At 45.1% G+C, this 72,089-nt stretch overlaps 1 protein-coding gene across 1 annotated transcript; it reads left to right on the forward strand.

The window, feature by feature from the left end:
* Positions 1-3,575: 3,575 nt before the first annotated feature.
* On the forward strand, positions 3,576-52,730 carry LOC138301467 (bile salt-activated lipase-like). Its single transcript, XM_069241978.1, is given in 12 exon segments — positions 3,576-3,641; positions 11,958-12,111; positions 18,520-18,642; positions 22,293-22,490; positions 26,748-26,878; positions 31,767-31,889; positions 33,326-33,443; positions 36,157-36,343; positions 37,531-37,734; positions 42,567-42,585; positions 47,233-47,411; positions 52,354-52,730. Coding segments are annotated over 12 exon segments (1,695 nt in total). The 3' UTR covers positions 52,547-52,730.
* The last annotated feature ends 19,359 nt before the right edge of the window (positions 52,731-72,089 follow it).

Raw genomic sequence — 72,089 nt, forward strand, 5'->3', positions numbered from 1 at the left:
AGAGTAATGCAACACAGCGCAAATTGCTGTGTTGCGTTACTCTGTCCCAGGGAGGCATTCCATGGGTGGTGCGTGTGTGTACCTAGATTTACCATCAGTGGTAGACCTGAGAATGCCTCAAAACTGCTGTCTCTCCAAGTGAGGCGTAACAAGGAGGAACATGTTATTTCTCCTCGTTTTCTCCTCTTTCTATGTGTCATGCATTCTGCAGCGCACAGAGAAAGAGGAAAATGCCTGAGCGGATTGCTTTGTGCAGGTAGGTTCCCTTTCCTGCACCAAAACCATCCTGTTTACAGCGCAAGTATCTTGTACCATGGTGCAAGGGTGCCTGCATTGGCGCTAGGCAGCACGTTGTGCACGTTGTGCAGCAGCGCTGGGAAAAGGCAGGAATGTCCCTATGCTGCCCTTTCTCTATCACTCAGTGCAGCGCAGCACCGCGACTTGCTGTGCTGCATGATTTCTACGTAAATATGCCCCTCGATGTTTTACGCACCAACCCTAAACTCACCCAGACAGCTTTGCAAAGATGTTTCCCACTCTGGAGTAAGTTGATGAGTAGTTGATCATATCATGGGTTCAACTCAAGCTTGTCTACTTCCTTCCAAAAGACACCTCCATGCAGATCCCACACTGACCTCAATCCGCCTGCGGATACTCTCAAAAGGGAGAGGTCCCTTGGACCAGTGAACCCCACAGAGCAGAACAGGTCTGTGTGGGAATCATTTTAAAGATGCACCTGGAGCCAGGGTGGTTCAATGGCTTTGGGGTGTACTTGCCTTCTCCTAGGGGGCTTTTAAGGATGACACCCTTTGGTTTAATCAAATTTATGATGTCGATCCTGCAGCCGTATGAGGATAGGAAGACCCACCAGGGATTTCCTTCATTGCTGTGAATAAACACAATTTTATTAGAAGTCATCCGGAGAAGCCAAGTCAAGGTCTCTGCATTTTGGGTCGATTTATTAAAGCATGCGCCTACAAATAGCATTGTAATCTGTGTGGCTAGTTAGACCTCCGACAACATAAACTGAAGCAAGTAAGAAATGCAGGGCCAAATTTAAGAAAAGTGGCCCTGCATCACATGCAGTGCAATTTTTCCTGACCCCTTAGTGCCCCCCCTAGCCCCACCATGTGTGCACTGTATTTAGTATACGGTGCACCATGGCAGTAGTTAGGGAACTAGCGTCAGAATTTTTGACGCTAGTTTGGCGCTTTGTAGGATCAGCATCAAAAATGTTGACGCTAATCCTGCAAAGCACCTAGGGGCCCATTGAAAATAATTGGAGCCTAATTTTAACGCCTGCTCAGAGCATGTGTTAAAAGTGTTGAAAAAAATGGTTCAAGGAAATCTCATAGATTTTTTTGTGCCATTTTTTCGGCCCCTCTAATAGGGGAACATCCCCTTTGCAAGCATAATGTGGCGCAAGGGGTTACAAAGTGGGGCGATGCATGCATCATGGCACTTTGTAAATATGGCGCATGGAAAAAGCCTCTTTAGCGCCACCTTAGCATAAAAAAATATATACTATGGCGACGCTGAGGTGGCACTAGGGGCTCTTAAATGTGCCCCACAGTAATGTACGACTGGGGAATCTTGCCTCCTGGACCATCATGAAATTGATCAATTTACAAAGTCACTGTTGATGATCAGAGTAGGAATAAACTTGAATTGGACCAATAGATGTTTATTCCTGATTGTTCTCTTAACCGGTGATGGAATTGGTGAATAAGGCATCACTATACGACTGCCTTAACCCACAATGCCAGGAGCACTGAGGCTTGACGGCACAGTCAGCTTCTACTCTCCGGGATGATGATCACATGTAGTCCATTCTGCTGTCACCATCCACAGTGACTGGGAGACCACTGGAGGAGGCGGAGGGGAAGAGCATCCAAGCAGCTCGAGACCTGACTGGGTCCGCGGCTCTATAGCAGGCAGGACATCGACAGAGTAAAGGCCCTGGTAGCGTCTTTTATCTCAACGTTACTTACTATAAGATCACGTTGGCCCATATTTATGAGGCTCTTGCGCCGTCGTTGCGTTACTTTTTATGACACAAAAGTGGCACAAACCACTGAATCAGATTTATGAGGCCACGCAAAGCAACTTTGTGTGGCTTTGAAAGGCCTCATAAATATGGAGTAAGGCAAGGCAGCGCAAATCGGAACGTTGCCTTAATCTGCATTAGGGACGCGTTCCTTGGACGTTGCGTTGGGTGTTCCCACGCAAAACCCATGAATTTTGACACAACCCCAGATTTGCAAGACGTTGTAAACCTGGGGCTGAGCCAAAACTTTACTCCTCCCCAGGCGAGGCACAATGAGGAGAAACATCAGTATTTCTCTTTGTTTGTCCGCTTTCTATGTGTGCTTCATTCACGCATAGAAAGAGGAAAAATCCTTCCAGGATTGTTTTTTGTGCAAGAAGGTGGCCCCTCCTGCACAAAAGCAATCCTGCATGCAATGTAGGCACCATTGCAGCATGGTACAAGGGTGCGTGCATTGATGCTAGGCGCGAGCACAGGGGGAAAGGGCAGGAATTTGCCATATGCCATTGATATGGCATGTTCCTGCACTTTCCTTCTGACGTAGGGCGCTGCAGCAGGGTGAAATTTGGGCCTTAGTGTTTTTTTCACATCCTCCTATCTTGACCATTAATATTTTCATTTATCAAGGTCATCGGATTAACAGGCAGTGGTATCCTTTAATTAATTAAATACATTCATTAAATGAACACAGTGTGTTATTTTACTGGATTGACTTGTAATCTCTCTGAGAAACTAAATGTAAACTTCGCACTTGTATAGAGCACTTCTCACCGGTTAGGGTCTCAAGGCGCTGTACGCATACCGCTGTGGAACCCCTCCTGGCTTTCCCCTGTGAGGCGCCCACTCCTGGGCAACCCGCAGGGTGAAGCCAGGCATCCAAGCGCTGTGAGGGCCATTGTGGAGATTAAGCAAGCTATTGCCCAGAGTTACAGAGTGGGGCCCATTAATTAGATTATGCACTGAGGCGAGAATTATCTGGTTCAATGGAATTGAGCCCAAGACCCCACGAGGTGGGAACTGAACCCTGGTCCCGAGACAGATCTCTGCATGAGGGTCTGCCACTCTAACCATTGTGCCTTTTGCTTTGGGGGCATAAAAGTTATTCACTTAAAGTTCTCACCCAAATCAAGTCCACAGACTACCTTTCTCTTCCCATCATCTCAAAGTGGAAGTGTGTACAGGTATTCCTCACTCCTCTCCCTCCCCGTGTGGATTTCCATTCCAAAAGAAGTTTTTTGTAAACAGTAATAGTCCTCACCCCAATGGGAAGCCACGTGTTGATGGAAGAAGTGGCTCAAAATAGACCTGGCTAACTCTGGATAAGAGCTTGGCCCTGGGCCTGAAACAACTGAAACAGCAGGTGATGTCCTCCTAGGTGAGACTGATGGACAGCTCCAGATAGGTAAACCGCGCGCCCTCCTTATCTGGAGCGGGCGTCCACTCACTTTAATGCTAAGCACTGCGGTGGAAGTATATAAAAGTGCTGTCGTTAGGTCATAGCTTTGGACTTGGTTATCAAGCAGTCGGCATGGTCACCTGGGGAATGCGAGCTGTGGCACTAGCCTGCTGCCTGGCAGCGGTGCAGGCCACCACGGTAAGTCTGTGGAAGGGGGCACCACAAGACCTTTGCTCAGGGCTGGTGTATTTTTTTGTTCATAGGGTTCTTTGGGTGTCGATGGCACAAGACTGTAGAATTTGCAATGCTTGCTGGTCAGTATGCTTTGGGTTTACTGCTTACTCCTGCATTCCTCTACCACTCCCTAGACTAGAAGTAGAAAAGTATTTGGGTAGGTGTGAGAAGAGGAAATGGGTTGTGAGGACTTACTGAGGTTCAGCATCGGCCACACTACATTTGAAGGCCTTGAATGCTACTAACTTACGATTGTGCTTGAATGAGTGCATCCCATCAGTGGACTGAGGTCCACTAGCCCACCTCACTCTATTCCATATCCCAGTAATTCCCTGTGACATGTGCTGCTGCCGATGGCCCAGAGGTTCTCGGGCAAACGCTTCTCTTGAGTGTTTACTTGACTGGTATGATCTTGTTGACTCCCTAAGGCTTCTCTTACATGTGGTGTACTTAGGGTTCAGTGGTTTTGTCAGTTCGCTCAAATGTATGTCCTGACTCCCTATTCGCGGTGTTGCATATATTCCAAGTCCACATTCAGACATATGCAGGTGATGCTCCTTCCACATTAAGAACAGTTCAGAGAGTAAGATCTTCGTTGAGCTAGATCAATGTGTAGCCTCCAAAGCAGTGCTGTAGAAACTTAGGGCCTGATTGAGATCTTGACGGACGAGTTGTTCCGTCACAATATTCCCATTGGATATCATGGGATTTATATATCGGCAGATGGGATATCCATCACCGTTGTGACGGAGTAACTCGTCTGCCAAGATCTCAATCAGCCTCTCAGTCTAGCTGCCACTGCATGGTGAAAAGACTGAGCTCATGTTCTATGGCCACGAGGGCCACGCCAAATTTAGTCCTTCTTCATTGTTTGTCCAACCCTTCCTCAATCTCTGATGCAGGTGGACAACTTTGGTCTCGTCTGAGGGACAGATGTGTCTCTGTAACTCCAGATTGGAGCTGTCACACCTAGTTTGTGTCCTTTCCAGCTGCAGTCAAGGTGGATCCTTCTTTTCTTATCTAATGCCTACAAGGTGTTGGTCTTGGATACAGATATTTGCTAGCATCAATCAATCAATCAACCAATTATTCTTAGAGCGCGCTACTCACCCATAGGGTCTCAAGGCGCTGTGGGGTATGTCCTCGGCGTTGAGTCGAAGAGCCAGGTCTTGAGGTCCTTCCTGAACTGAGGTAGCAAGACTACTGCAGCTCTCTCTAGCATGATTTGTGCATGCAACTTATGCAGGAACTGCAGCAAACCCAAAATGTTGCAGTTTAGAAGCCGTCCTAATTAAAGTTGTGCACTAAATACAAATTTAGGAGAGTCTTAAGGGCTCAGAACCTACTAAAGACCACTCACTGCTTTTCACTCTCGCTAGAGACCATTCACTGCCACAGAACTGAACCAAACTTCTGTCTGTGAGCAAGCCCAAAACCACACATTCCAGAACAGACCACATAAATGGTATAAGAAGTAAAATATTTAGGGGCATATTTAAGAGCCCCTAGCGCTTCCTGGCCCCATACTAGCGTAATTTTTTTTACGCTATTGTGGCCCAACGAGGCCAAAATCACTGCACCAGATTTACAAAGTGGCGCAATGCCTGCATTGCCCCACTTTGTAACCCCTTGCACAACATTATGCTTGCCTCGTGCATAATGTATGCAAGGGGTGGGGTCTAAAAACGGCGCAAATAAATCTTTGCGCAGCTGTCTGGTTTGCTAAAGATGACTGGGGGACTTTCAGAAAGTTAACCTAGGAATGCATTCCGCCTGGGGACTACCATTGGCTTTATGGTTTGTAACTCACATTTTCTGGCTTTTTATTTTCTGGCTTTATTTCCTTTAAGCTCTCTAGGGTCAGTGCGTCCTTTCCGTTGCCTAAGCCATGTTTACTGTATCCTTCCACAATCTCCCTTTCTGTTAACAGGCCTTTAAATCTTCTTCTCATCTTGTCACATTTGCTGTGCATTCACATGCTGAGGTCAAATGTCAGGCGCTATCTTCTGAGGGCCCTTGTTTACTTTTCTTTCTCTGATTTCAAAGTGAGAGGATTTATGTGACAATTTGCTGGCTACTGGGGGTAGGAAAGACATTTAAATGAACTGTGTAAGTATTTCAGAATATATCAGAATTAGTAACACAAATGAAGCACATTTTTTGTTATTTCTGAGGTGTGTTGGACACAAATACTTTAATGTGAACAAAAGAAATCATTACATTAGGTGATGCAATGTCCACACATTTTTGTTTGTACACTGTATAGTTTTCTTAGTAAAACTGTATGTCTGTACTAATGTAATGGTCATTTCAATTGAAAATGTGTTGTCTGTAATGGCAGTGCACTACCATACCATGTATACTCAGCTCTGCACCACTCCACTCAGCTCTGCACCACTCCACACCACTGCACTCTACTCTGCAACTCTCCACTCCACTCCACACCACTGCACTCTTCACCACTCTATACCACTGCACACTATGCCACATCACGTTACTCCTCTCGACTCTATCCTGTTCCACTGTAGTCTATAGCAATGCAATCTTCACCACACTACACCACTGCACTCATCACCACTGCACTCTACACCACTCCCGTCTAGGCCACAACAATCTACTCTGCACAACTCCACTCTACGCCACTCTGCAACATTCCACTCCATGCCACTGCACTCTAAGCAAGTCTACGCCAATGCACTTTACTCTGCAACACTCACCTCTATGCCCCTGCACTCTACAGCAATCCACTGTACACCACTCTAATCTACTCTGCGCCATTACACTCTATGCCACTGCACTCTGCACCACTTTACTCTATGCCATTACACTCTATGCCACGCTACCCAACTGCACTCTACCATGCACCACTCCACTCTACGCCACTTCACTCTACTCTGACACAATCTACTCTACACCACTGCACTCTACACCACTCTACTCTTAACTACTGCACTCCATGCAAGTGCACTCTACATAACTGCACCATGTCGCTGCACTCTATGCCACTACACCCTACTTTGCATCACTGCACTCTGACACTGCTCTCTATGCCACTCCACTGCACCTTGACCCTCTACTTTGCATTACTGCATTTTCCACTACTCAACTCTATGCCACTCTACTCTGCACTACTCCACTCTGAGCTACTCCACACTATGCCACTGCACTCTACAGCACTATACTCTACTCTGTGCCACTCTATGCTTCTCTACTCTGCACCACTCTATGCCACTGCACTCTACGGGACTATACGCTACTCTGTTCCACTCTATGCTTCTCTACTCTGCACAACTCTACGCCATTCTATGCCACTGCACTCTTTGTCGCTCTGTGCTGTGCCACTCTGCTGCGCACCATACCACTGCATTCTACTATGCACCACTCTAATCTACGCCACTGCATTGTATGCCTCTGAATTCAATGCCACTGCACTCAATGCCATGCACTTAATGCCACTATAAACTGCAACACTCTACGCCAATGTACTCTACATTAGCCCACTCTACTCTATGCCCCTCCAGTGTATGCCTCTCTATGTGACTCCCCACTATACCACTCCAACACACAACATTCTAATCCACTCTTTGCCATTCCACCCTACGGCACTCCACGTGACTCCTCCGCAGCACGAACTTTTAGCCATGCAGAACAGCAGCTACACTGGTGTGCAACATGGCCAAAACACATTGGCAAAGCCAATAGCTCTTGCATAGGCAAGACCTATTGGCTTTGCTAACGCTTGTTATTTTCTCTTCTCAGAACATCTCCTCTGTCTCGCCCTCTTCAGAACCACCCATCTGCCACTCACAGCTGCTACTCCCATGCCCAAGCCATGAATTCTCTCCAACAATGGAGTTAATGTAGACCCACACCCACCAGTCGGGCCAGGAATTACAATCGTCCAATCACCCAGCCACACCATCTGGCACCTGGACAGGAAAGGGCTTATGTCAGCATCTTCCAGGTGCTCATGCAGGTACTGAGACCAGGATTTACACAACCTCTGTCTACTACCTCAACACAGACTACCCCCTCCTACCCTGGCTCCAGAAGACGATCACTCACGGAATGTCAGAAACGTTAATATCACATGGACATAGTATTGTGTTAAAAATATCGAAGACCAAAATATCGAGAAAGTCAGTGCAAATAGGTAAGTATAGATTTACTATTGTTAAATGAACATCTACGTACCTTGAAGACATATATGTCACCAAGGTACATATGTGCGGACTTATATATAGTAACACGTTGCTTGCTTATAGAAACTTACCTTCAAGAAATGTTTGTCCTCGATATTCTTGTCACAATATTTTGACTCAGGATGTCCGATATTTTGTCTAAACACCCCAGAAGACAAGCAATATCACCAGAGGTAAACTGTAACAGTAAAACTATAAGCATGCTTACCTTGGGTGAGCACACCAATAAAGGTTTATTTAAAAAAAATTCTGAATGAATAAGAGGAACAAAATAGAATAACATCATAGTAGCTGTAACACAGAAAACTCTTTCTAAGACCATGCAGTGTGGAAGGAGCATGCAGCAATCTCACACCTTGGTACCCGCCAGCAGGATATTTGGGGTATCCATGGGGCTTTCCCCATTAGCACTACTTTAAACACTTCAAGTCAGCCAACACCAGCAGGTCCCTTTAGCTCAGTCTTTAATACTCCCCTAGCAAAGGGAGATGTTCCGTTCACACTCCCTGTGTGGACCCAGAAATCTCTGCAACCTACAGATCGATAACAAGTATTCCATGAACAGTGTGGTTGCTCAAACGAGTGATTGAATCCTTCTTCTCTGAAAGACCCCAAAGAGGATATGCTTAACCCCTTCTCTGTTGCCTGTGGGTTCCACCTTCTGACCCTGTCCTACATTTCACCCTCCTGCTTTTAATCGTGGTCTTTGGATCTCACTTGTTGTAACTACCCTGATGACATGGATTTAATCCCCCAAACAATCCCAAGCTGAAACATAAGTATGGTAGACCTCCTTTTAAACCTCCTTGTGGTCAAGAGGTCCATCATGTACAACCACATGAGGAAGAACCTAGACAAAATGGAGCTTCTGCTTTGTGACAACCCCATAATCATAGCCTATCCCTTACCATCTACGACAACCCTCAGCCCAGGCCTTAAACATGAGAAACTAAATAAAAACATGGATGTCATAAATGACCAGGAATTGATGATGAATCCTCAAGTCAGTGTGATCAGAAGAGCATGGTGCTTCCACTGGTAAACCTGGAGACTGAGGTTGTCCTTCCTGTCTATCCACGAGGCACGCTTGTCCTTAGCTATATCATGCCTACAGCACTCAGGCTCTGTTGCTGACTTCTAGGTACCCCAACAAACACAGTCCAGTTTTCTTCAGGGTCTGAGTACACCTCATCATAAGATGGTACCTTGCTCTGTCTCCAAAGCTCACAGCTTCCTATACTCCAAAGAATAAAATGCAACATCCTTTGTATGAACCATTTCAGAACAGAACAGGACTCACAATGACGCTTGTCCGTAAAAGCTGAGTCCTTCACAGTTCTCCACCCCCGGAAAAAAACAAGGTACTAAGCTATTGGCTTCCTTCATTAACACCATGACCAACCACCTTCCGATAAGATGCAAATTGAACATTGTAGGCTCTCCTACACAACAGTCTCTGGAGCATCCTTCCCCACATCTCACAAAAGGAATTCTGGCCCATACTTTGACCTAATAGACTGCAGACCAAGACATCAGCAGAGAGCTGCTTCTCCACAGCATTCCCTGCACCCACCTCCCACAGACCCACCAAGCCAAAACCTCTCCAAACTCCGCCGTTTCTGCAAAACAACCTGTCGCTGCCAGGTGTTGGCACCTTGGCAATAAAGCCAACCTGGTTACTCGAATGTAGCACCTCCTCGCTCTACTACACAGAAATAAACCACTGAAACTTTACGTAAGCTAGCAGCACACCAAAGCCACAACCAGCAACAACATGTCTACCTCAACAGTACTAAAATAAAACAGCGCACTTATCAACACCGATTGATTTTGCAACTTCACAGTGTCCTGGACCACGCCAATATATTTTCAAACAGCTGTGTTCTTGAAAAACATCCTCCCCCATTTGCTAGTTCTTTCAGATCCTAAGTAAATGGCAATATCCCTTCTGGACTCCTCCAATAATGTCGAGAAGGGATATTGCCATGTATTTACTGTTTGTACTCAGATTCATCTCTGATGTGCAAGGTTACCCTTGAATTTTACCCTCTTTTTAAAATCACCTCTATACCTATATAGTTGGCAATGGATCAGTCCACAATGCTGCAAACACAGCCCATCAGATGATCTGATACCCTCAAGCAAGCAACAATGAACTGAAGGCACCACATTTCTCTCTCACACCATAAAAAATGAGCCCAAAACCTTAGAGAACATCCTCGCAACCCTGTGACCAGGAAGCACTTGACCCGTACATATAGCACTGTCCTGCTCCTCAACACCTGTAACACATCAGAGACCCAGCGACATATCACAAGACCTCAGTACCACAAACACAACAGAATGCAGTAACCACACCCACACTGCATACTCATGCAACCATGAGAGCACAAACACACTCCTATCATGATGGAACTACACTGGCTGCCCTTGCCGGCCCGCACCATCTTCAAGGCCAGCTGCGTCACTTACAAAGCCCTCACGGTCAGCACCTTAGCTTATCTTACAGACAAGCTCATCGCCTTTGGTGGTTCTCGGAACACCCACAGCCTGGACACCATCAGACAGACTGCAACTAAGAAAGAAGACAGCGGGCCTTTTTCATCTATGCACTCAAGATCTGGAACACCATCCCTGTATCCATAAGGACCGCCCCAACTCGGCTCCAATTTAGGAAAACAGTACATCACAATGTACTAACCATACACAACCAGTGCCTCTCCTATCACTCGCTGACTTCAGGCTTGTCTTTGACCCTGTGCAGTTCTCCGTTGCCTTTCGGCTACGTTTCCACTAGAAATACCATATAGATTCATACATACAAAATTGTTGAGTGGAGGGTGGGCAGTGTGTCTACTGTCATTACTATGTTCTTTGGGGCTATTTCCTACAAAGGTAATGACTGGAGTTAGGAATTTTACAAATACTTTTGGTTGGTTTTATTCCGTATCGAAAGAGAGAGTTGACAATCTTTTTTTTCGATGGGTAAGAGAGGGAAAGCACTGTAGGCTCTGCTGTACTTTATCAAATATATACAACTCAGCTACTACTGCTCCTTTTAAATGTACACTGACCCCTATAGCTGAATAGCCACAGCTAATTATTTTAAGGTTGCACACACTGCACAGATAGTTACAGCTTCTCAGGTCTGCACAAATGCATGTAGCTCTTTATGCTAATTTGTGTGTCGGAAGTCTTGGGCTTAGTATTTTGAAGATGGTGGCCTAGAGCATAGAATTGAAAGTAAGTTCCAGAAGGTTCTCAGGTCTGAGCTAGGACCAATCAAACACTTCTGCATGGTAAAAAGCCAAGAAGTGGGCAGTGGTGTAGCAAGGATGCCACTGGCCCTAGGGCAAGCAAGGAAAATGGGCGACTGACTTTTGTTTAGTGAAACACAGCGATAATCAAATTTCAGCAGGCCTCTCTGTGCCCTGATCCCACTGCACTTGCGGCAGCATTGATGGCTGAACCCCTAAGCACCAAGAATGCTCCCTTGTGTGTCTAGGATGAAGTTACTGGCCGTTTTAAAAATAAGCGACTGTGACATCTAACCCTTTGAGTGTTGTTTTTGGCTTTCCCCTGTAAAGGTAGCCTTCAAAAATATATGAAGAGTCCAGAATGTGTGTGGAATGTTAGACTCTATATAGGACAGGGATCCAACATATGTCAAAAACGCTGGATCCATGGCAGGTTTTAAAGGTATCCACATAAGCTACCTATCCCATATTCCCCAGGCTGGCATGTCCTTCTTGGGAGGTTGTTGGTTGACAATGGGTGGATAAAGGTGGTATTGTGAGGAACAACCTCACCTGCAATAAGCTATTATAATAGAGCATGGATGTCCTTTGCTCCTTACAGGGAAGTAGCAATGTCACAACTAAACATTAACAAGGAATTTTGTGCAGGTGTTAGTACACTTATTGCTCACCATTTATGTTTACTTATAATGTTTTTAATAATTGTAATAATAATAAGCATTTGAGAGGAAGGTGTTGTCCACTTCCATCCTATCTTATGATGTCCCATCACTGCCGCTTGATACAGCTCTAAATGTCACTTTTCCATCCACTGTGCCCAGCTTGGAATCGTATACACTGAAGGAGGCATGGTCCAGGGTACCAATAAGAAGCTTGGATTGCTGTTTGCTGACTACATTGATATTTTTAAAGGAATCCCCTTCGCTGCTCCCACTAAGACTTTTGAGAAGCCAGAGCCTCATCCTGGGTGGCAAGGTAAGAAATTCACACCTACCTGGCCCCTTCTCCAGGGCTTAGTCCCTTTTCATTGTAGCCTCAAACCTGCACCCCAGCAGGAAAGGTAAAAGATGCCCATCTATCGGGCACCTTCTCCAGGACTTGGTCCCTTTTCGTCATCTCCTCATGGCCGCATCCCGGCTGGATAGGTAAGAGGCAACCACCTAACCAACACCTTCTCCAGGGTGTAGGCTCCTGTTCACTGTCTCCTCAGACCTGCAGCCCAGCTAGAAACGTAAGAAATGTCCACCTAACCAGCATCTTCCCCAGGGCATGGGTCCTTGTTCACTGTCTCCTCAGACAAGCAACACAGCTAGAAAGGCAAAAAATAATGGGATTGAGAGATTTTATCAGTATGTCCTTCTTTTAATATGTTTTAAAGACTGCACACCAGTGGTAGTTTTAGTTACCTGGCGACCACTGCTTGTGCCTGTGTCAAGAGACAAGAAGGCGCATAATGAATATAGGGCCATATTTATACTCTGTTTGCGCCGGATTTGCGTCGTTTTTTTTAACGCAAATTCGACTCAAAACGAACTCCATATTTATACTGTGGCGTTAGACGCGTCTAGCGCCAAAGTTCATGGAGTTTGCGTCATTTTTTAGCGTGGACACCTACTTTGCGTTAATGATATGCAAGGTAGGCGTTCCCTTCTAAAAAATGACTCCGAGGCATGTGCGCCGTATTTACACTCCCTGGCAAAAATGACGCCCGGGAGTGGACGGGTCAAAAAAAATGACGTCCAGCCGCTTTTGCGTCATTTTTTAACGCCTGGTCAGGGCAGGCGTTAAGGGACCTGTGGGCTCGGAAGGAGCCCAGAGGGGCCCTACCATGCCCCCAGGGACACCCCCTGCCACCCTTGCCCACCCCAGGAGGACGCCCAAGGATGGAGGGACCCATCCCAGGGAACTTAAGGTAAGTTCCGGTAAGTATTATTATTATTTTTTTGTGGCATAGGGTGGCCTGATTTGTGCCCCCCTACATGCCACTATGCCCACTGACCATGCCCAGGGGACATAAGTCCCCTGGGCATGGCCATTGGGCAAGGGGGCATGACTCCTGTCTTTGCTAAGACAGGAGTCATTTCAATGGGGGTTGGGAGTAAAAAAAAATGGCGCAAATCGGGTTGAGGCGAAAATTTTGCCTCAGCCTGACTTGCCCCATTTTTTGACGCCCAAGCTCCATATTCCCCTACGCCGGCGCTGCCTGGTGTACGTCATTTTTTTTGACGCACACCAGGCAGCTCCGCCGGCTAACGCCGGCTAACGTCATTGAATAAATACGGCGCCCGCATGGCGCTTCAGAATGGCGTTAGCCGGCGTTAGATTTTTTGACGCACAACTGCGTTGGCGCAGTTGTGCGTCGAAAAGTATAAATATGGCCCATAGTGTCTGTCTGTCTCACTAGTCATGTGATTCACCGGGAGCAGCTGCCTGTTTGAGAGTTTATTTTCAATGTTTAGAGGTCGACAGGGAGTGCTTTTTTTGATCACCCAAATTCCTGCAAAATGTACACATTATGCTGCCAGAGTTTCCTTATTATGCTGCAGCCTCAACTTGAGGTGCCCAAAATGGCAAAAAGACAGCAAAATGGTAACATATGCAGTAGAAAGATATTGCAATCTTGAGATCTTCTGGTCACATTTCCAATAATGATTTTCACGGGTGTTTGACTTGTCTTCAGCAGGAGGGGCTCCTGTTTGTTCTGCTGTGTCCTGGGCAGTTTGCCACGGACGCAGCCACCGCAGTCTCAGGCTTGGCCTATGCCCACTGTGCCACCCTTGGGCACCTTCTCAGGTCCTGACCCAACCTGTAGGGACGTTTCCAAAGCCAGGGTGGCACCCCACAAGGTGTTTCATACTGGCCTTGCTAAAGGTAGCTGCACACTCCAGTTCCAAACTATCTAATCCTCACCAGAACATACAAAGGAAATAAGTTATTGGCATCACAAAGCAAAGTGTTCCCAAAGTAATCTTGTGAGAAAATGTAACTATTACCCTTTGCCCAGCAGCAGTGGATTCAGTTTCTAGGTTCTTTTGTTACATGCACGGTGTCTTTTTTGGTGACACGCACAGTTGTGCTTTGCTGTCATAAACATTGGGGCATATTTATGGGGAGTTGGCGTAGGACAGACCTGCAAGTCTTTTTGCTGCGCTGCCTGATGCCAATGTGAAAGGGCAGTAATGCACCGTATTTATGCCATACAGTGCATTCCTGTCCTTTCCCACTGCACTGGCGCACTACTGGCTGCCTAGTGCCAACATAGGTACCATTGCACCATGCTGCAAGGGTGCTGTGCGTTGTATGCAAGATTGTCTTTGTGCAGGAAGGGTCACCTTCCTGCACAAAAACAATCCAGAGAGGCATTTTCCTCTTTTCATGTGTGCTGCAGAATGCAGCACTGTAGGAAAGTACCTCTTTGTGGCGTCTTACCCCCAATTTCTGCCTGATGTCAGTGTGTTTTTGACTGTGTCACCGGGATCCTGCTAGTCAGGACCACAGTGCTTATGGTTTATGACCTGCTTGTCAGTGTGTTTCACTGTTTTCTAAATTGTCACTGAAATCCTGCTAATCAGAACTCCAGTGCTCATGCTCTATCTGTTTCTAAATTTGTCACTACATACTGGTAACTCAGTATGTCACTGCAAATTGGCAGACTGGTCCCACCCCTTATAAGTCCCTAGTATATGGTACCTGTGTACCCAGGGCATTGAGGTTCCAGGGGATCCCTATGGGCTGAAGCATTACTTTTGCCACCCATTGGGAGCACATACAAAGGCTTCTGCAGGACTGCCATTGTAGCCTGCGTGAAAAGGTGCATGCACCCTTTCACAGCCATTTCACTGCACCAGGTCACTAATAAGTCACCTATATATCAGGTCTTTCAACCCTGAAGTCTGGGTGCAAAGTTCCTGTGTGTGAGGGCACCCCTGCACTAGCAGAGGCGCCCCACGTTGTCCATGCCCATTTTCCCAGACTTTGTGAGTGCGGGGAAGCCAATTTAAGTGTGCACTGCACATAGGTCAATACCTATGTACAGCTTCACAATGGTAACTTTGAATATGGCCAAATAAGGTGTCTAACAACTGGGAATTGTACCCCAATACTGATTCTTGTATTGGTTGCACAATCCCATGCTCCACAGTGGACCCCCAGTACTGCCATACCAGTCTTCTGAGGTTTTCCAGGCAGCCCCAGCTGCCGCCACCTCACAGACAGCCTTCTGCCCTCCTGGGGCTTGAGCAACTCAATCCCAGGAAGGCAGAATTAAGCATTTCCTTTGGGAGAGGGTTGCTACACCCTCTCCCTTTGGAAATAGGTGATCCAGGCATTGGGAGGGGTACCCTCCCAGAGCCTCTGGAAATGCTTTGAAGGGGCACAGATGGTGCCCTCCTTGCATAATCCAATCTACATCGGTTCAGGGACCCCCAGTCCCTGCTCTGGCACAAAACTGGACAAAGGAAAGGGGAATGATCACTCCCCTGTCCATCACCACCCCAGCGGTGGTGCCCAGAGCTCCACCAGAGTGTTCCTGGGTTTTGCCATCTTGGATTCCAAAGTGGTGGGGCACTCTGGGAGCATCTGAGTGGCCAGTGCCAGCAGGTGACGTCAGAGACCCCTCCTGATAGGTGCTTACCTGGTTAGGTGACCAATCCCCTTTTCAGGGCTATTTAGGGTCTCTCCTCTGGGTGTTTCTTCAGATTCGGATTGCAAGACTCCAGCAGGAATCCTCTGCATCCTTCACTTCATCTTCTACCGACAGAGCAACCGCTGCCTACTCCAGGAACTCTACAAAACTTCAACAAAGACGCAAAGACGACTTCTGCAACATTGTATCTTCAGCTCCTGCCAGCAACTGCAACAGTTTCCAGGTTGTGCATCTTATGAGGACTGCCTGTCTTCAGCCTGCACCAGAAGAACTGAAGGAATCTCCTGTGGAGTGACAGAGTCACTTTTCTGTTTCAGCAGGCACCTCTCAGCAGCGACGACCGGTGGCTTGGGTCCGCTCTCCAGATGACAGGCATGGATCCAGCAACACAGGTGGTGGACTAAAGTGACTCCAACAGTCCCAACATCTAGCTGTCCAACTTTGGTGGAGGAAAGAGCTTGCCTCCTCATGCAAGACAGTACTCCAATGCACTGCATGACTTGCAGTTGCCAAGGCTTGTGTGCGACCTTCCAAAAAGTTCTTCGTGCACAGCACAGCTTAGGCCCCCAGCACTCCATCCTGCGACACACAGCTTCCTGATTGGTTCTCCGGCGGCGTGGGAATCCTTTATGTCGTGCTACGTGGGCCTCCATTTGCACCTTCTTTGTCCCCATGCTGTGGGACTCCTGTGCCCGCTGCCTGGTCTTCTGAGGGCTCTCTGAGTTGCTGAGAGTCCCCTCTGTCTCCCCCTCCTGGGTAGAGGCCACCAGGTCCCTCCTGGGCCCAGGCAGAGCCATTTTCAGCCAACCGTGTGTTTTGCGTGAGCCAAGGATTGTTGGCGGAATCCCACAACGCAAACCAGACTGCATTCGTCCATCCGGAGTGGGACGTCTTCTGCACCAACCAGGAACCCACATCTGCCTTCTTTGGTGCAATACTGACTTTGTCTTCTCACAGGTGTCTCTTCTTTTGCCCCTTCATCCGGGTTAGCAGGGGCCCCTGTTCTCCCTGGAATCTTCAGTGCTTCTTGGACTTGGTCCCCTTCTTCCACAGCTCTTCAGGTCCGGGAATCCATCGTTGGTGTCTTGCAGTTTCTTCTGGTTCTTGCATTATCTTCTATCATGAATTCTATTTTGTTTTAGGAAACTTGCTGTGTTTTACTCCTGCTTTCTTGGGCTCTGGGGTGGGGTATTTTACTTACCTTTGGTGTTTTCTTACACTCCAAGCACCCCTCTACACACTACACTTGCCTAGGTGGGAAACCAACTTTTGCATTCCACTATTTTAGTATATGGTTTGTGTTCCCCCTGGGCCCATTGCAACCAATTGTGATTTTCACTACTTGCACTGTTTTCCTACTGTGCACTTACCTGTTTTTGGTCACTAGTGTATATATTGTGTGATTTACTTACCTCCTTAGGGAGTATAGTCTCCAAAGTATTTTTCGCATTGAGTCACTAAAATAAAGTACATTTATTTTTGTAACACAGAGTATTTTCTTTCATGCGTGTGAGTGCTGTGTGACTACATTGGTATTGCAAGAGCTTTGCATGTCTCCTAGTTCAGCCTTGGCTGCTCTGCTACACCTACCCCTAGACAGCCTCAGCTCCTAGACACTGACCATATTTCACTAATAAGGTATAACTGGATCTGGCATAAGGTGTAAGTACCTTAGGCACCCACTACAAACTAGGCCACTCTCTTACAAGCACAGAAAAAAGTGGAAAAAACAAGGCAAAATAAATGTATTCCTCCTCGTTACCTCTGTTCTGAGGAGGTGTAAGGTGTTGGCGCATCCCCAGGTTAACAAGTTCTTGTAAATCTGGGACTGTGTCAAAATCCATGGGTGTTTCGCGGGAAAACCACTGCAACGCCCATGCTACGCCTCCCTGGCGCAGAATAAGGCAACTCAACGACTTGCGCTGCGTTGTCGTACTCCATATCTATGAGGCCATTCAAAGGCGCGCAAAGTGGCTCTACGTGGCCTCTTAGATATAGTTGAGAAGCGATTGAGCGTCAAACAAAGTGACGCTCCAGCAGTGCAAGCCTCCCTGATTGTTTTTAGATATGCTGCTTACGTGGCCTGTCAGGAGCGAACCCCTAAACATGTATGGCAATATTAGGAAATACAGTAGTGAAATTCACTATGCTCTGTATTACTATCATGTATTCGTGGCTGTGCTGCCTGTTGCTGCATCCAAGTAAAAAAAAAAAAAAACTGAAGAAAAAGGCAAAAAACTGACCCCCTCTAACCATAAAACTGGCCCCCGGTCATCCACAAAGCGGGTTCACACACTGACCGGTCAGACAAGCCCTTCGGCCACTGCCACATTGCCCTATAGGCCAATCCATACCTGCTCAAACTCTCAGCAGGCCCTTCTGACTTTCTCCACTTACTTACATATTCTCAGCCCCACTGGACGGTGACCAGCAGCGCCCTCTAGCGGTCAAATGAAGCAATACACCCAGTAGACATCCATCATCAGTCATGACACTCAGGTAAGTCAGTGACGTAGTCATTGCAGGCACTCACTCAACAGGAAGGACTCTGTATAGGACCTCTGGGAAATAGTGTGATTTACAAAAAATGTGTTGACTCTGAGTTGTTATAGGGACTGGGGAGGAATCAGTCACAAGTCAGTCAGCCTGGAAACAGGGGAAGAATGGGGCATGGAAAGAGGTCTTGAAAAATGTGGTTGTTGTTTTCATTTCTCGTCGTCTTTTTGTTCTTTTTCCAGGAACGCTGAAGACCCAGAAATTCAAACCCCGCTGTTTGCAGGGTACGTAAGACCAGACTGATGTGTTAGGGAGCACTGACTGCCTGTACCTGAACATCTGGATCCCACAGTCCAGAAAAGGAAGTAAGTTGAAGGTGGGGTTCATCTAACAAGAACTAATTCCTCTGGATCCTGGCCTTCAAACACCACTGCCTCTATCTCCATGCTGGGAAGGTCTGTAGAGACCAGGCTGACACCAGACGTGACATCCAGATCCAGGCAGACAAAACCTCTGAAATCTGGATACAGATGCACACAACCCCTAATCTCTGAATCAAGGCTCACTCAGCCCATGTTCTCTGGATCCAGGCTCAGCAAGTCCATGTTCTCTTGATCCAGGCTCACCCAGTCCATGTTCTCTCGATCCAAGCTCACACAGTTCATGTTCTCTGGATCAAGGCTCACCCAGCCCTTGTTCTCTCGATCCAGGCTCACACAGTTCATGTTCTCTGGATCCAGGCTCACACACAACACATATTTTCTGGATCAAGGCTCACATAGTCCATGTTCTCCGGATCAAGGCTCACCCAGTCCATATTCTCTGGATCCAGGCTCACACCGTCCATGTTCTCTGGATCCAGGCTCACACAGCCCATGTTCTCTAGATCTGGCCCATGCTCTCCTGATCCAGGCTCACTCAGCCCATGTTCTCTGGATCCAGACTCACACACAGCCAATGCTCTCTTTATCCAGGCTCACACACAGCCCATGTTCTCTGGATCCAGCCCATGCTCTCTTGATCCAGGCTCACACAGCCCATGCTCTCTTGATTCAGGCTCACACAGCCCATGTTCTCTTGATCTAGGCTCACTCAGCCCATGTTCTCTTGATCCGGGCTCACCCAGTCCATATTCTCTGGATCCAGGCTCACACCGTCCATGTTCTCTGGATCCAGGCTCACACAGCCCATGTTCTCTAGATCTGGCCCATGCTCTCCTGATCCAGGCTCACTCAGCCCATGTTCTCTGGATCCAGACTCACACACAGCCAATGCTCTCTTTATCCAGGCTCACACACAGCCCATGTTCTCTGGATCCAGCCCATGCTCTCTTGATCCAGGCTCACACAGCCCATGCTCTCTTGATTCAGGCTCACACAGTCCATGTTCTCTGGATCAAGGCTCACTCAGCCCATGTTCTCTGGATCCAGTCTCACTCAGCCCATGTTCTCTTGATTCAGGCTCACACAGTCCATGTTTTTTGGATCCAGGCTCACACAACTGTTGTTCTCTGGATCAAGGCTCACCCAGAATATATTCTCTGGATCAAGGCTCACACAGCCCATGTTCTCTTGATTCAGGCTCACACAGTCCATGTTTTTTGGATCCAGGCTCACTCAGCCCATGTTCTCTGGATCCAGGCTCACACAACTGTTGTTCTCTGGATCAAGGCTCACCCAGAATATATTCTCTGGATCAAGGCTCACACAGCCCATGCTCTCTTGATCCAGGCTCACACAACCATTGTTCTCTTGATCCAGGCTCACCCACCACATGTTCTCTGGATCCGGGCAGACAAAAGATGTGATCCTTGGATCCAGGCTCACACAGCCCGCGATCTGTTGATTGAGGTGACACTGGCCATAACTTCTAGATCCCAGCTGGTAAGTCACATGCACCAGACTGACAACACCATTGACTCCTGGGTCCAGACTGAGATCTCCATGTCCTCTAGATACCTGAACGCTCCACGCTTTGTGCCCACAAGAGTTGTGGAGAGCCATGGGATGGGCAACGTCTGCACACACCTAAGTCACCACAGGCTACTGGTGCCAAACAGCGCCCGCCAGTGCACCACCATCTCTCTGGTTACACCAGGGCTTGCACTTTACTGCTCACTCAGGGACTTGTGAGCTCCCTCGTCATGCAGTGTGGGCTTAAACCAAACAGCACTCTCAGGGTACAGACTGAGGCGGCCTTGTGTCCATATGAGCCAGATTCATAAGAATACTTTTCACGTGCAAAGCCAGCTCCATTCACTTTGTGAATATAAAGCCATATCTGGTGGCTCAGTGTACCGATTCCACTCTAGGAATCTGTGGCTGGCCTCATATTGACAGGCTTGCATCATGGCATATCCACCCACCCTTTCATCCTTCTGAGGTCAATAAAATGAGTTCCATTGAGTTGGGTAGCAAACATGTTATTCAATGAGAGTATGCCCCTAGGGGTGAACTTGTATTTTACAAAGACACTTTATGTAAGGTCAATTCAATTCACAGATATGCACTTCAATTCACAATTGACTTTGCAAGTTGCTATGCACAATTGTGAGTCATTACAAGACCTTGTTCCTTGCGATTCATAGGTAATACACAAACCTCTCCTGTGGTTGAAAAACATCGAAGAATGACAGATTAACAGTGTTAGATGGCAAACATTCACAGATTGTGACAGATTCACTCTACGTCTCCAGACTTGGAGCACCGTGAGGAGTATGCACTAGTCTCAAGGACCACAGCATCCTTCGCCCAATGTTTCTTTCAGAGTGGCCCACTGTGGCTCAGTTCTGATTGCTCTTTTATGGTACAAGGGTTGCAAAGGTATTGCAAATGTGAATACTAAGGTGTAGGTCCTCTGTCCCATGCGGGCTTCTGTCCAGCATTACAGGCAGTTTCTGTTCCATATAACTTTCATATCTTGCTGTTTAAGAACACCTCTTGTTGGGTCTTTCCTCCCAGGTTTCAATATCTGCCCTGCCTGGCAGTTCCCTCCACTCAGCCATGCAGCTGCTTGAGTCACCACTCGTCTTGCTGCTTCATAAATTATTTCTAAGGTTGTTATCATCGACATGTGAAGTTTTACAAACAAAGCCAAATAATGAATAAAATCAGCATGAGGGCAATCACCTGAACCCAGCTTTGGGCTAAGGTATCCCTCTGGAATAAACAGAGAGGAGGAATTGTGTTCCTCCTGAGAGGAAGTATGGATATGATCCCATGCAGACTATATGGCTCCTGGTTTTATGAAAGGACGATGTTTGAACAAATCTATGCATTGTCAAGTGTCTGCTTTTGAGTCAAATGGAGGTAACAAAAAAGAGCCACTGTTCCCCTATAGAAAGGGGTTGATTGCTTCTGCACTTGCCTTTGTGATAAGACCACTTTTTGACTTCATTGAAATGGTCCTACTGTTCAGCACACCCACCTGGAAATTCTACTGGCACTACTGGCCTACAGGGGTGGCTGTCGCCTTCTCTTCTCTCATGCAGTCTCCACTGACACACCCTACTTTTAGGTGGCGCTAGCACATTCTCTTCTATCCCGCAGAAGCCGCCCACATGACCTAGCTGGAGGAGTCGCTGACACCTGTTCTTCTCTATTCTCTCCTGCAGATTCCGTGCACATGCCCTACCTCCAGGGGGGTGTTACACCTTCTCTTCTCCCCAGCATTTACCATGCACATGCCCTACCTCCGGGGGCACTGACACCTTCTATTCTCTCCTGCAGTCTCCATGCACATGTCCTACCTCCAGGGGGCACTGACTCCTTCTATTGTCTTCTACAGTCTCCGTGCACATGCCCTACCTCCAGGGGGCACTGACACCTTCTATTCTCTTCTCTCTTGCAGTCTCCGTGCACATGCCCTACCCAGGGGGCACTGACACCTTCTCTCCTGCAGTCTCCGTGCACATGCCCTACCTCCAGGGGGCACTGACACCTTCTGTTCTCTCCAGCATTCACCATGCCATGCCCCACCTCAAGGGGGCGCTGACACCTTCTCTTTTCTACCACAGTTTCCACCAACATGCCCGTCATGCTCTGGATCTACGGGGGAGCCTTCCTCCTGGGTGGGAGTCAGGGAGCCAACTTCTTGGGCAACTACTTGTACGACGGTGAAGAGCTGGCCGTGCGTGGCAACGTCATCGTGGTGACCTTCAACTACCGCGTGGGGCCCCTGGGCTTCCTGAGCACCGGAGATGCTAACGCTGCAGGTAAGGGTCCCCACCACACGCGCAATGGTCGGTATTGATGCTTGTGGGGAGGGAAGGCTGGGGATGCTGAGGGTATGTGAGCTGGGCAGAGGGGATTTGTGTGCTGGTGGGGGGGCTGGGAGGTCTGGAGGGAGGGTGGCAGGTCAGCTATTGGACGGCCGGGGGAGTCCACTAGACCTGCCACTTCTGCGCACTGCTCTCTGGAGGATGCTGCATCCACATAAACAAATGAGACCTTGCAGGAATGAGGGGCCTTGAAGGTGCAGCGCCATTTCTGGAGCCAGCAAATGATTGAAGTGCCTTGTAGATGGAATGATGGTCCTCATAGACTACAGTGAGGTGCATTGTGGGTAGCAGAAGCTGGCCTTAGGCATCTGGTTGACAACTGAGAGGCGAGTAGAGGCCCTGGGTGAGCAACGAAGGAACAAGAGAGGGACCTACTCGGTTTCAGAAAGTGATGGCATGTGTGGGACCAGGCTGGCAAGGAGGTGGAGGAACTCTGTATACCTGTTGGAGAGGTGCTGGAGCTCCGGGAAGCAGGGGGAGTTCATTCCCCCTTGTCCCACAAAGCGTGCTGTAGACCTCTTTCATTCTGCCTCGCACTGTGTGATACATTTACCCTTGGCCCACAGCATGCACCACAATAAGGGGTGACCAGGGGTACCAGCTGCCACCCTAGGGCCCTGCTTCTGTTACCAACTCATTCGGAAGTGGGGCCTGCGCTTGCCTGGTCATCACATCAGGTATCATTTGCCAGTGTCTTCATTTCATCTCTGCTTGACTATTGTCAGGGCCACTGGAATTATGAGATTGTGCAGCCGCGGAGATTTTTGCACAATTATAGCTTTGCCACATTTGCCACATAATCCATTATCTGCCGCATAATCTGCAGATTTTAACGATACAAATTGTTTCTATCTGAACAGTTACTAAAAACGCAGCGACACGTGATGCTGCACAGTGGAAGGCCCTTTAGAGAGGTTGACTGGTCACCGTTCTGTTGGTCATTGTTAGAGTTGAAGTGGTAATAGTGAGGTGCAACCAATGCTCAGATAATGTTAGCTGACAAAATTACGAAGTAATGCTATCATTAAATGTGCTGCATTACACCACATAATTTGGCTTTTCTTGCCGCATAATTTACTCAACCCTGCCACATAGTTTGGCCCTCTCCTGCCGCATAATTCCAATGTCGCTGACTATTGTGAAGCAATTTACTTAAGTTTCTCCAAGAACTTCACAATGCTGCTCCCAGAGTTCTTCTGAGATTTAAAAACATCCTGACTGTTCCTGATGGGGCTGCAGGGCCCCTGTGGAGCAGGGGGCAAGGCCTTTGGGCACCCCAGTACTATAACTATTACTGAGATATGGGAGTCTCAGGAGTCTCAGGGGCCATATTCTGCAGGGGGCCCATCATTTTTTAAATGGCACTGGTGCTGGCCCTAAAGAAGAATGCTGCACAGCCTTTAAAGCCTGTTTTGCCCCTTGTCATTTCTACATTTGTTAATTTTTATGTGGAAATCACTTTATTTTTCATCGAGCACAAGTTACTCCAGAAGTTGTGTCGCTTTTAGCTTTCGTGTCTCGGTTCAGCAGTTAGCGGACTTGTGAACCGAGGTGTCCTGCTGACCTTCAGCACAAGCCCCTGTGGCACACCCCCCCCCCAACACTTCAGCGGGCCCCATTCCATCCGAGGCCAATGAATATCTGTGAGATGTAATAGACACTCAGACCTGCGAATATTTGAGTTAAATTACGTACTTCAAAAGAAACCAGAATATTTTAATCAGTGCTTAATTTGTGCTTGTTGTTTCCGGTGCTGAGCACCGGCACTTATTTTCGAGGGCCGGGACTTATTCTTCTGTCTCAAGCATTTGCTGGGAGCAACAGACACAAATGGGACAGACGGAGGAAGAGAAAAACGAAAAAGCGTCACAAAGGGAAAAAAAGCAGAAAGCTGCAAGAGTGAGCTGAAGGGGCAGAGAGTGGCTGTAAATAGGTTAAAGAGGCCCGAGATGGCTACAGGATTATGCTGCCTCAGTATTTCGTGTTCCCATATTTAATTGCAGCAGCCGCATGTTTAAGAGGAGGGCTTTGGGCACCGGCACATTTTTATTTACAAATTAAGCACTGATTTTAATAGTTTATTCCGGCCACTGGCTTGTTGGCCCTCCAGTATGTTTCTTTGTTCAAATGAAAATCCCACCTGTAAGCTTCTGCTTCAAGGCTAGCTGGCCCTATGGGACCCAAACTAGGAAAGAAGAGAGTTGTTAGTGAGGAAACCAAGGAAAGAGAGTTTGCAAATTCACGTACTGAGTTTATGATAGTTCACATTACTAATGGGGGGAGCAGGAGGCTGAGGTCTGGACTAGATATGAGAGGAGTATGTGATAGGGGTCTGCACACTCATCCAAGGTGGCCGCACCCATGGCCTGGTTTAGGGACTTGTACCCTTGCAGTAGGCGTTGACCTGGAGGGGGAGCACTGACAGCAGAAGGAGGTGTGCTGTGTTTAGCAATTAGTACTATTTAAAATCACCTGCTGCAGAGTTTCTTGTGTGTCCAGCTTTCAGGCAGCAATAAACATGTCAAGATAACTCTTATGATTAATATTCCTGATAGAGAAAGAGACCTGAGTTTTGTCTAGTGGCAGTTTTGACTCTCCATAAAGAAGCACAGAGGGTTAATGTGCCTGCTGCAAAAAACAGTTCTGTATTTTATGTGGATAGCTGAGTGGATTAGTAAAGTCACCCTTCACCAGCCCTTTAAAACAAATGAAATGTATGTGAGAGGCGGGCTATGGGGAGATGAGGAGCACTTTACCTGGGTGGTAGTGAAGGAATCTGAGGAGGAGATCATAATGGAGGGCAGTGTCCAAAACGACTGTCACACCGGGCGCCACCAGCGCTAAAGCCGGCCCTGGCCCCACCAAACCAGGAAACATGGCACAGGAGTGACCAGAAATGATGTTTCTGAGGTGTGTAATGAAAGGTGGTCCCTAGGTGAGAGGTGGAGTGAGTGTGGCTAGCAGCGCAGTTTAGCACTGTCCACTGGGGCCTTTACAATGGTAAGAAAATAGACACTACCGCTTGCATTGCGTGAGTGCTGTGGCTAAACCTTAGTAAATGTGGGCCATTAATTTCGATATATCATCAAGCCATTCAGGCTAGCTCTGAACAAGTCATTTTGATGATGATTTTGTTGATGTGTCGCCAACAGTGGGCGATATGACATGGTGGTTGATTATGAGGGGAAGACTTCCAGCCTGATTTAGATCTTGGCGGATGAGTTACTCCTTCACAATGGTGATGGATAGCCCACAGAGGCCGAAATATAAATCCCTTTATTTCCTATCAGATTTATATTTTGGTGGACGGTTTATCCATCACCGTTGTGATGGAGTAACTCGTCCGTCAAGGTCCAAATCAGGCCCCTAAATATGAAAACATGTAAGTGACGGGAAACATGTATGATGAACACAGTTGTTTGGCTGGATGGAGACTAAGGTGGTCTCAGTTCTTACTTTGAGTGGTTTCCTGGAAAGGAGCCAGTCGAACAACCTGCCTGTGAAAGGCAGCCACACGTGGCAGATGGTTTCATATGTGGCTCTAGGGTTAACTAGTCCCAGGAGACATGTGGCACCTTTGTAAGATGCTTTGAAGGCATCCCAAAGTTTGAGCAGGGCGGCTGCATTCGATGGCGGAAGCAGGAGCCTTAAGTAGGGACTAAAAGAGAGAGTGTGAACACTGAAATGGGATTGCGGTCGGTCTATTAAGGTTTGCTCCAGAACATTCTATGTTTCAGGTCAATTCAAGAATTTTGAGGAAAGGAGCAACAAAAGCTCATCGAAGAGAGGGCTAGCAAGTTCTGTATTACAAATACTTTTTTTTTTTAAATAAAGTTCATGACACATGGGTATAGGATGCCAGTACACATTTTGACAAGTTTAGTTTGGATGATTTTCTCCTTGTGGCAGGATCATGAAGATGTCCAACGTTGCGCCTTCAAGAATTGGGGCTTCCTCAGGGCAAGGTGTAATGCTGGGAGAGAACTGTCTCCCAGTAGATGTGAATTCTGTTTAACTTCATCTGCTTCAGTGCCTGCCTCTTCTAGTTGTCCTAGTGGGGGAGGGCCGGACCCTAAGGCAATGAGGAGTTTATGTTTTTTTCTGTGCCAGACCAGCGCTTTTGGAAGTCTGGTCAGGTTGGGCCGAGACAGCCCTGTGTTGGATTTTTAAATGCATTTGTGTTTTAACCAGGTAACTACGGACTGTGGGACCAGCACATGGCCATTTCCTGGGTGAAGAGAAACATTGTTGCCTTTGGGGGTGATCCAGATAACATCACCATCTTCGGGGAGTCTGCAGGGGGAGTCAGCGTCGATCTACAGGTAAGAAATCTGATGATTCCTTCCACTGGCAGTGGCGTGGATAGAAAGGCATCCCGATGGGCTTCATCCGTTGCCATCTGAAAACAGAGGTCTGTATTTATTGGCTTTTGACGCAGGGCGGGCAGCACAGCGAGCCGCCTTACCGCACTGCCCTGAGTCAACGGGGAAGAGCGCGAATGTTCCGTATCTATGTAATACCGCACATTCCTCTCCTTTCCCACTGCGCTGGTGCCGTTTTGGCTGCCTAGCACCAACGCAAGCACCCTTGCATCATGGTGCAAGGGTGCCTGCATTGTAGGGAGGATTGTTTCTGTGCAGGAAGGGACACCTTCCTCCACAAAATCAATCCTAGGAGGTTTTTTCCTCTTTCTGTGTGTGCTGCAGAATGCAACACACATAAAAAGAGGAAAAAAACGAGGAGAAGTAAAGCTATTAGTCCTCGTTGCGTCTCCCCTGGGGAGGCTGCAGGTTTTGGTGCATCCCCAGGTTTACAAGGTCTTTGAAATCTGGGTATACGTCAAAATCCTTAGGTGTTGCATGGGAACATCCACTGCCACACCCATGGAATGCCTCCCTTGCGCAGAGTAAGGCAACACAGCTGCCTTGCCTTACTCCACATCTATGAGGCCGTTCGAAGCCACGCAAAGTGGACCAGATATTGTCCAATCGTCTCCCTGACTGCCCGAGCTGCCCACCATTCCTGTGTTTCACCAGCAATGAAAACCTGTTGCTTTTGTTGTGGTTTTTCAGAGAGAGTGACTAAAGCTGTTTAAGGATCCATTCTCTATCCCTCAGGAATCCTGATCCAAACTGGGATCACAAGATGTGCCTGCTGTCTTTTCCCTCAGACGTTTTGTGAGAAAAACTGCCAGGATCAAAGATTTGCAATTTGCAAACATCATGTGCCATTGTAAAGTGCATACCTCAAAATGGGTCACTAATTCTGCACAGAGTGAATATAGAGCATCATGGCATCAATAATTGCTAGGTGCAACAGTACAATATATAAATGCCACTGCAGTAAGGATGCCCCTCTAAGTGGATTTTGCTGTTGGAAAGAATATGACATAACATATATTTATAGAGTGCACATTCACCCCACAGGATATCATCATGGCAGGGTGAAAGGCTGAGTGGACCCACTGGGCTTCTAACCAGTGACCAGGGGGTCAAATACAAACTTTTAGAGTGTGCGCATCCACTGAGGTGCTAGGACCCAGGTGCAGGAGATAAAAAAATACTTGTAGTCAGTAATATTGAAGTAGTATTGTGTTGTAGTATCAATTCAGTGCACCGTACCTCTGTGTGGGTTTTCAAACGTTTAGCATACTACACCTTGGGGAGTGGGTGGTTGGCAGAAAGTTGTATTTGTAATGATCATACGTGGAAAGTGTGTGTTTTGATGTTGTGCATGGGTGACCTGAAAGGTGCTGGTATCTTACCCTGGGGTGCTCCTCCTAGCAGTGTGATAAAGACGAGGAGGTGGAAGAGAGAGGCATGCAAGTTAGAATAAAAGTTAGAAGCAAAACATAGAGGTAGTTGTACAACACTAGTCTGTAGGGACGGTGAGGTGCCCTGTGCTTGTACAGTGAGAACCTGAGAAGGCCCAGTGATCCATGTGGCAACATGCACAACCTGAGATGCTCTTCAATGAGTAAAATCCTGCCAAAAGGGGAGAGACATGCACATGCAAGATTGAAAGCCAGTGACATGAGAAGAAGCCATGCACCTTTTTTTTTTAAGGCTGGGATGTTGCCTGCGTTTGTACAAATAGGCCTCATAATCAAAGAAAGAAGTTGAAGAGCAATCAAGCTTTAAAACCTGAGCCGAAACAACACAATCTTTAAAAGGCCAAGATTCCACCCACTCCTCCTACCCTGAAGAAAGTCAATATTTTGAGCAGGAGTTTCTGCTCCAAGTCCCTCTCAATTTCCCATATACCGCAAGAGGTGGGCCAGCATCTGTCGGGTGAGCCCCAGTCGGGTCGAGACTTGGACCCTTGTCAGACATGCACCGTGCACATGTAGAGGGGGGGGAAGCAAAATACTTGGGGCATATATACAAGCCCGTGGGTCGCCTGTGCATCACTTTTTTGTGATGCACTAGTGGCGTATAGTGCAGACCAATATATATGTATCTCAGGCCACGCAAAGCTAATTTCATTAGCTAATTTCAAGGCTTTCCATGGCCCTGTAATATGGTGTAAGGCAATGCAGCGCAAATCATTGTGCAGCACACATAGAAAAAGGGAAATGCCTCTCTGCATTGATTTTGTGCAGGAAGATGTCCCTTCCTGCAAAAAAATAATTCTGCCTGCAACGCAGACAACCTTCCACAATGGTGCAAGGGTGCCTGTGTTGGCACTAGGCAGCAATTTGTGCACCAGAGCAGGGGGACAGGACAGATATGCACCTTCTTGTCACTTGGTGTACTGCCATGTGCCATGGGACTTGTAAATATACCTCTTGGTATTTGCTGCCTTGACAGTGCAAGAGCAAAGCAGTCCATCCCTCCAGGTGAGGCCAATACTATTCTTCGACCCAAAAGACCTTTGCTCTTTCTAATTTGTACGAGAACGTATCCTCTCCACTTAGAATTTCTTCCCAGACAACTTCCACTTTCATTATTAGTAGAGGATGATGTTTCAGGGTAGAAAAAAATATAGATAATGGTTCCAATTACGAGGTGGTTGGATTAATGTACAGTGGACCCTGTGTGGCTTAATTAATGTTTCCGGACGGTATCCTTGCACATAAATCCAGTCAGTTGGAGTATTTGCCCCAGAACGAGGAATGACATGTATACCTGGAATTACAACCTGCAAATCCACATGCAGTGTCCCCATTCTCTGGAAAAACAGCTTTTATGTCTCCATGAGTTAGTTTCCGTTCAGAACTCCTATCTTGCGCTCTTAACCACTCCTCCCCCTCTCACCATGAACCCAGCTCTCACCTCTAGCAAGAGACCTTTGATGCAAAACAATAGTAGCCATGAGTGTAGAGTCCAGCTGGACTCGTTCTAGTGTTGCACCCCACACCCACCCAACACAGGCGTCACCAGTCAGTTGACTGGTACTACATAAGAAAGGGTCCAAATAAGAAACTTCCTGTATAAAATGCCAATTCGTTCAGCAGGCATGGGAACTTGAACCAGAGGACATGGACCCTAATCCCCCATTTGAGAAGTATACTTGCAGGTATATGGTAAGGTCCCACTTCTAATAGCAATAATTTGAAGGCATCCAATTGCCTTATGTTCAGTAAGGTTCATTGAAAGAATAAGAAGGGGCTTCGAGATGAGTGATCCAATTCAAGGTTTATTAGTGAGAGGTAAGTGACTCCAAATTATACTTAAAAATAAATAAGTCATAGAGCGAGGTACAAGCTCAGCCAACATGTGTTTCGCCCTTCAAGGCGCATACACCAGGGCTTTCTCAAGGCATGATATATAAGTACAATTGTACTTCGAACAATAAGATGAGTAATCATTGACACAACAATCAGTCCATTAAATTTGTTAAATTTATTCAGCCACCGTGTCAGGTAGATTTTGTCAAGTCCCGTCCATTGCCATTTTAGGGTCTGTCGCGACCCTGCCAATAAAAGGGGCCGGGCGCACGCGCCTGAGGCAGTTCATACCACCTAGCTACTGAGTCTGTGTTGCTTATTTCCGTAGCATGAGGGCCCCAGGGCCCCCAACACTACAATCAGGTGTCATTTCCTGTTTTGACCAGCACCTAATTTTACCTCTCTGAACGCGTCTTCTAGTCAGCAAAAGTGTGTTAAGTTGATTGAGTCTGCTGGGAAGTGCAGCTAATGTCTGCCCTGAGAGAGCCGAGCTTTTGCTTGCCTTGTTCGTCCAAGAACTCTGGCCTTGGGTCTTGTAGGCACCTATTAGAGGAACAATTAAACACTCCCTGCTGCTTCAAGTCTGGTCTGAATGTCTTGTGCCGGCCTCTTCGATTCCTGGGCACTTGTTCTCATCCAGTGGAACCATAGCATTGCAGAGATATCCCCCGCAACCTGCTGAGTGGATGTTTGAAGTATGTGAACCCCAGAAACTCAAAATTTGACCAGAAATATCTCATTTGCAGAGTTTTCAGTAGGTGCAGTCTTCAGGGATGAGCCTCTTTGGACAAGAGAAACACTGTGCAAGAATAAAACAGAACATTGAAAGTAGAGAAATCATCAAAAAAGACAAACTTGGTGAAACGACGACACATTTTAGGGATTGTACATGAGATCCCTAAACACTTTAATACAGGGATCTTAAAACTGGAGGGCGGGGGGTGCCCCCCACCCCCAGTGGGGCCTCAAGTGATGGCAGGGGCGCTGATGACAGACTCTGGCCAAAATAAGCTTTATGCTGATAACAGGGCTTTGTTTTAAGTTGAAATAAATGAGCAGCAGTAGCTCTGGAAGGGGCCATCACTAACATATTTTATCGTTTATATCTAAGCTGGGAGTGTGTGTCAAAAGGGAAGAGACTCCAAATACTCTTCAAAACCCCCACCCCACCCCCACTTCTAATAATCACACTGAGAATACTTTTATACGCCAGTAAGGCCTGCCTGACCAGAATAGTATGCTAGGCATCATGTATTTGATTGCATTTTAAAACGAAAACAGAACTTAACTGCAATGTCTAACTAAGTGTAGGCATATTTAAACATTTCCAAATTTGTAGAATAATTGTGAAAAATTTGTAGGGGGGCCTGATAATCCTTTTTTTCACAGGGAGGGAGAAGGTGCGGCATTAAAAAGTTTGAAGACCACTGCTTTACTTTCTCTGTTTAGAGGAGGTCATATTGCCATGTTTTGAAGGATGAGCAGGGTGATTCATTCATCACTAAACACACTTCTCTTTTGTCCCTCTCTGGATACCATAGACACTGACTCCATACAACGCGGGGATGTTCAAGCGAGCCATCTCCCAGAGCGGCGGAAGCCTGTGCCCCTGGGCCATCCAAAGGGACCCTCTCTTCTGGGCCAAAAAGATAAAAGCACAAAAAGTCAAGCGCTTTAGGCCATACAAGAGGTAAGAAGCGCTGTATAAATATCAACATAATTTTACACCATGAGCAAAAACAATAGTTTGTAAAAATAAATTGGGCCAGATATGAGGTTGAGGTCCCTCCCGTTGCTGGTTCAATATGTGACATGTGGAGCACCTGTATGAAAGTGTCATTTTCAGGTTATTAAACAGTGTGGAGTTTGCTTGAGATGCTCATCTGAGAGTATTTAACTACAAGACATCCTGCAGGTGGGAGGTACAGAGTAGTGGCAACCCTGGATCCAAGACTGACGCGTTAAACAGAGCTGGGGACTGCAATCTGTGCTTCGAGAAGAGCCGGCGGGTCATTGCCCAGTCCATGTGTTTGTGCTTGTTTTTCTTGATGCTCCCTGTGTTGGACTGTTTTGACATTTTATAAATATTCCTGTATCAGTCAAACCACAGGAACACTGCCACAACCCCATTGTCCTTTGTTACACAATTATCATCATTCAGAGTCATGCATTTGTGTATTACACGTTTATTAACAAGGAGACCTATTCACAAACTGCATTTTGATATACTTCTAGTAGTAGTACATATATAAATATATATATATAACTTTAGGTGGAGATTTACTTTTTAATTTAAACTTCAGAAAATAATTTTTATTTCAGTTGATATATTTAAATTAATTAAGGATTCAATTAAAATTAAGCTAATAGTGTTGGAGCTTTTTTTCTTTTGTTCTACACTTAAAATAAATATATAAAATTAATGTACATTAATGTTTAATATTTTTTTCTCTATTTGTTTTAGACTTAAGCTTTTTTTTTACTTTTGCCTCTTCTTTATCATAGAGTGACTCAAAGGCCTCTTTATGGCAAAATATAAGGAAATTAAAAAAGTGGATTAAACATTTTAATACGTTAGTAAAATATTTTAATATTAATGTAATGTAAACATTATTTTCTATGGAGATTCATTTCAAATTCCTATCGAGTCACGGTATTAAAGGTTGACCATTTGTGATGCTGGACTTGCTACTGTTTCTTTTTTGACAGTAGTAACTTACACCCATAAAATTAAGCTCCATCTCCTTTTCCAGGGTCTGAAGATGGGTAAGTGTAGGCGTATGAGTAACTTTACATCCAGATTTTGTGAATAGCCAAACGTAATCAAATTATTCAAAAGTGTAAGAGTAAATTACACGTGTAAATTACTCACAAGTGTAAGTAAGCTTTGTGAGTGGCCCCAAACGTTTTTAGTTGCCTCATTAAATGTGTGAGAAAATAGATAATCTCTCTAAAGTGACACACCAATGCGAAACCACCGTGGACTTTGAATTGTCTGTGAATTGACTTTTGCTCACCTCAGTCTTTGACTTTTCCTTGACATGGCTTTTACACCCCTCAGCCTTTGAGTATTCTGTGACCTGTTTTTTGCCATTTCCAGCTAGCAGAGAAAGTGGAGTGCCCAGTGGGTGACAACGAGGCCATGGTGAACTGCTTGAAGTCCACGGACCCAAAAGCCCTTACCCTGGCGTACAAAGTGGCTCCTTCTGGCCTGCACTGTAAGTCGCCCCTCCCCGACCATCTCCTGGCAACAGAAGAACAAGTATATTACACACGTGATGTTCCTTTCCGTCCCTGCTTTCTCACTTTGTCACTGTTTTCCTCTCTTCCCTTTTCTCATTCTCTCTTCCTTTTCTGTCCCCCTCTCTCTGTCTTTCTCTCTTGCTCTGAATGAATCTCTGATGATCAAAGTAGTCCTGCTCCCCAGAAATAAGTGCCAGTGCCCAGCAACCACCGGCACAAATTAAGCACTAGGAGAAGAGTAACTGTGGTTGTGAGGGGTCTAATGGACGCCGCACATGGTCAGATTTTGTACATAGCCAAAAGAAGTAAAGTTAATCAGAAAGTTTAAGAGTAAATAAGATGTGCACTTATTTATTGCAGGTGGTGAGAGCTACTCCTGTTAGTAAAGTGCAGCCAGATGCAGAAGGAAGCTAAACGTTTAGTAGGTCATGGAACCAGGTGCAAGAGTAACCCCCCTAAGTTAAAATCACAGAGGGTATCCTTCCGCCCTTCACACGCTGCTCAATTGATTATGAGTAAATTGGGTAATTGAGAGACACCTGTGCAAAAGATCACGATTGGGGTTAACACCTTTTACTGTTCTCTAAAGGCAGTTTTATATGGTATAAGTGTCCACAGCTGTTTTTATGTTCCCTTATGCATTTCTCAGCAGTAAAAGATGTGCCTGCACAATGGTAAAGGGGCGTTCCCAACATGGCGGGGGGGTGGCAACATGCAAATGAAGGAACCCTTTCACCTGAGCAAAAACCCTGTGGATGCACTAAATGTGTGCAAATTAACATACCACCACCTCTTCGCACATCCCCACGGTCCACTGGGAGGGGCATGAATTGTTCCAGAAACCATCTCTCGGGTGCCCTTCCGACAGTGGTCAAAGTGGGCGGGATCTAAGGGGCACGAGATGCCCATACGTTTTTAATTTAAGAATAACAGTTCCCCTACTTTTTGTGAAAAGATAACCGTTCTAGGGCAGTTAATTCTGAGAGTTGAAATGCTTCAGCTGAAGTGTAGGGCAGGGAGTCTTCTGTGGTGTGAAACCGAGGGAGGGGCAGTCAGCTAAACAAGCCTTCCTGCCAGTGTGCCTGCTTACCTAAAAGTAATGAAAATGTGCAGAACTGGCACTCTGCGAATGTAAAGGCTGCTTGGAACCGGGATCAGCTCTAATTGATGGAGTCTCTTGAACCTTTCTGATGAGGTTGATTTATACTTTTTGAATGGTAAGAGAGTTACTAGCTGGGCTGTGAAGTATGTGATTTTAATAGACAGTTTTATAAAAAGAATTGCACTATGTGCACATTGGGTATAACTAAAATCTATACTTTTGAAACCCTTTCATTGCGCATTTCTTTTAGCAGCCTATCTTCTACTGTGTGTAATGTACAATAGTGTATTTCCCACTGATTATCTTAACTTGCATTTATTTTTTATTACAGCTTTGCTTTATTTTATATGTACTTACCAAAAGGTGAAAGACCGACAAAAGTTGCAAAATATTGTTTTATTAGCCAGACCTTTGACTCCGCCCCATGCTCACTCACCTCATTTGCATGCAGCTTCACAGTTCCTATTCTTTTTTTAATGCATTTCGACTGCTGCCTTGCCACAGGTTCTCGGGCTGAGCTCTTGGGTCCTTGGTCCCCTTGTTAGAGCACTGGAATACCCTTGAGCACAGAAGTAGGTATCTGGGCGGCTTCTAAGGGGGTGTGGCTATAACGCCCACCATAGTATTGGGTGCAGCCTTTTAATCCACTAACCCATGTGGGAGCCTTCGGTGGGTCGCTCAACAGTTTGGGGGTTCCAGCATACAAATACGTAATGACGGGTTTGCTTTTAGCCCACACCGTGTCTGCGCATGTGCAAACTCCTTGAGTAGCACATGCTGAGAGTTGCACTTACTCTCCTGAGTAAAATGCACACAGAAGAGTTTTCGCCCTTCTTTTTAATAACAAAATCTGTGTATTTAACAGCACAAACAAGCTTTAAGACTCGGGCAACAACTGCTGTATGAAAAGTAAGTTGAAGTATTGTTAATGCAACAATACTTACTATTTTCCAAAATTGTAGTGCACTGTAGTCTAAAAATGCAAAGCAGCTATTCATCTAACTCAAATGGAGTTACAAGGCTTGGTGCACTTCACCCTAATGACAGAGAACAGGCTCCACCTTTCCTTAAATCCCCCATTTACCTTACCTCTCTTTGTGTGCATTGTCAGATGGCATTCTAAAAACAAGCACAACTTCCTGTGAAAAGTTGACAAACTGAAAAGAAAAATAAGCCCAACCGTATTGTCATACATTTGACTAGTAAAGAGAGAACTGGCTTAAAATGATGATTTTTGCTGTAAACACATTGACATCACCGGGGGCAGCTGAAGGGCATTTGTAGTAAGCTAATAGGCTGTACTAATTTCAATATTGTCGAAGCATCGAACCAAGGCCCATATTTATACATTTTTAGCGCTGCTTTTGCGCCATTTTTTGATGCAAAAGCGGCGCAAACTTGCAAAATAAAATAGTATTTTGTAAGTTTCCGCCGTTTTTGCGTCAAAAAGCGGTGCAAAAGCGGCGCTAAAAAAGTATAAATATGGGCCCAAGTTTGGTCACTCGCTTTACCAAGTTCCAGTGTTTCTTACTGACCTTCTACTATTTACCCCCATCATCCCTGCTCCTGGTTTTTCTCACCAACAGATCCCATAGTGCATTATATTGCCTATGGCCCTATCATCGATGGCGACTTCATCCCTGCTGAGCCGGAGACCCTCTTCAAGAACGCAGCCAACGTGGACTACTTGGCGGGAGTGAACAACATGAATGGCCACCTCTTCGCTGGCGTCGATGTGCCTCAAATCAACCAGCCTCTTCAGGAGATCAACCAGTAAGGAGATGAACCCAGGTGCGGGTGAGGAAGGTTCTGTTTGTGCCGCGGCATCTAGGTCACCTCCATGGTGGAAAGAGTATGCAACCACGTCAGAGGTAGAATGTGAAATCCAGGTAGCATGGTCTGTCCATATCAATTTCTGATGTGTGGCTACCTTCATTTACTATCCACTGCAGAGGTGCACAAGGCTGACCCATCTAGTCTGACAAATGTATTGCAATACTATAGACTCTACTTATCTGTATATCCCGTTTTAGGTGAAATCTCCAGTTTGCGCCTAAAACAAAATTACAAATTGGGCACAGTTTGCACCTGACTCAACGGTTTGTCACTGGAATTTGCAATAGCAACCCGCTGCAAGTCAAGGGGGAGCAAATTGTGTAAAATCTCACTTTGCACACACAGCAATGGATGGATTCATGCCCAAACCTAGTGTGATTTCCAACTCCTGGATGTGCAAACTGTAATATGGCACGAATTGTGCACAATGTGCTAACACAAAATAGCAGGTATACAGTCTGCACATGAATTTTGCGGGCTCATTGCAGTAGGAAGCTGTGAGTTTGGTGCTCTTTGCTGGTACAATAGAGGGACTCAGAGGATTAGACGGTCATGATCAGTGCTTAATTTGAGTGGTGTTTTCCGGTGCTCAGCACCGGCATTTAATTGCTAACACCCGCACCTATGACAATCCGCCATATGGTGGCGCTGTTTATTTAATTTAGAGGCAAGTAAAACAATAGTTGTTTATTCATTCAATTTGCAAATGACTAATAAGTGCCCCCTATGCCATTCTTGTAGCTTTGGGGGCTTGGCATAGTCTGAATTGTCACACTTACAGGAGGATGATGGTTAGTAGCTGTGTGGTACTGGTACTGACTGCGCTAACAGACAGCGGTGGGTGATGCAAAGTGCAGTGGCTCCCTGACGACAGCCCTAGCACCTTTTTTTCACAAACCAAGTACTGGTTGCAATGGACACAAATGTTTCTATTCAACTGTTACAAAATGGGTTACTCATTTGTGACCCTCTTATAACTAAGTACCCTGCAGGCATCTCTTCTGTAATCAGCGGGAACTGAGCAAAACAAAGTATTTTTGGACAGGTTTCACCCAAGATCATCTTTGTTTTAAAGGACTCTTAGACGCCCAGCCCCATCAGCACCCATTTTCTTTTGTTTGCAGGAACACTGTGTTCAAGCTGGTAGAAGGACTGACACTGGAGAAGGGGGTTCAGGGTGCAAATATGGCCTACAACTTGTACACTCAGGTCTGGCCCGTATCACCCAACCAGCAGACCATGAAAAGGACAATTATAGATGTGGAAACAGACTATATGTTCCTGGTTCCGATCCAAAAAGACCTGGCCCTGCACCACTGCAATGCCCAGTAAGTATTGTGTGTTATTCAGAAACGTTGATTTTGTACGTCGTGTGAATATGAATATATGTCTGTGTTTTTTTTCCAGATCCACTTAGTTGTAGGGGGCATCTCGAAGTTTCAAAGGTGACCCTCCATGTTTTTTCTAGACCTGGGTGATATTTTTATTATGCCGCAGTAATCTGAGCAATTTCCTGTTACTCTTGTAATGTGAATTTAACAAAAATGTGATTCCACCCACTGATGTAATTCATAATAATTTGGGGCAAAAATGCCTACCTCAAGACTACAGGAAGTAGCTGCTACTGTTCATGTTCTGTTGCTTGCAGCTCTACTTTTCTAGCGCAAAATTCATCCTCTGGTCAGGACGCCAGAGTGCATTTTGCACTAAGGAAATTGCCCTGAATGTTCGGTTACGTTCCTCGTGTAATTCTGCGTAATCTCACATAATTGTGCTGTAATGTCATGTACTCTAAAGCAAATGGCAGAAGTTACCCTCACCCCTAGTTGTTTCCACTGACACATGACTCAACACATGTTTACTCTGACCCAAACCAAAAATATACCCTGCTGGAATTTACCTACTCTATGCTCCTTCTCTTCATTGACTTCTCAATTTTTTCTTGGTCCCTCCTGTCCTGTCCTGGAACGTCCTTGCACTATTTTATATTCTCCCGTTTTCAGAGGCTTCATGACTTATGAATTCATAGCACCATACTGCTGTGGGTTACATCATACCGTGCTGGACAGATGCTTTCCGTGTGACTTCACCACTTTCCCTTTGCAACGATGAACCTCTTCAATGGATGCTCCTTGTTTAAAAAGACTTTATTTAGACAATACACATACATAAACCAGAAAAGTCATATAATATATAATCATATTGAACAATTTCTATGAAAACAATGAAAGGTACCATAAAAGTCTTTTGTAATTTTTAGGGGATTTGTCTAGGGATCAATAGGGAAAGGAAAAGTGAGGGAAGGATGGGGAATTGTATCCTCATATGTGAAATAGAATAAGAGAAATTCTAATGTAAAACAGTTTATTGAATAAATACATAAAAGGTTTGTGAGTATATTCAAAACTTAAATGACAGAGAGATTGAGTCAGGGAGGACGAAAATGTCTTGATAATATGCTACCTGTTACTGTTACGGTATTATCTGACCTGTGCAGAAATGTAGTTGAAGGTGACCATAACAATGGAGCGCTCTGAGTTTGAGAACATCGATGTAGAAATAAACCATTGATGCAGAAAAAGCATTTGACAGAATTAATTGGGATTTTATGATTAAAGCTTTATCAAGGCTTGGTTTTGGCCCTAAATTTATCTCTCTTATAGCGTTATTATATAAGTCCCCAGATGCTTCAGTTGTGGTTTATGGCTATGTATCTCCATACTTTTCTCTTCATCGTGGTGTCCGACAAGGTTGTCCTCTTTCACCCTTATTGTTTGTTCTGGCTCTTGAGCCTCTACTTACTCTTATTTGTCTAAATTCTGATATTTCTGGAATTACCTATGGTGATAACCAGTTGAAAGTAGCTGCTTATGCAGATGATATTCTTTTTATATCTTCCCCAGACAGCTCTCTTCCTGTTCTACTAGCAGAAATAGATTCCTTCTCACAACCCTCTGGTTATAAAATAAATAAAGATAAACTGAGGTTCTTCCACTAATAAATTTACTTTTAAAGATGCATTTATTACTTCTGACTTTCAATGGGCTCCCTTATCCAAGATTAAATATTTAGGTATTTGGTTTACATCTTCAGTTAAAGAAACAATTGATATTAATTTTAAAGAACTCCGTCATAAAATTGATCGTTTACTTTCTTCCTGGAATCCTTTATACTTATCTTGGTGGGGATGCCTATATGCTATAAAAATGATGATTTCTCCTTTATTACTAAATACTATTTCTATGCTACCGGTATCTATTCCAAATACTATTTTTTAACAAATCAATTTTATAGTATCCAATTTTTTATGGAAGAATAAGAAAGCAAGGGTATCCCTCGCTTGCTTATAGAAATTGAAAATTGAAGGTGGGGTAATTTTCCGAATTATGCTAAATATCATGCTGCTTTTGGTATAAGACAAGGTTCTTTCTGGCTTTCTGAATGTGTCCATCTTTCTTCTCCACTACGGATACATGTTGAATCTGCCTTGTTGCACCCTTTTACAATGGAAGACACTTCATCATTTACTTCGAAATGCTCTCTTCTTTCTACTCCAGTTCTTAAACATACACATTCTTTTTTATTATCCACTTTTTCTAAACGATCTTTAACTCTTTCTAACTTTTTCGTTGAATCATCATGGTATAATACATTAATTAAACTTAACAACAGACCCATTTTTGGGGTACTTGGAAGTCTGAAGGTATTATATGGATTGGTCACCTCTTTAACAAACAAGTTCCGCTCTCCTTTCCTCAATTTCAAAAGAAATTGAATTGTCCCTCATCATTTCAACATAGGTTCAACACTTTATTGAATGTAGTGCTAGATGTCTTATTTTGTATACACACTGAGGTGGTCATTACGACCCTGGCAGTCAGAGACCGCCAGGGGTAATGTGGCGTCCGTACCGCCAACAGGCTGGCGGTACGGAGGCCCTTATTACGACCGCAGCGGTAGAGCCGCGGTCGCACCGCCGGGGCCGGCGGTTTCCCGCCGTTTTAGCCCCGGCGGTGATAATCCGCCAGGGCAGCGCTGCAAGCAGCGCTGCCCTGGGGAATATGACCCCCCCTACCGCCAGCCTGTTTCTGGCGGTTTGCACCGCCAGGAAGAAGCTGGTGGTAAGGGGTGTCCTGGGGCCACTGGGGGCCCCTGCACTGCCCATGCCACTGGCATGGGCAGTGCAGGGGCCCCCTAACAGGGCCCCGGCCAGCTTTTCACTGTCTGCATAGCAGACAGTGAAAAGCGCGACGGGTGCAACTGCACCCGTCGCACGGCCGCAACACCGCCGGCTCCATTAGGAGCCGGCTCCTATGTTGCGGCCTCATTCCCGCTGGGCCGGCGGGCGCAAACTTGGTTTGCGCCCTAAGGCCCAACGGGAATGTCATAAAGGGGGCCGCGTGAGTGCGGCCGCATGGCGGTTACCGCCTGGTGGGCGGCACTAGCCGCCCGCCAAGGTTGTAATGACCCCCTGAATCTATTATCATTACCCGCCCCTCTACATTCACTACCCTTCTTAGTTCAAATCCTAAAGCTTCTACTATTTATAAAGTATTATTGTCTCCTATCATGGATCGAGCCAAGTCTAGATCTGAGCTCTCATGGGAAGACGATCTGGGAGTTGATTGGGACATTGTTTTCTGGAATAAGATTTGGTCACGTATTTATAAAATATCAAGAGCAGCTAACCTCACGCAAACCTTATTCTTTATTTATCATAGACTCTATTTTACACCGATTCTCTGTTCAAAATTTTCACACTCCAATTTACCTAAATGTTGGTCGTGTGATTTTCCCGAAGTTAATTTAATGCATTTATTCTGGTGCCCATACATCTTATCTTTCTGGCATAAAATATGGGCACAATTGACTTCGATTTTTAAATTAAACCATTCCTTCCATATTTTACATATTTTTTGGGGCCCTTTATTTAATAATTTATTTAGCAACAAATCAGAGAACAAAGTATTTGATATTTTTCTTGCTCTTGCTTTTCAACAAATTTTATATCATTGGAGATGTTCTTCTCAACATTCATACATGGCACAGTGGAATAGTGTTTCATATCACCATAAATTGGATACTTTTTTCAATGGATGTTCCTCAAGACTCAATCATGGCTCTGCTACTGTCCAGCATCTACTTTATTACTCCACTTATCTTAAAATTCTCCTGTAATCTCAACTTCTGTAACTTCACTGATGAAATGCAAATCATTCCAACGTTCATCTGATCTTGGTTTTGTGCCACAGGGAAATTCCGATAATCAATGATCTCATGATGTTTGGAACTACCTCAAGGTCAAAGGCAGAAAAATGGAGATTCCAACCTGTGACCACCAGATGAACTACCATATAAAGTAGGCAACACCGTAGCTGCACAAGCCAATTTGTTTTTTGCAGACAACATAACATGTGTCCAGCTTCAACCCCTGCCGCACAATCAATGATCGTTAACGGTATGTCCCACCTTCCACCGCGAACATTCAACCAACTATTGTCTCATGCAGAGTATTGCATGAGAACAACAACCACACTTCTCCCTTCTTTACACGGCCCAAACCTACAACTAGATAGTCTTACTCAAATATGAATTATACATATAACTCCATACAATATTCTATAACTAAACATTACTGTGCATATAACTAAACTCTTCAGCATGCACATAAAATGAACATTTAGTAATTTAATATTCAGCTTACAAAAACATCCTTCAAATTTGCTGGGTGTACAACTTCTCTCCCACTTCTAGTAACATTCCTAGGGCAACAGCATGTTGACCTGAAGAATGATTTATGTCAAAACACTTGGATGTATGGAAATCTCCTTCAATCACAACCTCAGACACACCTTCCTCTGGTACACTAAAAATGCTTTCACTCTCACTTCTCACTGCAACTCTGTCCATCCAACACAAATTGTCGACCATTATCACTATGCAACACTTTAGGAATCCCTTATCTAAGGAAATCTTTCTCTAGAAAAGACATCACAGCCTTGGACTCCACTTTAGACAAAATCTATTTCTGGCCACTTTGAAAACTAAAATCAACTAGCACCACTACATACTTAGAAATACCATAGAAATCTAAAACAGGTCCAAAAATCTCATTAGCCATAAACTCCCATGGACCTTCTAGATACTCCAAAGGACAAAGTGGTGCCCTTACATATTTTGTCTTTTGTACACATTGGTACATTGAATACAGTCACATGCAAACCTCTCTAGCTCAAAGTCAAGCCCAGGCCAGCAATATGAAGCATTAGCCCTCAATTTGGATTTGATTACTCCAAGTTGCCCTTGTGTATCAAATTTAAAATCTTAAATGCAAGGTGGAACTATTCTTCCACCTCTTAAAATAAAACTACGTTCATCCACAGAAAGTTTTTTTCCATAACTTGCGAAAGCAACGAACCCAACCCCTTCCATCTAGCATTAGTTGTAATCACTGAATGTGCAGAACAGTCAAAATTTAGCAAGGAAATAGGACGGCAAATGTTATTTTTCTAAAATCTCATCCCATTGGAACCCTGGTTGATACCTGATTAACTGCCTTAGCCTATATTTCGTGCTATCAAAGTTCTTGACAAACTTAACTCTGCCAACCCTAAAAAAGATCTCTCTTCATCTTTACGTGGGTGACAGAGCTTTCCTTATGGAGTTCAAGGCCTCATCTTGGGTTTAATGACCGATTCACTAATTTAATGACCAAGATGTGTGCCAGAGGCAGTAAGGCTACTACTTTTGGCATGTAGAGCTATTGATGGTATGGAAAGGCCAGGTCTATCGTGAAAAAACATTTCACACCAATGGTCTCTGTCAACAACTAATTTATCTGAGACCTTAAACTTGTCAATGATAATATTCCTTTTGAGGTCTCTCAGATCGACGCATAACCTTACCTGTTCACTCACTTTATATACAACAACCAAAGTGGCCAACCATCCCGTACTGTTTACAGAATCTATAACAATTCTTCAAACATTTGTTTAATTGAGACTGAACCATTCCCAATGCCCTCTGATTGACTGAACCCAACACAGATGGTCCATGTTCAGCTACATACAGCTTATACCTAGCCTGTCTAGTTTTAAATAAAAAAAAAAGCTCTGTACTCTAGCATTGGAATTTCTTCCCCAGTGTAGCTCACTGGGTGCACATCAGGTGGTAGTAAACAGATTTTGGGATAGTGACCCTAAATTCACCACAATTTGTACATCAACACCCCACTGGTCATGTCACAAACTGGTCGGTTCTTCCTGGTATTGAAATTTAAAACAACATCATCAATGCTTAGCCCACATTCTGAATTAACATTTTCCTCATCTCCGGACGATTTGGACTATGACTTCTTGATGAGGCATTTTACAGGCTTATTTTTCTTCCTACATACTTTGGCAAAATTGCCTAGAATGCTACAAAAAGAACATTTATGTTTGGAGGCTGGGCAACATTTGTCCCTAGCAAGGTTTTCCTCACTCCCACATCTAAAAAACGTGAACCTTTTGCTCTTGTTCTGAGTCTTTTATTTCATTGTTTTAGATTGAAGGGTCTTGCAGCCTCCCTTAGGTTACCCTTTAGATCCAGATTTGGGAGTTATTCTACATACAGCTAAAGTGCTATTTGGTTTTCAAAAGTTAGCTCCATTATTCTTAAAACATCTCTTAAATAACTCTACCTTTTTTGCAATAGCTACCACTTATTTTAAATAAGAGTCTCCTATTAGCCACTGCCTTTCCTGAAGATTGACACCATTGGTGTGCATGATAATTTGATCCCTTATGAGTCTTTCAGACAAAGTTCCAAATTTGCAGAGAATAGCTAACTACTTCAAAGCTGCAATGTAGTCATCTACTGACTCTTGTTTGTGCTGACAAAAATTAAATCTGTCAATTGCTATATATACTTTGGGTTAGAAGTAATTGTCAAGATCTTCTAATGAATGTTTAAATACATCATCCCTCCCCTTAGATCTAGCCTTCTTTGTCATTTGCTCATACACGTGTAATCCTTCTGGGCCTAATGTATGCAACAAGCTTTTTTTCTTTCTTAGTGGTAAAAATTATTCTAAAGAATCATCCTCAAAAGTTGAAAAATAATCTAAAAAATATTCTTCTCATTTAGGCCAACTTACAGGAGGTTTTCCCAGCACTGGAAGGAAAGCTTAAGGAGGAGTGTGGGTAAATATTCGCACAGCTGTCCACACGTTAATGACAAGTGTGACAGAAGATGAGTAAAGAGACAACCACAACACAATAATATTAAAACTTGTCACCTGTTATTGCCCCTGGGCTTAACTGACATATTGAGACTGAAGTTCCTTTTTTTCCCCCAGAAGAAAAAAAATGTACAACGTTGTGTTTTTCCATTGGTGAAAGCTCCTTCGCACCTTCCGGCAATGTAGGTAACCAGATGAGAGCCTTACAAGATGGCCGTCACATCTGTTACATAGAGTGACCTGTATAGTCACACCGGAGGTACAGAAGATCTTCGCACAGTGGCTGTGCATGAGGAAGCTTGTGACTGATATGATCTTTGCACATAGTGGACGCGCACAAGGACCTCATGACCGCACCTACGTTCCTGCTGCAACGGTTGTCCGTGACAATACCGCTACTGAGTTAGGAGGCTGCAACACTCAAAAGATGCAGCAAGCAATCACAGGACTCTCATCAGGATCGGCAGCAAGAAGAATCTCAGCAGGATCAGCAACGATGAACTCTGGAGCACCAGCCACTTACAATCCATCATCGCAGCTCCTGAAGTATGGCTCCAACATAGGAACATTCTAACTCTCCTTGCCAATCCAAAGTATGCAACACTGTAGCTGCAGAAGGAAATCTTTACTATGGGCACTAAAACATGTGTCTGGCGTCAACCCTTGCCATACAATCAATGACCGTTAACCGTCCATCCCACCTTCTGGCACGTTCATTCCACCAACTATTGTCTCATGCAGAGTACTGCACGGGGACGACCATCACACACCAGCACCATCTTAGGACGGGCCATGCACTACAACTTTGCCACCATGCCACAAGTAATTAAAACTGCTAACGATCACTTGATGAGGGGGCATCAGTGGGTTTTCCCATACATTGGGTTCCAGTGAAAAGTTCAAGCTACCTTTGCATGGGGCTCTCCCAATTTGACAAGAGAATTGGGCTTTGCTTGTTAATACTTCAGAAACTGCAGAGAATCCCAAATAGCCTGTCAGCCTACCCATATAATGCATGTTCCCTTTTCCCTTAACTGGCCCCCTGTGGCTAGACAAATCACATTAAAGCAATGCACTTAAACCACAGATAGATCCAGAGAACCCAGCCACTCTTTCTTCAACAAAAACTCAATTATCACCAAGCACGACCTTTGCTCAATGATAGCTCCTTTACAGACTTGGCTTCTTGCAGAAAGACATGAACTAGAATATCCGCCCTGCGAGCCAAACTTTGTAACTAATTGATTGCACAAATATGGAGAATTGACAACTATCACCATTTCTGTAACACATTAAAATATGGCCTACATTAGCCCTATAACAAGAATGAGCAGAATATGAAATATAGACGTTGGGAAGTATCTACTCACAGTTGCGCATTTCTTACTACTGTCCACATCACATAATAAGTATACGTTGCATATCTGAAGCATAACTGCAAACTTTAAAAAACTCCAGTGCAAATCAGAGGTTTTTTTAAGCAAGAGGTTATTTACCAAGGTTTTGCTGATTGATACACAGCAGGTGAATCTATATAAAGTGCATATTGCTAAATACTTGTGACTGACTAGAGGATCAGCTGTTTTATCTGGAAGGATGGCTACTCCCTCCCCTCCACCTGCCCCGATCCTACATATTGTATTCCATCATTTCTATAGTGCTTTTCTACCACTGATGGGGCCTCACAGCTCTTTCTGGGAGTACAAGTAAAGGGGCTGCTCAGTTTGTTGTGCATCACTGATAGAGTGTGGGTTTCAGGTATAGTCTGAAAGTATAACGCTTTGGTGTAATGTTGATGATCCGTAGGTGTGCTCCACTCATGTTGCGCACTTGTTAGGATGAGTCAGGGAGTGGGTCACTTTCGCCTTAGGCATGCACATGCCCAGCTGCGTGATGCTTGTGTGTCACAGAAACAGTGCAACCTGAATGCATTTTTGGAATTCTAGGTGGTTGAATATTATCCCTATTTCTGCTGGGGGAATATTTTAAAACTCTGCTTTTTGTACAGAGAAAGGTCTTACTTAGGGGTGGGCAGAACACATGAAGTTTCATTATGCAGAAATCTGCGGAGTTACATAAAAACCTCACAAGATTTCACAGAATTCCACCAACCGGTGGAAAATATGCATGTTGGCTGTTCACCCTGCAGTTTTTCATAAGTAGCGCAAGCAGCTCTGAAAAATCAAAGTGCAAGAGCGCACGGTGATTCAAGTTGATTTTGCTACAACTCGAGTAGAAATTCTCGCTTGGGCTCGCATTTTTGGAGCCTCGCAGGAAAGAATTCCACCATGCAGCGATTAGTGAAATTTGGCCTGAACTCCATGTTACAAGAGTATTGCGGAGTCACCAAATTCCACAAATTCCGAGGGCCGAATGAAACATTCCACCCACCCCCTCGTCTTACCTCCCCACCCTCCGACCTCCAAGTCATTTCCAATCCTAAACTGCAGTTGAAACGAGAGCATTTGGCAACAGCCTTGTCATCACATTAGATGAATGCAGATGTGGTGTTTATAGCTGGGGTTTTTGATGGCATTGAACCCTGTGTTTGGTTCTGTAGTCAGTCTCTCCTATCACTTTATTATAGGAATGCTAAGATCTACAGTTAATGTTCTCCCACCCCTCGCGAATGCCCATCTACCCCAGCTGGACAGGTGCGGACCACGCAGATGATCTCCAGTACATCTTTGCCAAGCCCTTCACCACCCCCATTGCTTACCGGCCTAAGGACAGAGATGTCTCAAAATACATGATTGCGTACTGGACGAACTTTGCAAGAACGGGGTAAGTATCCAGACCACTGCTCAAGATTCGGAACATCTGGGAGCTGCTAACTTAGGGCAAGTGTCAAAATGTTTAGTGTACATGCACTGACCTCCTGCTGCATATCAACAGGTGTTCCTTTAGCATATATATGTGCATGTGTGTGCATGTGAGTGTGTTTATATATATATATATATGCATATATATGTGTGTATATGTATACATGTTTGTGTGTATATATATGTGTGTGTGTGTGTATGTATATATATATATATATATATATATGCAAAAAAGAATAGAGAACTCTGGGAAGTTCCCAATTTTAGGTGGAGAGCAGCTCCAGTAAGGAGCACCCTGCAGCACCAGCTACACTCTAGGTTTGCTCACCTCAAATGTATGTTTATCTAGCAAAGTTTTCAAGCATAGGATTAGCATAGTGCTATCCACGCCGAGCTAGATAGTGACAAAGTCTTTTGCCATTTGTACAGCAAAGTCTTATGCGTCACTCTAACCCTGAAAGGCATTTGCTTTTATATATATATATATATATATATATATATATATATATATATATCAATCAATCAATATATCAATTGATAAACAAGTTAAACTGTATTTCTTAAAGCTCATTTTCAAAAGATCAGTGACATGTTATTTATTCTACCCATTTAGTACTTTAAATGGATGAACAGGCTTAAACATTCATTCTAATCCACACTCTATAATGCTCCTCTGAGTGAGCTATTACATCGTTAGTTCCTGACATTCTCCTCCAGCATAGTGAAAACATTACACCCCATCAGTGAATAAGAGTGAATGTTTGAAGATGTTCATTCATTTATAGAAATGAATAGGTAGAATCATGCCAGTTGGATTCATTCCTTCACATGAAGGTTCATTGGCGTTTAAAAAGCTGTGATGAAGATTAGTATGTCGAAACGGGTCGGCTGGGTTGTGAACAAAGAATAGACAACCTCTAACACTACTCTGGAGTGGCACTCTACTTTTGATTTAATGAACTGATGGAGGTGGTCTGCCCTCGAGGAAGTACTGACATTGTGAGCGCGCTGCTACACTGTGTATGTATATATATATATATATATATATATATATATATATATATAATTCTTCAACAGATGGACTGATGGCCATCTGACGGCTGCACCGATCCCGTCGAATGGATCCCAATTATCGAAGCAAATTCATACAAATTCATATCCAATAAGCTCGTATTCAGTTCATAAATGTATTTATATATATATATATATATATATATATATATATATATATATATATATATATATATATATATTATAATGTATTTTATAATATCTCAACACTCTCCTCTTCTTACATATGAAGAAGGACAGCACCTGACAAAGGCATTTTTTGCCGAAATGTGTTCTGTCTATCATTTCCATCAAATTCGGTTTCACCGCGATGCTCAAGTGCTGTCCTCCTTCGTATGTGAGGAGAGGAGAGTGTTGATGTAATTGACATACTGGCGAGGTGTCTTGACAGCATCACCAACAATTTGGCTGCTACATGGCAACGCCGTTGTGAAAAGTATTTGGGGTGATATATATATATACATATATATTCTGATACAGAGAAAATAATTGTGGCCAATAACATGTTATTTAGAACAATTTTATACAATTGTATAAATTAACACATTCACTCTAAGACTACCACATTGCAAAGACCAAATGTTAGTGTATTACCCTAGTAGAGCAAACTTCACATGAGAAAACAGCGTGTTACATTCTGTGCTCCGGCATATAGGGGGTTATTCTAACTTTGGAGGAGGTGTTAATCCGTCCCAAAAGTGACGGAAAAGTGACGGATTTACCACCAGCCGTATTACGAGTCCATTATATCCTATGGAACTCGTAATACGGCTGGTGGTATATCCGTCACTTTACCGTCACTTTTGGGACGGATTAACACTCCTCCAAAGTTAGAATAACCCCCATAATGTTTTTGCTATGGTATTTTCCATATCTGCTTAAAATAAGATAATTAACCAGAGCCAGGACACAATGGATTAAATTAGTGCAGCAACGTAAACTCACACTGAACAGGGCCACGTGAACACGAGGAGAGTTATTTTCACGTGCAAAGCAATCGTAAAATGTAATATGTGAGGTAGTAACCAGTGATTTGTTACCATGATCGAGGGGGCATCACGACCCACTCAAAACTTTGCTTATCCTGAGTCATGGCCCCTCCCTGTGCTCAATAATGTAAATAAACAGCATATCACACTCTGTGTGTGATGACCATTGTATATTTGTGGTCAGGCCAGAGTTCCCATTGAAAGGCATTTTATGATTTCTTACTTACCTTTGCACCATTCAATGAATCTCCACAAAACTTTCCAATAAAGTGCACCCGGTTTCAGGTGTGCATGGCAAGTTTACTGCAGCTCTGTCAAGCGGAGCCCGAAAATTGTGGGGTGCAAAACAGTGACATCGCCTGTTCTAATTCCCATAGAGTTCTTTGCTCAGTGAAAACAGCTGAGAAGAATTGCATTAAACTTGTGATATAAGTAGCACTTTACTCAAGGAAGTGTGATTACATGGTTTGATGTTATCCTGCTCAGTAGTTTCCTAGAAATGTGCATTTAAAATATTTTGGTGAACTCGAAAGGGTTGCAAAATAGAGTTATATCAACCTTAGAAATCTGTATTTTTCATTTACCTATACCATTAGTGGTGTTTGACAAATTCACACAACCTTTGGCAAAGGCTTGTGTTTAGATTAATGTTGCTATTTTTAAATTGGTGCAGCTTTGTCGGGAGGGGGGGGGGCACAGCCAAATGATGGGGGTATAAAAAAGTGTTTATTTGCTAATACGTGTAGCATCATTTGATAAATTCAAATGACAGACATTTAGCATGGTTAGACTACTGTGGGTATGTCAAGTTTCATTCAGATCCATTAGGGGGCAAGTTCAAAATTCAGGCAAAAACATTTTCATGTGCTAATTAATTTTGTGTTCTTTAATTTAATGAATCTGCTTTAAATGTGGCAGGCTGGTCGCGCATTCAGCCCAGTGCAGGAATCTTGGGGGCGTTTTATGTGCTGCTGCAATGTCACTTTTAGTGACGGTCCGGTGGCGCGCACTGCAGGCCCATATGTACAAGGACACGTAAACTCACCCTGCCTGGCTTTTCATGGCACTGTGGATATGGACTAAGGCAACGCAGCCCAAGCCGCTGCGTTGCCTCACCCTGCGATAGGGAGGCGTGCCATGGGCGTTACAGTGCGTTTTCTCACATATCAGCCATGGCATTCAACACATTCCCAGATTTACAAGATTTCATAAACTTGGGAATGGGTCAAAAGCCTACACATCCCCAGGGGACGCGTAAGGGAGACGCAGTGAGAAGAAATACCTTTATCTCCCCACGTTCTTCCTTTTTCTATGTGTGCTGCATTCTGCAGCACACACATAGAAGGAGGGAAACGCCTCCATTGAGTGTTTTTGTGCAGGAAGGTTTAGGCGGAAGGGGAGGGTGCAAGATCAAGGAGATGCAAGGTGAGAAAATTATTTAACTGGAGCAGGGGTTTTGGAAAGGGATTGAGATGCAGGCAGAGAAAAAACATGTGCGAAGACTTAGTTCCTTATGCAGTTCAGTACAAGGCCATGACGTCAGGGGTGGAATGATGCAGCTCTTCCAATCACAACAGTGAGACTGGCGCACTCTTTGGATGGGGCAAACACTAGAATACGGAGGAACTCCATTGAGTCAGAAGCAGTGAACTGAGACACAAGAATACAATTGAATCATTGGCTAGGAACTGACCCCAAGACCCCTCTAGCTCTAAGTTGGGCATAAGAGATCTAATGCCATCAGGCAGCCGAAGCGTCTTCTAGGCAAGACCTAAAAAGCAAAACACATTCTTTAGTGGTATCTTTCTTATAGTGGACAGTGCTTTAAATGGAAAGGGAAAAGGGTGGGTACTACTTGCTACAGAAAATGTTAGGACCCTTCCATTAAAATTATTGCACCTCTTCTAAGAAGTGCAGGCACTCTCCCCTTCAGAGTAAAGAAAGGCCAGTACTCAGTCCCTGCCCTTTAAAGCACTGCCCTGCTGGAGGAGTCAAATGTCTGGAAACCTTGTCTGAGGTGGAGCTTAACTGCATCCACCCATATCCCTCACATCTGCATTTTTCACCCAGGATGGGCAGTATTCCAAGATGCAGGGAAGTAGCTGTTGAGCAGCAGCTGGGACCAGTCCCTGCCTTGTATCAGCCCCTTCCACACCATCCCCTGCTGCCAGACCTCCAGGTGGGGGGTAGGGAGGGAGGCAGTGTGACCTTCTGGTGCCACGGAACTAAGCTGCCAAGGAAGTCTGGATTTGATATTTGGAGATGAGTAGCAGTGGCAACACACTTTCTGCCCTGAGGAGAAAGATTATTTTGCTCTGTCACACAAGCCCTATATATATATTTGTATTGATTTGCCAGCTGTGCACTACACAAAGCTAGCAAAGTTTAAAAAAATAAATTACAAAGTTGGGATGGATAGAACTTCACACATTCCATTGTTTTCTGCACAGTCTTTTTATTTTCAGCTTTGATGCTGTGTAAGGGGGAGAAGGCAGACACACAGGCAGAACACATGGCTCAGGTCTAGCCCACAGGTCTTAGCCACAGGTACAAACTGTGAAGAATTATAGCAAGGAAGCCAATACCACCAACACCTGGTATGTCTACCAAGTAGCAGTATGGGGTTCCAAATATCAGGACTCTGAGAAGAAGTAAAAAGGTTTTTCATACAGTTACTGTGCATCTTTCCACATCTGTGCTGCTGGCCTGGGTATCTCATCTTTTCGCTTGAGTTTCAAAGAAATTCACCCTACGCTTTGATCATGGGGGATTTCTCTGTCCGAATGTTCTTAATTGCTCACCTCAGCCATCTTCCCAACTAACTTGTAGTCTTCACTCCTACAGTGATCCCAACAATGGAGATTCAAGGGTCCCGACTCCTTGGCTGCCATACTCGACAGAGAATCAGGAATATCTGGAAATCACTCACAAAATCGACCTGCAATCCATGAAGCAGCGCATGAGAACAGAGTTTGTGCAGTTCTGGGCGCAATCCTACCAGAACCTTCCCAGCGCGTCCAAGCCAGAACCATACTAAAACTCACCCGGAAAATCAACCACCAATCCATGAGTAGAACCTGTGAGGTTCTGGGTGCAATCCTGCCAGAGCCTGCCCAGCATGTCGGGGGGCCAGAACCATACTAAAACTCACACGCAAACTCAATTTACAATCCATGAAGCAGACCCAAGGATGTAAAGTTCTGGGCACAACCCTACAAGAACCTGCCCTGCACGCTTCAATAAAGGAATTTAATCAAATAAAACTCTCTTGTGGTTTGTTCCTTTAAGAGTGCAGCACAGACACAGCAAGCATTGAATTATTCCTTCTGTGGTGCAGTGATCAAAATGGGTGGGATCGGAGGGGCAAGATGTGCCCAGACTTCTTTGATTTATGAAAAACCATTCCCCTACTTTTTGTAAAAAGGCAACCATCCCGGGACGGTTAATTCTGACAGTTTAAATGTCTCAGCTGAGGTGTCATTCACTGACTCTCCTGTGTTGTGAAACTGAAGCCGGCAGACAGCTAAACAAGCCTTCCTGCCAGGGTGCCTGCTTGCCTGAAAGAAATGCAAATGTGCGCTACAAGTTATTCTGCAAATGTAAAGGATGCTTGGAGCCGGTACTGACTTTGATTGACCGAATCACTCAAACCTTTGTGATGACAAAGACTTATTCTTTTAGCGTGTTAGTGCAAAGAGTTAGCAATGGAGCTGTGAAGTGGGGCTTTTAATTGTATTTGTATTTATATAGCATTTACTACCACTGACGAGGTACTGAAGGAACAGCTTTGTAAAAAAATGCATTTTGTACAGTCTGGATATTACTAAAATCTATATTTTGGAAGCACCATTATATCAAACCTTTTCACGCATTTTGTAGCAATCTATATTATACTGTGTAATGCATGTTTAAAATAATGGCTTAAATGTTCACAGTGCTTTCTGTCATAGGCTGTGGCCTCTGAGCACTAAAAATATCAAAGTCACTATTCTCCACTTCACCAACCAAGATTTAATTCTGTGGCTCTCTGGTTACACACAGACCTTTGCAGTGCAATAACTAATAGAGGTTTCATAATGTACTATAGAAAGTTTCCCACTGAATAACATTTTTTAGATTTATTTTTCATTTAGCTGTGCATTAGTTTATAAGTAGCTACCTGATGGTGAAAGATCAAAAACAACTTACAGTATAGTTTGTTTTTTGACCCACGGTATTCTAGATTTGGTGCATTTGCCACATAATCCATCATCTGCTGCAAAATCGGCAGAATTTAACAACAAAAAATGTGTTTCTAGTTCAGATGTTTCAAAAATTACTAAAAACGTAGGGACCAGTGTGTAGGAGGCTGGCCTGCCTTGTAGTGGGTACCTTGTGATACGTACACCTTGTGCCAGGTTCAGTTATCCCTTATTAGTAGAATAGAGGTGTTTCTAGCAGCTTAGGCTGATTGAAGGTATCTATGGCAAAGCAGCTTAGGCTGAACTAGGAGACATGCAAAGCTCCTACTATACCACTTATATCATATAGCACAACGTCATAAGAAAACACAATACTCAGAGTTACTAAAAATAAAAGGAACTTTATTTTTATGACAATATGTCACAAGTATCTCAGTGAGTACCCTCAGTAAGAAGGTAAGTAATATACATAAGTTATATGTACACGAACCAAAAATAGGTAAGTAAGAGTCAGAAAAGTAATGCAAAAAGTGTAGAATTACAATAGGTTGCAATAGGCAAGCATAGGTCTAGGGGCAACACAAACAATATACTCCAAAAGTGGAATGCGAATAACGAATGGACCCCAGCCCTATGGGAGCTTGTAGAGGGTCGCTGGGACTGTAAGAAAACAGTCAGGGTGTCCAAGATACCCCACCCCAAGACCCTGAAAAGTAGGAGTAAAGTACCCCTACTACCCCAAAAGAGCACAATAGTCGTGATAGGGGGATTCTGCAAGAACAACAAACACCAGCAGTGCACTGACAATGGATTCCTGGACCTGAGAACCGGCAAAGCAAGGGGACCAAGTCCAATAGTCGCGACAGTGTCCAGGGGGTGCAGGAGCCCAGGAAACCCCGGATGAAGGTGCAAGGAAGCTGCCTCTGGATGGAAGAAGCTTGGAATTCTGCAAGAACGAAGAGGACTGGGAACTTCTCCTTTGGGAAGAAGATGTCTTACGTCGAAAAGAAGGTTGCAGAAGTGTTCCCACGCAGAAATACCGCAAACAAGCCTTGCTAGCTGCAAGGGTTGCGGTAGAGGTTTTTGGGTGCTGCGGAGGACCAGGAAGTACCAGGATGTCTCCCCTTGGAAGAGGAGACAGAGGGGGCACTCAGCAACTCAGAGAGCCCTCACAGAAGCAGGCAGCACCCGCAGAAGTACCTGAACAGGCACTTGGAGGATTTGTGAACTGGAGTCCACACAGAGTTACAAAAGAGGGTCCCATGATGTCAGAGGCCAACTCAGTGGGTTGAGCACTGCAGGACGGAGTGCTGGGGACCCAGGCTAGGCTGTGCATGAAGGAAATCCTGGAAGAGTGCACAGAAGCTGGAGCAGCTGCAAATCACGCAGTACCAAGGTTTGCAGTCTAGCGTGGGGAGGCAAGGCCTTACCTACACCAAACTTGGACTAAAGGGCCACTGGACTGTGTGAGTCACTTAGGTAGAGTTCCTGGTTTCCAGGGACCACGCTCGTCAGGATGAGAGGGGACCCAGAGGACCAGTGTTGCAGTCTTTTGGTGCCTGCGTTAGCAGGAGGAAGATTCAGTCGACCCACGGGAGATTTCTTCTGAGCTTCTGGTGCAGGGTGAAGGCAGGCGACACCCAGAGCATGCACCACCAGGAAACAGTCGAGAAAGCCGGCAGGATGAGGCGCTACAATGTTGCTGGTAGTCATCTTGCTACTTTGTTGCGGTTTTGCAGGCGTCCTGGAGCAGTCAGCGGTCGATCCTGGGTAGAAGTCGAAGAGGGAGATGCAGAGGAACTCTGGTGAGCTCTTGCATTTGTTATCCGAAGAATTCCCCAACGCAGAGACCCTAAATAGCCAGAAAAGGAGGATTGGCTACCAAGAAAGGTAAGAGCCTATCAAAGGGGGTCTCTGACGTCACCTGCTGGCAATGGCCACTCAGAGCAGTCCAGTGTGCCCCCAACACCTCTGTTTCCAAGATGGCAGAGGTCTGGGACGCACTGGAGGAGCTCTGGGCACCTCCCCTGGGAGGTACTGGTCAGGGGAGTGGTCACTCCCCTTTCCTTTGTCCAGTTTCGTGCCAGAGCAGGGCTGGGGGATCCCTGAACTGGTGTAGACTGGCTTATGCAGGGATGGGCACCATCTGTGTCCATCAAAGCATTTCCAGAGGCTGGGGGAAGCTACTCCTCCCCAGCCCTTCACACCTATTTCCAAAGGGAGAGGGTGTAACACCCTCTCTCAGAGGAAATCCTTTGTTCTGCCTTCCTGGGACTGGGCTGCCCAGACCCTAGGAGGGCAGAAACCTGTCTGAGGGGTTGGCAGCAGCAGCAGCTGCAGTGGAGACCCCGGAAAGGCAGCTTGGCAGCACCCGGGTTCTGTGCTAGAGACCCGGGGGATCATGGAATTGTCCCCCCAATACCAGAATGGTATTGGGGTGACAATTCCATAATCCTAGACATGTTACATGGCCATGTTCGGAGTTATCATTGTGACGCTATACATAGGTAGTGACCTATGTATAGTGCACGCGTGTAATGGTGTCCCCGCACTCACAAAGTCCGGGGAATTTGCCCTGAATGATGTGGGGGCACCTTGGCTAGTGCCAGGGTGCCCACACACTAAGTAACTTGGCACCCAACCTTCACCAGGTGAAGGTTAGACATATAGGTGACTTATAAGTTACTTATGTGCAGTGTAAAATGGTTGTGAAATAACGTGGACGTTATTTCACTCAGGCTGCACTGGCAGGCCTGTGTAAGAATTGTCAGATCTCCCTATGGGTGGCACAAGAAATGCTGCAGCCCATAGGGATCTCCTGGAACCCCAATACCCTGGGTACCTCAGTACCATATACTAGGGAATTATATGGGTGTACCAGTGTGCCAATGAGAATTGGTAAATGTAGTCACTAGCCTGCAGTGACAAATTTAGAAAGCAGAGAGAGCATAAACACTGAGGTTCTGGTTAGCAGAGCTTCAGTGATACAGTTAGGCACCACACAGGGAACACATCCAGAGCACATACTATGAGCACTGGGGTCCTGCCTGGCAGGATCCCAAAGACACAAGGGCTAAAACAACATATATACAGTGAAATATAGGGGTAACATGCCAGGTAAGATGGTACTTTCCTACACAGAGCAGTGTAAGGCTCTTCGCAAAGTTTGATTGGCCATCGTTTCTGTGGCTTTTTAACATCCTTGTGTGTCAAACTGGTGCTTATAAGGTGCAGCTAATGCCCAACCAGTGTTATCAAGTTTACAAATGACAAAATAATGAAGTAATACTGTCACCAAATGTGGCGCATAATGCCGCATAATTTGCCTTTTCTTGCCACATAATTGATTCAACCCTGCTGCATAATTTGGCCCTCCCCTGCCACATAATTGCAGTGGCCCTGCGCAAGGGGCACACAATAAGAGCGCGCATCAACTTAGGAAAACAGACGGGGCACTGAGGAAACAAATAAAGTGCATTTTTTTAAACCCACTATCACACCTGTGAATTAAAATGCTTTCTGAGGACAGCTACTAACTAGTCCTGCTTTGGAACATATAAAAATGTGCCTCCTTTGGTTGTCAGTCGACCCTCTGAAAATTGGGGAGGTTAGCCAAATGTGTTGAAGTCTGCAGGGACAGTCGCTGGAAAACCGGGACTGTCCCGGCAAATGGGGGACGTCGGGTCACCCTAGACATATGCCAAGCAGCACACTGGCAGCAGGGGGCGCTGAAGGCAAGGCCCACACTGTCAGCTCGATCGGGTCAGGATTGATGCCCATCGGCTGAACTGTGAATCTAATGGAATAGCATGGAGCAGTGGTTCCCAATCTGCCGTCCGGGGACCCCTGGGGGTCTGCAAAGCCTCCTCAGGGGGTCCGCGACTGCTTAGAAAATTAAATTAACAGATTATTAAAGTCTACATAAATAATGTGGCTAAATGTACAATTGAAAATTTTAAAACATACTGGAAATGTTAAGGAATTTGAAATTGGAGGCTAAACATTAAATTAGTACCCTCAGATGGATTCATGGGAGCCGTGCAGGTGCATCAAATACAGTATGGACGATGTGTGGCTTCAGTTGAACTTGGAAAAGCTCCAACCTTCCTATTTTTGTTTTAATATATATTTGTTTGCAAATTAAATAAAATATGTTATCATTTGTGTATGTGTGTAATTGAATGCATGTTTCTGCATTTTTTGTGTGTTGTTTTGCATTTCAAATCATGGACAATGTTTAGGCCTGGGAGCCCGACTTCCAGTAACTCAGGTCCTCGGGTTCCAGTAATGATTCAGTGGGGGTCCCTGGGTTCCAGTAATGATAAAGTGGGGGTCCAGAGAAGTCAAAAGGTTGGGAACCACTGGCATGAAGCGCTGCTGGCCAGGACTGAACAGCTAGTGGTGTGAGAAGTGTGCTGTGGGTCCTAGTGAAATCAAGAAAAAAAAACCTCACACACCCAGTCCTCCCTGAGTCCCTGAGCTGACACCTCCTCATCAGTGGCCCACATCATAATCTGCACATTTTGAATAGATGGGGCAAACCAGTTGTTGTTACGGCACAATGTGTCAGAAAAATGGGCAAGAAAGTGTAGTTATTGCTGGCAGTTCTGAAGCAGCAGACGTGAGGCATGCTATTGCTCATGGATGCAACGTTTTGTATGTGTTATGGATGGGAACCTACGTGGGAGGGGCAAGATTGGAAAGTTAAAGTTTTTCAGATCCTGCAAATTGGGGCCTTAGAGAACAGAGCTGTCACTTGGGCCTGACAGACAGACCATGTAACAAAGACAGCAGACACTGCCCTTAAATTACACCTGTTTCACAGGCATGGGTGAAGATAGTACAGCTGCAGTGTAAAGATGATAAAAAGCCATCAGTAAAGATCATGAAAGGCTCCACCCAGCTCATGAACCGACCACCACATCAGCTCCAAAGGCCTACTTGGCGCCAAGGAAGAGATGCCAGGCCATGAGCAATGAGTACTCCAGGTCTGTGGGACAAACAAATCAGATTTTAATTTTCAGTAACTGCCCTCAGTATGTCCAACTGCAGATCTTTATTTCTGGTACATAAACTCATGGATCCATGCACAGTTAAATGTGTCTGGGTCTAGGGAACCAGATTTTCAGCTGTAAAACCCGTTTTGCAGTGCGCAACGCTTCTAGATTCACGTGTCGCTTTATTCTGCCACCTAGTGGTTGGGTCTGGAAATCCTGAATTAGTACAAAGTTTATTCTTTTTTGGGAGCCGACTTTAGGCGGTGTATATAACGTCACGCATAAGCCCACAGGACTCCGGTGTGTTGCCTTCTTTTTATAATTCTTTTTTCTTTAAAAAATAGTTTTGTAAAATCTGCCCCTTCACCACGGAGGTGAATAGCAAGAGAGATGGAGTCCCACGAGAACTGTTTCCAACTGGATCAACACAAGACATCCATCAGGGCAACCCTTCTCGAGGGCCCCCGAGGGTACAGTTGTGCAATCTGGTGACCTCACTCATGTGGAGTCCCTATCTGGGGCCCCAAGACCAATGTGGCCCTACGCAAACCCTCCAACTAGTCAGTTTAGTGTGTACACTACAAACCAGGTGTCCTTTGTGGCAGAGCAAAAGGCAATCACAGACGCCACAATCACATCAGCCCTTCATACCACAAAAGGACACAAGACAGCATATATAAGCACTTGCTGTCCTTAAAAGATAGGGTTGCTTACACCCTAATTTTTCAACCAACATATAAATCCCAGGGTCCATAGGATATCCTCAACCGAGGAAACCTCACGAGAACATGCAAAGCAATCCAAGGCTTGGAACAAATAATCAACTAAAGACCTCTAATATGTAGCTTTCTTAGCACCAAGAGTGTGATGCAAGCTAGTCCACTGAAGTTTGTTTCAGCAGCACAGAGATTGAGCATACTATTATCAAAGGCAGAAGTATTCGATGACTGGGGCATGGAGTTAAAGGAAGTTAACAGAGTAAAATACCCATCCTTTCTCATCCCCCAAAGAGAAAACAAAAAAGTGATGGGCAGGCAACAAGAGAACAGTTCATTAATGTGTGGAGGGAGCATCCCCCACCTTCATAATGGGGCCAAGTGAGTTCTCAATCTCCTTCGCACTGGGCCACCCAGGGACAATATATTGCCAAGAAGTGGCCTCGCAAAACGAGGAAGCTAGCAGGAACAAAACTCACCCTTCGATCCTGACACAGCCCAGCTTTACAAGGATGGAGTCAGAACCAGCAACGTAGGGTTGAGGGCCCTAATCGGCCAATTACCCAAAGACTGCCCAATGAATCCAGCTCATAAGTCAAAGGAATCTGCATCTACCCTGGACTACACATTTACCTCAACGGCCATCCTCAAGTATTTCCAAGACTTTAGTGCAGAGGTGCACTGAGAAAGCTACAACCACCCACAAATTATGGAAATAGTGAACAACAATCAGTATACGGCGCTTCTGCAGAAGATAGGAGAACAGGACCGTGGAAGCCATCTACATCACATAGGATGGTCCAATCGGTGTATGGAGAAATGCGAGGCATAAAAAGCCAACATATTTTCCAACCAAGTGATCCAGGCAGATATAATCACTAAGTTGGAGGTAATGTTGTCAGAATTAAGGACCCAGCTAGATCGCAAACAATGGCCAAGGGTCGGTATTCCACCAAGCAAAAAACTATGGTTCACGCCGGTCTTAAGGCAACAAAGACGACAGCTTAACAAAACAACCAGACTCGTAAAGAGGCAACAGCTGGACAACAGCCACCTCTGCGCCTTTCATGATCGAAGAAAGAAATACAAGAAGGCTGTATGGAAAGCAAAGCAGGGCAACATAGACCAGGAATGGACCAAAATTGTGGAGGCAACTAAAGATAAAAACAGCCAGCCGTTGTGGTCCATTGTGAATCAACTGGAGCATGGGACCACAGGGATCCAAAGTAATGCAGTGCCGGAGAAGTGGATTGAGCACATCTCGAAGCTCTGCGGCAGAATTACTTTCTAACTCTAGTTGCGAGTTGAACCCATTGCCTTTGAAATGCAAAGGGTTAAGGGACAAATTCAGCGCTGCAAACAGAGTGGGGCTCCCGGTCCAAACGGCCTCCCCACAGGCATTCTAGAGCACGACCCTGCTTTTGGTCTGGCCAGCTCTGCGGTATGTTTAACACCTGTGTCATGGAAAACACAATTCCTTATTCGTGGAAAGGGTTAAATTTTTTAACCAGTCTTCAAGAAGGGCCTCTATGAGAACCAGGAAAGCTATCGACTGATCGCACTGCTCGACATTGACGCAAACATTTTTGCGGGCCTCCTGCTAGAAGAACTGAAAGAATGGGCAATCAAGTTAATCTAATACCCCTGAATGAAACCGGCTTTCGACCCTCGAGTCCCTCGAGTACCTTGGATGATCTGATAGCACTAGCCATGTTAGCAAAAAAATACACAAACAAGAAAATGACATTGTACACCTGCTTCGTGGACTTATCCAAATCTTTTTGATTCATTAGAACGGCACAGGTTGTGGAGGAAGCTAGTGAACCTCAATTTCCCGCCGGAACTGTTAAAAGGAATACAGCTTTTATATTCTGAGAACTGGGTAAGGGTGAAAATAGGTGGTAATGGAAGAGTGACTGCTAAAATCCAGATAGGGGCGTCAAGCAAGGTTGTGTGCTGGCCCGATGCTTTTCTATCTATACTTGGCAGATGTGTGCACACAATTGAACGCCACTATCTCCCATCCTCCTAAACTGGGCCATCAGCCCTTAACATCATTATTATATGCAGACAATATCGTCCTATTGAATCTGACAGGCACAGGCCTGCAAGAAGTGATAAACAGTTTCGATCAGTATTGCAAGACAAATGAGCTATTAGTAAATTTGGAAAGAAACAAGGTAGTTATCTTTGGCAAGTGTGTAATTAAGAAAAAGCAATGGCTCTGTAGGGATCAGCCAGTGGGCAGAAGTAGCAGCTATAGATACTTCAGCATCTGGCTGCAGGAACGCTGGTCGCATTACCTGCACCTAAACACCTTGAAAGCAAGAATCGCATCCCAAATTGCATCCGTACAAGTCCTGACGATGAAACTGCAAAGTCCTAACTGAAGTCCACTCCTCATGGTGATTAAGGCAAAGTTTTTGCCTTCCTTGGCATATGGTCTGGAAATATTTCCCAGCAAGTTTCACAACTTCATGAATATCACCCAGAGCAAAGTGTTTCTCCTTCTCTTCTGACTTCCACACAGTGCCTCACCAGCACAAATCAGGCTGGAATTTGGGCTACAAGACCAAGCATTGTTTACAAGATGGGGCGCTCCTGAAATATGCCTCTATGCAAAGACATGTGCAACTGAACACACTAAAAGCACTGATTTGGGAAGAAATAGGTATGAGTTTGCCAGAAGTCGCAAATTCATGGGCTAAGAGAATAGCTTCGGCAGTAAAGCATTTGCAGGCAGAAGAACTATGGCAAAAGCCCCTTCCACACAAACTCCTCAAGCAATTATTAAATAAATAAAGCAGCTTTTGTGGAGCAATGATAAAGACAAGTTTCTAATGCAATCACATTCATGAATGACAATTAACACTTATAAGGCTCCGATAGCACAGCCATACATGGCAGAAATATTGAAAAGGACTCTAAAAACAAATGTGCTCCATCCAGACTCAGACTACTCCCTTCATTGGACGCAGCTCCAAATGGAATACACCCCTAAACAGCAGGAGATGCAGGCTTTGTGCTTATCACTGGGAAGACTTCTTACATATTCTTTGTATATGCCCTGTACTCTCACGTGGCGGTAAATAGCTTCACCTCTAATGGTGTTAGATCGTGACGGGAGGCAATCCTGTCCCAACTTAAAGGGTTGACACCTCAATATAAGGCGTGCTTGGCCAAATTTATCTTAAAAGCTGAACATCTCTTAAAGCATATGTCAAACAGCCAAGAAAGTCCATCGAGCCATCAGCCAGTGTCCAAATTAAACACTGCCAGCCCCTATTGCATGAAGAACGGACACAGCCCTTCCTCTTAACTGCACTATTATCAGCTAGACTCCAGACCTTTCTAAATACTCTCAGTTGTCCCCGAGTTGGCACAAAAGACACCTGTGGCTCGAAGCGTGTTTTGTATCATAGGACCTCCACTGGGTGTCCAAACATGTCATTAGGGTTTTACTGGGTTTTTAGCAATTAGCGTGAAGCATGGCTTTTATTTGGTGGTTTTATGGTGCTTCTTAGATGACAATGTGCTTTTATGTTGATTCCGATGATTTTTATTAATTGTGCAAAAAAAGTATTTATTCATTTGTACCATCGAACATACGCCCACAGGACTCCAGTGCGTTGCCTTATTTTTCTGATTCTTTTTTTCTTCTTTAATTTTATTTTTTATTTTTTATCTTCCCCTTCACCAGGGAGGTTGGGATGGTATGTTGTTCTAGAAAAGTTCTATGCTGCAACACTACTCTAGAAAATGTCCATGCTGAAAAACAATTGCCACGTGGAAGTTAATAGTTTCTTGTGTAGTGCAAACTCTAAGGGAGGATATTTACTAGTTTTTCAGCAAAGTTGTTGCACTGCATTGTCTGAAAGGGAGAGAGCAGAAATGCTCCATATTTACAAATACGTGGATCATTTCTGCTCTCTCCTATGCTGGTGCGCATTGCGCTGCCTAGTGCGAACGCAGGCACCACGGCATCATGGTACTAGGGTGCCTGCGTTACAGGCAGGATTGTGTTTGGAATACCTTCCTGCACAAAAATAATCCTTAAAGGCTATGCGCCACCTTGAGTTACTTTTTGGGAAAAATCCCACACAAAGCCATGGAAATCTGATTTGCGGTGCTTTGTAAATCACAATTAACATTGTGTGTCATGGCTGCATCAAAAACGTGGTGCAACCATGACACAAAATGTTAGTAAATCTGGGCCTAGATGCAAAAACTTTGCATTGATTATCCAGCAGATTCCCATCTCACCAAGGTGCCCGTGAAGGGCGAATGTGTTTCATCAATGATGCTACCATGTGCTCTTCCTTCCTTGCCTGGATGTCCACACAATAATGTGTGTAAAGGTGTGTGCTGAGGACCATGTGGATGTTAATGAGATTTTCTATGTATGTCAGCAGAGCCCCTTTCTTTCCTGTAAAATATGCCATTAGTTTAAACTCAAAAGTTTTCCTGACTTTGCGTAGCACAGTTACCCTATCTACTGGGCTATGGAAGCCACTGACTGTGTCTGTCCTTTTGCTTGGGTTTTCCTAATGTCTTTTGTAGAGGTGGGCGGAACTCGTGGAGTTACATAAAAACTGCACAAGATTGCATGGAGTTCCACCCTCCTGCAAAGTTTCTTCTTGAACTGCACACAAGATGTCTTTCTTCATTCCTTCACACTCCTATCTGCCTGTTCAATAGTATGAGCGGGAGAGTGAAAAGTCCTAATTACAGGCCTAGTGATATGCAGAAATCGCCTATCTGATGGAGGAGTCCCGGGACCGCTGATACAACAATGATGGAGCGCCAAGATGGTGCAGCAACGACCAGGTACAATTTCACAAGAACCGCCGCACACTGAGATGAACTATAAGTGGACCTTTCTTCCCCAGGCTCCAGCACCGCCCGCGCCTCCTTGTTGGTGAGATGGTCTTACCACCCCCCCACCCCCAATGCTAGTGGTAGAGCCTTACCGGGCGCCCTTCCCCATGCTCCCCATGTGTGTTGTAATTAACGGTCATGACCTCCACCGTGCTTTTGAAGACTATCTTGCACCCCTGCAGGCAGGCTAAGGTGTGACGCATCAGGAACCACCCCATCGTCAGCGTCTTGTAGGGCAGCTGGCAGCAGAGCCTGGGGGAGTAAAAACAAACCAGTATCTACATCTACTCATAATAATACTAAAACTGTACTCCTATTTCCATATGCTAATCCAACACTAATTCTTTTTGGGTTCCGGAGTAGCGTGCTACTCGCCGAAAAGCGCTTCGACGCTTCGTCAGGGGTAGTAAGCGCTATATTAATACTATTACAATACAAACCTGGAGTTAGGAGCAGCACGTGGCCGCTGAGACTCCTGGGAAGTGTAGTGTGAATGCAGCAGCCAGTGACCTGGAGAAAGCTTCTAGCTTGTACACGGATGTAATTAAATAGTCCCAGTAAAGACTAGAATACCTACATTCCATGTCAACACAGAGCTAGAGCGTGAACGAGGAGCTTCATGTTTCTGGAATAGAAAGAGCCAACCTCTTACTGTGACTGCTGCTTTGCAGAGTGCCTACCTTGCAGGAGAAAGGTGTCAGGGTGCACGCCAGATTTATCTTTGTGTTCAGCGCTTTCTAAAGTTTTCAATATATGATGGAAGGTGCAGATTAACGTCAAAGATGCTGGCTGACAAACCCAAGCAATAAATGAGGGGAGGTGCAGATTAACGTCAAAGATGATGACTGACAAACTCAAGCAATAAATGAGGGAAGGTGCAGATTAACATCAAAGATGCTGGTTGACAAACCCAAGCAATAAATGAGTGGAGGTGCAGATTAACGTCAAAGATGCTGTCTGACAAACCCAAGCAATAATCAAAGATGCTGGCTGACAACCCCAAGCAATAAATGAGGGAAGGTGCAGATTAACGTCAAAGATGCTGGCTGACAAACCCAAGAAATAAATGAGGGGAGGTGCAGATTAACATCAAAGATGCTGGCTGCCAAACCCAAGCAATAAATGAGGGAAGGTGCAGATTAACATCAAAGATGCTGGCTGCCAAACCCAAGCAATAAATGAGGGGAGGTGCAGATTAACGTCAAAGATGCTGGCTGACAAACCCAAGCAATAAATGAGGGAAGGTGCAGATTAACATCAAAGATGCTGGCTGACAAACCCAAGCAATAAATGAGGGGAGGTGCAGATTAACGTCAAAGATGCTGGCTGACAAACCCAAGCAATAAATGAGGGAAGGTGCAGATTAACATCAAAGATGCTGGCTGACAAACCCAAGCAATAAATGAGTGGAGGTGCAGATTAACGTCAAAGATGATGACTGACAAACCCAAGCAATAAATGAGTGGAGGTGCAGATTAACGTCAAAGATGCTGGCTGACAAACCCAAGCAATAAATGAGGGGAGGTGCAGATTAACGTCAAAGATGATGACTGACAAACCCAAGCAATAAATGAGGGGAGGTGCAGATTAACGTCAAAGATGATGACTGACAAACTCAAGCAATAAATGAGGGAAGGTGCAGATTAACATCAAAGATGCTGGTTGACAAACCCAAGCAATAAATGAGTGGAGATGCAGATTAACGTCAAAGATGCTGGCTGACAAACCCAAGCAATAATCAAAGATGCTGGCTGACAACCCCAAGCAATAAATGAGGGAAGGTGCAGATTAACGTCAAAGATGCTGGCTGACAAACCCAAGCAATAAATGAGGGGAGGTGCAGATTAACATCAAAGATGCTGGCTGACAAACCCAAGCAATAAATGAGGGAAGGTGCAGATTAACATCAAAGATGCTGGCTGACAAACCCAAGCAATAAATGAGGGGAGGTGCAGATTAACGTCAAAGATGCTGGCTGACAAACCCAAGCAATAAATGAGGGAAGGTGCAGATTAACATCAAAGATGCTGGCTGACAAACCCAAGCAATAAATGAGGGGAGGTGCAGATTAACGTCAAAGATGCTGGTTTACAAACCCAAGCAATAAATGAGGGAAGGTGCAGATTAACATCAAAGATGCTGGCTGACAAACCCAGGCAATAAATGAGGGGAGGTGCAGATTAACGTCAAAGATGATGACTGACAAACTCAAGCAATAAATGAGGGAAGGTGCAGATTAACATCAAAGATGCTGGTTGACAAACCCAAGCAATAAATGAGTGGAGGTGCAGATTAACGTCAAAGATGCTGGCTGACAAACCCAAGCAATAATCAAAGATGCTGGCTGACAACCCCAAGCAATAAATGAGGGAAGGTGCAGATTAACGTCAAAGATGCTGGCTGACAAACCCAAGCAATAAATGAGGGGAGGTGCAGATTAACATCAAAGATGCTGGCTGACAAACCCAAGCAATAAATGAGGGAAGGTGCAGATTAACATCAAAGATGCTGGCTGACAAACCCAAGCAATAAATGAGGGGAGGTGCAGATTAACGTCAAAGATGCTGGCTGACAAACCCAAGCAATAAATGAGGGAAGGTGCAGATTAACATCAAAGATGCTGGCTGACAAACCCAAGCAATAAATGAGTGGAGGTGCAGATTAACGTCAAAGATGCTGGCTGACAAACCCAAGCAATAAATGAGGGAAGGTGCAGATTAACATCAAAGATGCTGGCTGACAAACCCAAGCAATAAATGAGTGGAGGTGCAGATTAACGTCAAAGATGATGACTGACAAACTCAAGCAATAAATGAGGGAAGGTGCAGATTAACATCAAAGATGCTGGCTGACAAACTCAAGCAATAAATGAGGGGAGGTGCAGATTAACGTCAAAGATGCTGGCTGACAAACTCAAGCAAGTGAGAAAGTTGGTACCAGGAAACATGAGGGACTTAAACATATTCCAAGGCTGGCACTTTCAATTCAGAATCCATACTGTGTGGAACTTCATTAAAATATCACAACTATCAGGTGTGCACAACAGTGTAAACTTGGCTGTTTCTGTCTGCTAAAAGTAGAAGTCTCCTCAGAGACTTAGGAATGATGAATCATGGCTGAGCACCTCTCGGATGCTGTGGCACTCGGCACTACACACGGGGATGTTTTTTAAATGCCCATGCACACCTGTGAGGCATTTCACATGAGCATATCTGGTGCTGGAGACGGCAACGTCTGAGAAGAGTGCTTACGCTCACAGCACGCCCTGTTGTGTTTCCAAATCCTGCGCCTGCCGAAGATGTGTAAAACACTTGAAATGCCGACAAAAATGTATGGGCTGTAAAAACTGACATCACATTTCTCCTTATACAAAATACATTTGAATGATTAAAGGCGATACCTTCATTTTTGAGTGATCTGCCAAACCTGGTATCCAATACTCCTTCATCTTGCCCATTGTGTTTTGGAGGTTTCAGTCTCATGCAGTGCTACGAGGAAGGTGGGAGCTATGTGGTTTTGACTAAGTAAGAGTGGGCGTTAGTAAACTCTGCCATGCGGTGGTTGGCAGAGTTTCTGCCATCCTCCGTGCTCCAGGCGGAACGCGGCGTGGCAAATCTATGCGACCTCTGTCGCGGAGCGGAGTTTACAACCCCGCCCTGGTCCTTTGTAGGTGACACATAAAACATGAGTACTTTCATAATGCCTCGTGTGCACTAGGTTTTCTGCCTGCACTTTGGGGTTTTGGAAAAACACAGGCACTTGGATAGTTTGATTAATGTGAAAGCTGGAAAATACTTTGGGTATGGCTTTTGGGTTGGTTTTCACCACTGTCTTGTCTTTGTGTACCCCTGAATAGACTCTTGTAAGGTCAATGCTTTTATTTTCCTTACCCTTCTTCATGGTGTGATTGCTACCAGAAAGGCTGTTTTTAATGTCAGGTGTTTTAAGTCTGCCTTCTGCAGGGGTTCCCAGGGCTGTTTTAGCAGTTGTGTTAGAACCTTTGGTGGTGGGCTAGTCGTTTGTAGTTTTTTTTTCTTTATCACTTCTAGAAATCATTTAATGGTTGGAATTTTTTTCAATTGTTTGCTATCCTGATCCCTTGTGCATTCTACTATTGTCAACAAATGGACATTTCAACAGTGTGCACCTTAATATGCAATCCTGCTGCTACATCAGGTAGCATCTGATGTTAGTCTTACTAGTGTGACCATCTGTATGTTTTTACTGTTGATTACAATTGACAAATCTTAGCCATGTTGCAGCACAACACTTGTGCATGCCCAGTCTCTTTGCTTTTAATGTTTGGCTGACACCTTTCTGGGATATTAAGTTGGGCAAACTCTAAGCCTTCAGGAGCCATGCCAGTAGGTATCATTGATCTGCTTAGAATGTCTTTCCCCATCTCATTGTTCGCAGTTTTTTGTGTTTTGGTAACTTTTGAATTATTTCTTGGACATTGGTAATATGTGGAAGCCATGTTGGTCTTGCTCACATTAAGGCTATGATTGGTGTTTTTTCTCTCTGTGAAAATGGGTTCTCACACTTCTTGATTCAGATCCCTCTCGTGGGATATGCATAACCTTCTACTTCGTCTGCTTCTTTGCAGGGGTATGACATAGGCCTCTGCACCAAAAGGAAAGGGGCAACCCCCCAAGGGGCCCCCAACCCTTCTGGGCCTCTATTCAGCACAAAGAAAATGTAAATCTGTATGTAATGGGGGCCGAGGGGCCTCTCATCACATACTGCGGGGTGCACCATTTTGCGTTCCCCCCTCTGCTCCTTTGTTCAGCTGTCCCACTACAGTGACTGCTGTGACTGTGATGTTGTTGCTTACTGCCCATTTTCATATCTCCTGTACTAGCTGGTGCAAACATGATGCAACCTTCTCATAAATATGCCCCACGATCTCTCTGTTCAATGGGTTGTTAATGACTGATGCTTGGTTTGAAGGCCAAGATTCTCAGCCATGTGAGCCTTTGCAGCAGCATGCCCATACACAGCTGCCTATTGGTGATGCCTGCTGGTTTCAGATGGGTTGAAGGTGGTTCTACCCTCAGCCATGATACGCTTTGCCCTCTTCTGAATTGCTCAGAGGTGTTGCATGAGCCACTCACTTGTGGGCTGTTGCTGGTGTCTGTACAATATGAACCTCATTAGAGTTTGATGTCTTAGATCTTTTCCCCCCTACACCTGGTCTGACACTGCCCCTGTCTGGTGGTGGTCTAGTAGTGGCTGCATCACTGGCTTTTCCTGGGCACAGGGGCATGAAGAGTCATGCTTCCCGTGGCTATTAATGTACATGGGTTATTGACTGGATGTCTATATTTTTTCCACACTCTAGGTGTGACTTCATTGCTTGAGGTGCTTCTTTAAAGAACTCCTTCCTTTGTTCTAATACATTTGAGATCACAGTGGCATAATGAGGTTTCTCTTAAAGGATTAACTGCTTCTAGGAGGAAGCATGACTCCCCCTCTTCTTTCTCTAGTTGTACCCCTTAGATATCAACAGCTCTTTCTTACCTCTGCATGATATATGGGTGGGTCCTCTGATGAGGATGGTCTTGTAAACCTCTATCTGAACCCATATGCTGCTGTCCGAGTCCTGTGTTGTTTCTTCCTCTGGGTTGTCTCTCCTTCCATGGGTGTATTTGAGGATTCACTTCCTGATCGTGAAGATTCCTCCTTTACCTCCATTTCCCTTTGTGTTTTTTCTGTCCCATTATACTTGGTATCTTGTACAGGGCCATTAAAACCTCAAATTCCTTTTTCATTGGAAGGATATCCCCCATTTTGGCTTTGAGCCTGCGTGTCTGTCTTTCGGTGTCGACTGCTCCCCCATCAATGGCGATCATTTTTGGGACTTGTGTACCTTGGGCTGAGGTGCTTTGAACAGTTTGTCCTTCACAGTCCTCCTCAGTCTTTCGGTCCATGCCTAGCAAGATGATTGCTAAACACGAACCTGTGTAACAAACTGACTCCTGCGGAGCGTGTGCTACTGCTCCTAATCAGAAAGTTGTGTTGGTAATGAAACAAGTGGACGCCGCTCCTCCTGCCGTGAGCAGCGACCACTGATAGACATTGTTTAAAAACTCTTGGGGTGTTGTGACCATAAAGGGGAATCCTGTGAATTGGTACTGTTGATCACAAACCTCAGGAATCTATAACAAGCAGGATGAATTGGCCTCTGGAAGTCTGAGTCCTTGAGATCCAACACCATCATTTAATCTCAACCCCACCCTCGCGCACAGGGTTATGTGCTTTCAATGGGGGAGGGGAGATGTTGGGGCACGGGGTGGTTCCTTGTGTGAGTCTGGTACTTGGTGCTCCCTTAGGGGGGGTGCTCCCTTAGAGGGGGGGGGGGGACTCCCTTTGCTCCTACCTTTGGTACTGTTACCTCAGTAACTTCCCCTTGAGTAACTCCTGTTGTTTGCTGGATCCTGAAATGCTTAATGTTGTGGCCTTTGGTAGGGTGTGTACACGTGAGGTTTGACTTGCTTTTTTGAGCCTTTTGAGTGTGGCCTACAAAAGAAGAAACATGTTGTGGTTGCCTTTAGAACCCCTCCCACCCCCCCATGTGTCCTTCTTAATCTTTTCTAACAGTTCGTTCACCTGGAGACCCAAACATGTTCCTCATTGAACGGAATTTGAAGGTGTTGCTGCACCTCTGGTTTCAAACATGGCAGCCTTAGCCAGATGTGTCTGCAGAGCAGTATACTGGTGTTAGTGTCTCTTGTGGAGGTGCCTGTGGCATTTAGTGCACAGCTGACATACTTTCCCTTCTGACGCTAATCCTCTCCCCTGCTGAATTAGACAGTAGTGGACACGTCTTTTTCACTTAGTTGCATAACAATGGTGGGTCTTCTGGCTTCTCTAAGAATGTCTGTACACTCTGGAGGTAACTGCAAACTCTGTCACTTCAGGAGCCAAATTGTGAGCTTGAGTTGTTTGGCATTGGGATGTCTGACTGGATCCGGAAGATTTTTTGTGAGCAGTACCCCTGCATGCCAGTAGGTGGCGTTGATAGTCTCTGTGTCCGTTGTTGGCGGTTTCTGTGCCTGAAGAGACATCGTAGTACCTATAAAGGCACCACCCAGGCACCCCGACGTCAGTTCTTTTCTTTCCGAGCCAGAGCACCCCAGAAGTGTTGTGTACCAAGGTTGACATGCCCATGTTGGAGCTACCAGAATCACCTTGAGAGAGGTTTGTCTGAGTTTCCTGACAAGGTATGTAATGAGAGGAAGAGGCAAAAAAAAAAAAAGTGACCAATTCATCCATAGCGCATTGACAGTTGGTGATGATACATGGAGGCAGAAATTGCCATTTTGTTTTTTCTGCAGTGGCAAACAAGTCCATGTGCCCTAATGCCAGAAATAGTGATGGAACACTCAGTGTGCAGTTCTCACTCATGGGCTTGTTGCTGTGTCCCGCTTAGTTGGTCTGCCACAGAATTCTTCTCTCTGGGGCGATATTTTGCCGGCAGATGGATGTGATGGCGAATGGATAAATTCCAGGTGCTAAGCAAGACAGTTGGGTCAAGTGTGTCCCCACCTACTTCTGGATGTAATACATGGCAGTCATGTTGTCTGTTTTGAGGAGGACAACCTCATGGGAAATGTTTGTACTGAAAGCCTTCAGAACTAACTGAATTGCCATGAGTTCTAGCACCTTGATGTGAAGTGTTTGTTGGTGACTGGTCCACAAGCCCTGGACTGTCATGTTCCCCATATGCGCTCCCCATACAGTGAGTGAGGCACCTGTAGCAATAGTAAATGGTCTGCCTTTGAGGAGCTTGCCTGTGTCCCACCATT

The sequence above is a fragment of the Pleurodeles waltl genome, chromosome 6, assembly GCF_031143425.1.
Source record: "Pleurodeles waltl isolate 20211129_DDA chromosome 6, aPleWal1.hap1.20221129, whole genome shotgun sequence".
NCBI classification, from domain to species: domain Eukaryota; kingdom Metazoa; phylum Chordata; class Amphibia; order Caudata; family Salamandridae; genus Pleurodeles; species Pleurodeles waltl.